This window comes from Neopelma chrysocephalum, unplaced genomic scaffold (assembly GCF_003984885.1).
Source record: "Neopelma chrysocephalum unplaced genomic scaffold, ASM398488v2 Primary Assembly neopelma1_90, whole genome shotgun sequence".
Taxonomy (NCBI): Eukaryota; Metazoa; Chordata; class Aves; order Passeriformes; family Pipridae; genus Neopelma; species Neopelma chrysocephalum.
Window position 1 is genome coordinate 327,524 of NW_020897752.1, and position 70,056 is coordinate 397,579.

The 70,056-nt window shown below is 48.2% G+C and overlaps 2 protein-coding genes across 3 annotated transcripts; both read left to right on the forward strand.

Annotated features, from left to right (window-relative positions):
* Positions 1-2,885: 2,885 nt before the first annotated feature.
* Positions 2,886-46,234, forward strand: IFFO2 (intermediate filament family orphan 2). The gene is given in 10 exon segments (XM_027693168.1): positions 2,886-3,306; positions 3,308-3,582; positions 28,386-28,446; positions 29,027-29,122; positions 31,621-31,761; positions 33,402-33,544; positions 36,135-36,255; positions 38,663-38,752; positions 39,372-39,502; positions 40,205-46,234. Coding segments are annotated over 10 exon segments (1,494 nt in total). The 5' UTR covers positions 2,886-2,976; the 3' UTR covers positions 40,311-46,234.
* Positions 46,235-46,934: 700 nt separating this feature from the next.
* On the forward strand, positions 46,935-58,113 carry ALDH4A1 (aldehyde dehydrogenase 4 family member A1). Of its 2 annotated transcripts, none has more exons than XM_027693166.1 (15): positions 46,935-46,999; positions 47,967-48,060; positions 48,336-48,428; positions 48,518-48,565; positions 48,849-49,004; positions 49,361-49,510; positions 49,601-49,675; positions 51,968-52,155; positions 52,916-52,989; positions 53,447-53,643; positions 54,014-54,061; positions 54,385-54,537; positions 54,801-54,922; positions 55,656-55,774; positions 56,456-58,113. In XM_027693166.1, exons 1-15 carry the CDS (start codon positions 46,965-46,967, stop codon positions 56,566-56,568), a joined length of 1,665 nt encoding a protein of 554 aa, XP_027548967.1. In that variant the 5' UTR covers positions 46,935-46,964; the 3' UTR covers positions 56,569-58,113. The 2 variants fall into 2 exon arrangements, with proteins under 2 accessions (XP_027548967.1, XP_027548966.1); XM_027693165.1 differs by lacking the exon at positions 46,935-46,999 and adding an exon at positions 47,752-47,865.
* Positions 58,114-70,056: the final 11,943 nt, after the last annotated feature.

Here is a 70,056-nt window from a genome sequence, read left to right on the forward strand (position 1 = left end):
AGGAGCATCATCTCCTCACTGCCACTCAGCACAGTGTGGGTGTGCTGGGGATGCTGCTGGTTTTAGTTGGGTTTGGCTTGGCTGAAAAATGGTTACTTTACTGAGGAAACAAGAATTTTCCATGACTGCCGGGCTTAAAAAGCATCAATGGATATAACCAAACCCAGGAAAATTAGTATTAAAAAACCTTAAGCAGATGCAGAGAGCAGCCCTGAAATGGTTGCTGAGGTTTGGGAGTGAAGGATGCTGCCAAAGCAAAGGTAAAATGGGTGTAAAATCAAATCCAAGGATCCAGATTCCTCAAGCCCTGCTCCAGCCCATGTTTGGGTAGAGCAACTGCAAGCAGAAATACACCCAGTATGTTATTATTATCAGCATCACTGGGGTGGTCACTTATTTAATTGCTGAATAGTTCCTGCATTCAGAAATAGCTCCATTTCCCATCCCTTTTCCTCCCTGTCCAAGTAGGAAAGGGCTAATCAGTGCTTAATTATTTATATCTGCAATTGGCAGGCAGTGAAGAGCTTTCCATGGCAGGAATTGGAGGAATCCCTGCAGGAATGTCCCCAACTGCCACAGGGTATCCCATGGACAGTGGCTGCTTGGCTTGGGGTTGGTGGTAGCAGGTCAGATCCAGGGCTGCCTAAGCCCTCATGGAACAAGGAATTCCATTTCTCCCAGCCTGAGTTCAATTAATTGCTGTGATTAATTCAGGATGATTCACTTTCAGGGGCTGGGATGGAACCTCACCCTGGTGGTGGAGCAGGAGATGCTGGTGGTGACCATGGGCATCTCAGAGATGAGCCAAATCCCATTAGGAAAAGACTCATTGATTTAACAGCCTTTGGATGGGGTGTTGGTGGATCCATCCTCACCACCTGGCGATGGGCAAGGAGGGATCATGGGAAGCATCATCTCACCAGAAAGGTACAAAAGCCTTCATCAGCTGGTTTATCATTCCCTCTGATGTTTTCCTGCTTCCTTAAGGGAAAAGAAAAATCTCTTGTTGTTCAACAGGATTTTCCCACCTGTCAACTGAAATCACCCGGCTCCTTCCAGCACCACCTGCCAGGGAAGATGTCAGGTGTCTGAAAACAGGGAAATCCATGAAATCCCAGGATGGTTTGTTTTGGAAGGGACCTTAAACCCCATCTTGTTCCACCCCCTGCCACGGGTGGAACCTTCCACTAAACCAGGTTACTCCAAGCCCCATCCAACCTGGCCTGGAAATTACCCAGATCTGGCAGAAACCTGCTCTTGGTTGGCTGCTGCCCCTGGTAAGAGCCCTCGTATTGGCAGGCTTAGTCAATTCTTGCATTTTCCAAGGATTTCTGTGGATCTGCAGGGTGGTACAAGCCATGGAAACATTTCCCATTGAGCTGCAAGCTTTTTTATTTAAAACTGGCTCTGTTTGATGCACTGATGACACCCACGATCAGCACCCACAGCCCTGCCCTGACAACCCAGGCATCAAGGGCTTTTCCTCAGCACTGAACACAGGTTCCAGTCGCCACAAGCTGAGGCTGAAGTGGTTTGTGCTCAGGGAGAGATAATCTTTCAGGTGTTTCCTTGAGTCACCCTTTTAATAAAGCACCTCCACCCAGCACGTTTATGTTTTTTTCCAGGAGGTGCTGCTGGGAAAACACAGGTTTGTAACACATTAACAGAGCCCTTTGAAGAGCCTTTGGTTTCGGTGCTGAGCGTGGCTGGGGGTGCTGATGGTGTTTCAGCAAGTGGGTGCTGCTGCCTGTGGAGTCAAATATAAATATTGCCTGGCAAACCCCATGTTTTTATTTCAAAAAATGGATTGAATTATTATTACTACAGTTTACAGCAGTGTTACTGAGAGCTTTCCATGGACCTCACTTGCATCATTCCATGTGTGGCAGCACAGTGGAGGAATCACATCATTCAATTAAACAATATCCTTTGATTGCCCAGTGGGCCAGAGGTCCAGGAGCAGCAGTTGGGAAACACTCATTTAATAACTCAATTATTACAGTATCAGCATTGTTATTTAGCACTTAGGCAGGGCTCTGCTTTGGGATAACAAAATTCACCCTTATAATTTAATCTGATCTGAACTAATTGTAGAACCATAGAATGTTATGGGGTTGGAAGGGGCCTTAAAGATCATTTATTGCCACCTCCCTTGTCATGGGCAGGGACACCTTCCACCAGCCCAGGTTGCTCAAGGCCTTATCCAACCTGGCCTTGGACACTTCCAGGGATGGGGCAGCCACAGCTTCTCTGGGCAACCTGTGCCAGGGCCTGCCCACCCTCACAACCTAAGTTTCCCCTCTTTCTATTTATACCCATTACCCCTTGTCCTGCCACTCCAGTTCCTGACAAAGGGTCCCTCTCTGGCTTTCCTGTAGCCTCTTCAGACACTGGAAGGTGCTGTGAGGTCCCCACACAACCTTCCCTTCCCGAGGCTGAACAGCCCCAACTTTCCCAGCCTGTTTCCATAGGGGGTTAGTAGGGGATTAATAATGAGGCGGTTTCCTAGAGAGCCAAAAGCAGGGACGCAAGGCCCGGGGCCTTTAACCCATTTATTGCACATTTGCCAGTTGATCCGGGAGCACACCGAGGGCTGTGGAGCGCGTTGGACCCGATTACCCCCAAAAATCCGCGCCCCCCCCCCCGCCCTGGGGACACGTGGAGGGACCCGCGCGCGGCTGCGGCACCGCGGGGGCGGGGCTCGGCCGAGGGGGCGGGGTTATGCAAATATCACCGCCCTGTATGGACAAACGGGGCGTGGCCATGGGAATAGGAGGCCTGATATGGAAATGTGGGCGTGGTTATGCAAATCAGGGCCCGCGGGCGGGCGGGGCGCGGCCCCGGCGCGGGGGGGGCGGGGCCGGTGTCCGCTCAGAGCCCGGGCAGCGGCGGCGGCCGCGGCAGCGACGGGAGGCACCGGCAGCGCCTCGCTCGTCCCTCGCCGCCTCCATCGCCTCCTTCTCCATCCCCTCCGCCATGAACTCGCTGCTGTTCGGGGAGATGGCCCGCGCCTTCTCCCCCGCCGCCGCCGCCTCTTCCTCGTCCTCCTGCCCGCTGGGCCCCGGCGGCGGCGGCCCCGCGGCGGCCGGCGGGGGCCCCCCGGTCACGGCCGCGCTGCGGAACGACCTGGGCTCCAACATCCACCTGCTGAAGGGGCTGAACGTGCGGTTCCGCTGCTTCCTGGCCAAGGTGCACGAGCTGGAGCGGCGCAACCGGCTGCTGGAGAAGCAGCTGGCGGCCCAGCAGAGCGAGCGCGACCGGCGGCTGCGCTACAAGACCTTCTCCCGGGACCAGGCGGTGCAGACGGACGGCGGGACCCCCCCCGCTGCTGCCGCCGCCGGGGCCCGGGCACGGCCCGCTGCCCTCGCCGCCGCACTACGGGCGCCTGCCCGGCACCATCTGGAGCTACACCCAGGTCCGCCGCACCGGGGGCGGCGGCTTGGAGACCGTGCAGGGCCCCGGCGTGTCCTGGATCCACCCGGACGGGGTCGGGGTGCAGATCGACACCATCACCCCCGAGATCCGCGCCCTCTACAACGTGCTGGCCAAAGTCAAGCGGGAGCGCGACGAGTACAAGAGAAAGTGAGTGATGGGGAGAGGAGGGGGGGCGATGCGGGATATCCGCGCCTGCACTGCGGGGAAACGGGGCATCCTTCCCTGGGAGCGTTTGGGGGGAGCCTTGGGGACATGGGGACAGCGCTCCCCCCCTCCCCAGGGCTCTCTCCCGAGAGAGGCTCATCCTCGGTGGGGGTTGAGCCTCATGTTGGCACCCAAAAAAACGTATGATCCGTCCCTGGGAGGATGGAGAGCCTGACTGGGGTTGAGCCTCATGTTGGCACCCAGGAAACTGTAGGATCCATCCCTGGGGGGATGGAGAGCCTTGGTTTTAAAAGGAGCATTGCCAGCTTAACTTCAAAAAAAAAAATTTGGAGAAGGGAAATAATCTCTTATTAATATTGCACTGCATAGTTACTCCTAAATTTAGCTCACTGTCATTTTCTGGTCCGATTACTCCAGTAGTCGATTTTTTTTTGTGCCAGCTCCCCGAAATTAGCTCAGTGCTGCAATATTCGGGTTGCAAATACTGCAGGGGAGGGTTTGCACTCCTAAGATGTGCCTCGGAATTAGCCAAAACAAAAGCCTTTGTAAGCCCTGGAGGTCCCTCTTGGCCTGTGGGCAGCCCTTGGGTTGTGATGGTGTTCTCCCCCACCCCGGTGATGGATAAGGTTCCTTTGGATTGCTGGATTTTAGCCGTGGCAGAGATGGAGGCCAGAGGGAAAAAAAACCTTGCTGGGGTTCTGCAGGGAGATTCCTGCATTGTCTGACGAGCAGGCCCTTTGGGGCCGAGTTCGGGCATATTTAGCCTTAAAATGCATTTCCTCCTCTCTTAGCCGTGTTTTTTTCCTGCAGAACACACTGAATCCGTTGTTACTCTCCTGGAGGCAGCCGGCATTCCCGGCTCCTGGGCTGTGGAGCGTGGCTGGCTGCCTTCAGTCCGGGGTGACAGACTGCAGTGAGCTCCCTGCACACCTCGGGTCACGGCAGCTTTTATAACACACCTCCCTGCTGAAAGAACTCGGCTCAGAGACGTTCTCTAGGCAGGTTTGGTGGTGATTTGTGGCCTGTAAAGTGCTGTCTCCTTTCAGTGCATCTTAGAGCTTGTGTGCCCTGATTGCTCCATGGCTGGAGCTGCTGATGGAGATGGAAAGAAGCAGTTGGCCTCTGTTTTCCAGCCTGGGGTTGTGGGTGCCATCGTGGCACGGGGCTGTTTTTGTTTTTCTGGTTGGTGCCAGGGAGATGGGAGTTGTGACGCCAGAGGAAGTTGTGCTGGATGGTGGCTTGGTTAAAGGAGATACATGTGGGTTGTGTCACCAAAAGTTGGGAATGCTTCTTTTTCATGGCTCCATGATTTATTTTTGCTTCTGGGTGAAAAGGAGACTTGTGGGCCTTCAGGTTCAGTCTTTCTGCTGATACATAGTTGATTTTTTCTGCTTTTTTACTCGCTCGTGTAAAGCAGATTTTCACCCCGGTCGGTGTTCCTGCACACTCAGGGATTGCACAAGCCAAATAAACTCAGTGGAGTGGAGAGGAACCTCAAATCTTATTCTTGCTACCCTCCTGCCTCTGAAACAGGTTTACCTCTTGAAAATAAAATGTAGTGAACACATATCAGCACGTATCACATCAGTGATGTATTTTATGGATGTTCATTACTGTGTAATTGGAATGATTATTCCCTTGTTCTGTGACCTTCAGCTCCACATGGACATCACAGTCTTTTTTGGGGATTGGCTCTTTCATCTGGGGCCTTGAGCACACTTAGAGAGCAAGACTGTGCTGTTTAAATTCCCTTCTGGCACTCAGAGTGGATTAACCAATTCCATTGAATTTCCATGAGCTCACGGGATGTTGCAGTGTTTGTCAGCAGCCCTGCAGACATTGGGATTGTGTTTGTTTGTGCAGGGCAGGGATTCTCTGCCCTGGCACATTTGTGTGTCTCTACCTGTGTATAAATATGCACTTTGGGGTTCCCTTATCTTGCTGTGATCTCTTTGATGCTCAAGTTTTATTTAGGGAACTGAGCTCCAGGTGGAAAAGGAGCTTTGTGCCCATCTTCTGCTGGGGCTGTTGGGGCTTGCAGAGAGTTGGGCGCGTGCACAAGTTCCCAGCACAGGTGGGTGACCAAGAAAATAACTATTTATTGCTTAATTTGGGAACCAGCAGAACCCGCAGCCTTTTTGGAGCAACCAGGCCAAGGACCCACCAACCCCATCCAGGGGGGCTTAAGCAGATAGTGATAATTACATTGATTTCTTAAAGCAATGGAGGCTTTTACCCCTTTCTAGGGTGACCACTTGATTAAGGAGGTCAGGGCTAGCAAATGTTTCTGGTTTGAAATATTTGGCCACCAGGAAACCAGCAGGCAGGTGATGGCAGAGAGTGCTGCTCCAGGAAATACTGAGTTTCAAAGACTCATCTGTGATGTGTCTGTTGTTGTTGAAGACAAACTCATGCATGTCAGGCTGGTGAACTGAAAAATTCCGTGATGGAATTTGGAGGAGAAATAACCCCTTTTATGTCCTTTCTTTTAAAGGAAAAGCAGCTTTACTGCTATAAAATAATAGTTGGAAGATCATTCAGGATGCTCCCTCCAATGAAATTCTGCCTGTGCAATTTTTGGGCTTTGTTTGGGGAAAATACATTCAACTCCTTTGTTCCATTCCCCAAAATAATTGTTGTTGGACATCCTAACACAAGAAACTGGAGTTCTGAGGTCTAGGCAATAGTAGAGTGCACAGTCAGTCAAGCACATAGATCATATTTTACTCAGGCTTTTGCTTGTACCTGAAGTAAAATGTTCCCTCTAAGGAGCCCTATTTCAGACCAAAACTGCTTTTTCTTTCACCCCCCAATGAAATAGTGTATAAATTTGAATCTTTTTCTACTTAATATGTTGTATAATCTCATATTTCTTAGTAATGATTGTGATTTTACACTGGGGGTTATGATTTCAGCTGGGGGAATGAGCAACTGGAGGAGTTTTGTAGGGAAAATGAAGTTTAATTTTCTTTAGTTTTTATTCAAACTGCTGGTATTTAGAAGAGCTTTTGATCATAGATCTGATTCCAAATCAGATAATTTTATAGTTTATCAGATCTTTTGTAACATTTTATCTATTACTACCCTTTTAGCAAGAAAAGGTCAAATTTTTTTTTCTAAATTTGCACTTTTGCAGTCAAACCAGCTCAATAAAAAAAATACTTTCAGGGACAGTTGACTGAAAATGGAGGAAAGTGTCAGATTTTTTAATTTGAAACATGCAGGTGAAATCTTTTTTTCTCCAGACAGAATAAAAATAATAATCAACTGTTCTGGTTCACCTCCTCTGAGGTGAGATGGAACAACTGGGGGGGTTTTATATGAGCAGTGTTGCCATCTTGGATCTCTGTATCCCTCTGTCCATGGGAAACCACAGGAGGATAAGCAGGTTTAAGTGTGTGACCTTGCGAGGGATTTGGGGTTACTGTTCAGGTTATTTAGAGGGAAAATGTGGGATCTGAGGAGCAGTTGGGGTGTGAAACCAGCCCAGCCCTTTGTTGTGTTACTGCTTGTCCTTGTAATGTGTTTTTTGGGAGCTTTGTTCAGGTTTTATGGAGCTGAGAGGCCTCAGCACCTCAACTGGCAGGTGCTGGGGAGGGTCCACCTGGGAGCTGAAATGGGAAGGGGAGAACAAATGGGATTTTTCCCCCTGTTTAGTTAGATCATGTTGCTGATCGAGGCTGGAGTGCTGCTGAAGGCACATGGGGTGATCCAGGGGGTGATTCAGGACACCCCAGACCCGGCTCCCTCAGGTGAGGTGTCCCACCTTCCACCTGGAGACCTCCCTGGAAGTATCCAAGCACATCCCTGGAAGATCCCAGCTCATCCCTGTGTGTTGTGACAGTGGAGATGCTGCTGTGTGTGGCCGGCCCAGCTGCTGACTTGGTGAAATCCTTCTGCAGTCATTCCCTGCTTTTTTTTTCCCTCTGAGCTGCAGGAAGGCAGAGCTGCCTGTGCAGAGCTCCACTCTCAGCACTTGGATAGATTTGTATATTATGGTTTCACAATTATTCTTAATTGCTGCAGATATTGTGTCTGCCAGATGTTGGTTGTCTTTTCCAACACGGGCTTAACTGTTACTAAGAGCTGAACTGGAAATAATTGTTTTACCTCAGGATGGTATTTCATTTGGAAGATTAATAAAGTCCACTTGAAGAAGAGATTATCTTAAATTTGCTGCAGCTGGAAAGGACAAAGATTATCATTGTCAAAAGCAAAGAGCGTCAAAACTCACTGGAGCTCGTTTTTTTAGAGAAGAGAACTTAATAAAAATGTGCTTAAGATAAGCCCTGGAGGAATGTCTGAAAACTTTTAAGGCTAAAATATCAATGGTAACAAGATGCGAATGTTACACATAAACCCAATAAAAAACAAATAATTTCTTCATCCCTCTGGAGGAATGTGCCCAGTGTGGCAGACTGTCCCTGCCCCAATTGGTCACAGAGCTGTCTCTGTGTAAAGCCACACTTAGATATCAATTTAATTCTGCTATTTCTGCTTTTCTTTTTATGTTTTAGAGGGATAATTACGTTTCAATGTGGCTTTTTGCTGAAATTTAGTATTTTTTACAGCTTCCAGAACAGCCACTCAGCCTGGTCTGGGGGATTTTTGGCTCCCCCTTACAAGATGTGGAGTTTGATATTAAATGCTCACTCTGGTGAAACCTGAGACTCAGGCTTGAAAAGCCCTTTTTTCAGAGGACGTCGGTTTTCACTGTGGAGAAGGGATAAAATTGCCTAATGTGAAAAAACTTGGCTGTATAACACAAATATCCAATTATAATTGTTGGTTGGAAAGTGGTACTGCTTGGAGCTGTGCAAATTAAGCACCGTAAGAATAATGTTGCCTTAAATAATCCCATCTTTCCTTCTCAAACGCTGCTGCGAAGGCACATGTCCCATGTCCGTGGGTATCTGGAGCACTCCAACAAATCTCGGCTTTATTAATTTTGTTTTCCACGACTGGAAACTGGAACTTCTGGGCTGTAGTAGTGGAGAAGTTTTTGAAGGAGAGGAAGATGTTTGCCTTTGATCCTGCTTTCTACTGGGGCTGTACTTTAAGTAGATAAATCTCTGTGTGCCTTAAACTGGTTTGTAATGGGAGCAACCAGGGAGGGCTGAGATTGTTAGGAGTGATTTGAAGTAACTGTCTTAGCTCTGCAAGTTATTCTGAGCTTTATCTTTGCTCTGAATTCTAATTAAAATAGTGAACTTGTAGATGAACTGGAAGAAAGATCACCCCCTCATGTTGTGGTTGAGTTTCAGAGAAACTTGGGCCAGGATTTGTGCTGAGTTCTTCAAGAAAAAGCTTCCTCTGCTGCAAGAGAACCACAGGGCTTTCTCTGTGTGTTTTGAACTTACCTTTGGGTTCCTCCCATGACTCACCCTGGGAAACTTTGGGCTTTCTGAAGGCAAAAAAACCAGATTTTCAGAGCACAGCATAACATTGAGTAGGTCTGATAGCTCTGATCTTAAGCTCAAATAATCTCCCCAGACCCTTGCAATTTAGGGCTGAGGTGAAAACAAACACAGAAACAAGTTATTTCCAGCTCTTCGTCATGGATAATCATGGGCTTTTGGAGCAGGATTGGAGCTAAAGAGAGCCCTGAACCCACCTACGGCTCAGCAGCTGCTTTTTTGTGGTTCAGGGTTTGTGGTGATGCTCTGCCAGGTCTCAGTTTGGCTTCCTGCGTCTGCTTTCCTCTGACTAAATTTATTTTTTTTTTTTTAAATTTTGCTAGAAATATTCACAGGATGTTGGTTTTTTACACTTTAAGGGACCTCGTGGCTCCCTTCCCACCTGGGATATTCTGATTCAAATCTCCATTTTAATGTTTAAACCCAGCTTCTTTTGTTTCTATGGGAAAGGAAGAGATTTCTTCCATTTTCTTTAAGTTTAAAAGCTGAACAGTGTGTGTCTGTTCATTGTTCAGTGTAACTGAAACTCTTCTGTAGCCTCGTGACCTTGTTCCAAGAACCCTGAAGTGATAAGTAAGGAGCAATAATGAAAGGTAACAAATGATAGAAAATGTTAGGAAAAATGGGTCAAGATTGCTTGGGATACAAGGCACAGGGAAATCATGGAATCCCAGACTGATTTGGGTTGGAAGGGACCTTAAAGATGATCCAGCTCCACCCCCTGCCATGGGCAGGGACACCTTCCACTAGCCCAGGTTGCTCCAAGCCCCATCCAAGCTGGCCTTGGACACTTCCAGGGATGGGGCAGCCACAGCTTCCCTGGGCAGCCTGTGCCAGGGCCTCCCCACCCTCCCAGGGAAGGATTCCTTCCCAATATCCCACCTAAACCTATTCTTCTAATGCACAGCTGTGTTTTTAAACCAGTTTTCAGACTCTGCCCTGCTCTGCCCCACCACACACGTGGCTTCTGCAGGGGGTTTGCTTCATTTTCCTGTCTCCAGTTTCATTTTGTGTCAGTGTTTCAGTGCTCTCCAGCTGCTTTCCTGTGCTGGTGTTATCTTGATCATGTTTTTCTTAAATTTCTAAGTATACTGTTCTTGCGTCTGAAGGGAAGGAACTTGCCTCCACTTTATGATATATTTGGAATAAGGGGCAAAACCAGGATTACTTTAATATGGTGATAACCTGGGCACACTGAGAGCTTGTTGAATTTCAAGTACATTGTTAAAAGGCTTTGATTTGGGTCTGTCTTTGCTCACAGCGACAGCACAAGAGGAAACGGCCTCAAGTTGCATCAGAAGAGGTTTAGATTGGATATTTGGAAAATTCCTTCATGGAGGGGTTGGTCAGACACTTGAACAGGCTGCCCAGGGCAGTGGTGGAGTCCCCATCTCTGGAAGTGGGGCGGGGGGAACAGGGTTGAGGTGCCTGTTCCTGCTGCTGATGGAGGACTCATTTAGGAGGGTGGGATTTGGTTTTGATGCCGAAGAAATAAGTGTTTCCTAATCCCTGATGTCACCTGGTATAGAAACAATTCTTATCAGATCATTCTGCTTCAAATTAAACTTGAAAAAAGCTCAGGTGATCTGCTGGGGTGTTAGCAGGGGCCATGCTGGATGCTCTGTGGAAATTATGGAAAGATTCAATGACTTCTTCTAGTGCTGTGGCAGAAAGTGGGAACCGGGAGACAGGTATTTTACCACAAATGGGTTACCAAGGTGCTTAGTTTCAAAAAGCTTTTAAAAAATTAAATTATTAGCTGTTGTTTACAAGACTTAAAGTGTGTGGGAATCTTTTGTGTGTTGTTTGCTGTGAGTGGTGTCAATCCATTTACAAAAATGACTCTGGATCTCCTTCAATAACAGAAAATCAAGAGGGCTGGGAGTGAATGGTGCTCTGTGCCCATTTAGGACAAGTCCTGCTTGTTAGTGACACAGGACATGGACCAGTGACAGTGTCACTGTGTGAATCACAGATGATGTGATTCCTGCAGCCCTTTTGTTCCAGCATCTCCACACGAACTCATCTCCATGTGACTCTCTGGGCTCCATTTGGAAGCAGTTTGCTGGACTTGATGTGTCCCAAAATGTTGTTAATTTGAATCCTCATCCAAGGAGATTTTGGGACTGAATGGAGGCACGTCAGCCTTCTGTGTCATGGCTTCAAAAATAGGCCCAGTGCTGCTTGTTCTCTCTGGAGACATGTTCACTTGTCCCTTTTTTTGGCTTTTTCTGCCCAGAAAGCAACAGGACTTGAGCTGGGTGGGATCAAAAGCTTGATCACTGCTGTAGTATTGGAGCTCAGAGTTTAACCTTCAATCGATACTCATTTCAGTGTGTTTATTGTGAATTTGCACTGAAATTCAATGGAAACCAAGACCTGGTGTTACAGCCTATGCCTAAATTCCACGTAACTTCCCAAATCTCTTGGTGCTGTGGACAAACCATTTAAGATTTCCCAATCTTAAGCTTCTGGGAGCAGGTAAACTTGAGCTAAAGCCCTGTATTATCTGCTTATGGGGACACAGAGCTGCCACAGCCTCACAAACCCAGTTTTATTTGCTGTGAAAGGTTTGGGGGGTTGTGTGTGTCCCAGAACTGGGTGGAAAACATGACAGCTCAGAGATCCTGGACTAAAAAGAAGAGGAATTAACTTACTCTTCTTCATGTGGGCAAGAAAAGTTGTTAATTTGCAGTGGCTCATTAAGCCAGAGGAAGGGATGATGAAGGAAGCCATGAGGTACAGCAGGACTGGATCCCCCTTTCCCTTAAATACAGTGTTTAGTCCATGCGGTGACTCAGGCTGGAATTTGAGATCAAAGGGATCCTGGCTCAGTATTTATTCCAAATCAGTGGTTCCAATGGAAAATCTATTTCTGCCTGTAGATTCTTACAGATAAAATTTGTCTCTGAGGGGAGAAAATAGAACTATGTATTTTTTTTTTAAATGCAGCTCTCTTTTACACAGAGAACAGAATTTAAATTTGTCAGGCCCATGTCAGTTCAGTCATTAGAAGCCAAGCCCTGACAAGTCAAATCTAGTTAAAAAGATGACTAGGTATTGGTGTAAATTTACATAATTCTATAAATTGACAGGGGCACATTAATATTGAACCATAATGGGAAATATTTTAATATTAATGTTTAATATTTCAAACAGCTGTTGTCATTGAAACTGCTACAAGAAAATCCCCCTCTTGCAGGCAGAAACTAAATCTTTATTTTCCCCTCTAAACTTTTCCATAAGGCACTGACCATATGGTGAAGCATTGGGCAGTCTGGATTCTTTTTCCAACTCTTCTATTAAATTTTTTCCCCAAATGACTATTCCAGAATCACCTTCCCTTTGGCTGTTTGTCATCCACACAATTTTGAAACCATTCTTTTTTTTTTCATTTTTCTCCCTTTTTTATTGTTTTGTTTAAGGAAAAGGAGGGGGAAAAAAAAGCACTTCAGAACTCCTTAATGCCCTGGAAAATGTTTTCCCACTAATCTGTATTCTTAGCTGCTGGCTGTCAGTGGGAGACCAGCTTTTCTTGTTAAAGGGACAAAGTGACCCTGGGAATGACGTCCCACGTGCAGAGAGGCTGTGGAGTGTTGTATCCCCTTGGGAATGGCCGTGATTCCCGTGGTGAAACTGCCCCGAAGGACAGCGAGCTCTGCTGGGCCTGATCTGCAAATAAACCCATTTTCCTTCCTTTTTCTCTTCCCTTCTGGGCATCAGATCCTTCTCGCCATTAATATGCAATGCAGGCAGGCTCTTCCCTGCTCAGTTTTGATGGCTGGAGGGAATTTTATGTCTTATTATTTACTGATTGTTTTAAGGTAGGTGGGAGCCTCACCCAGGACAGACCCTTAGCTGTGGGTGCTGAGGGACTGAGCTGCTGTTGTTTTGTTTCAGCCCGGAAAGAAGTGTCACCCTATTTCCTTTTTCTTTTCCTTTTCCAGTGTTCAGTGAAGCGTTAATTGCTGTTTGATCTTTCTCCTATAAAATTCCCAGTGAGATACAGCTCTAGGCCTGGGGGCAGGGATTTAGCCCCGTGGTGAGCTCTGATTTAGGGGGGGTTTAGGTCCATGACTCAGCTTAATTCTCCTGTAATTGTATGGCAGCTGAATGAGGTCACTGTCTCAGTCACTCTGGTCCTTTTCCCTGGCCTTTTGCTATGAGGGAAGGCTGAAAGAATTGGGATTGTTCAGCCTCGAGAAGGGAAGGATTTGGAGTGACCTAATTGTGGCTTCCCAGTATCTGAAGGAGTCGACAGGAAAGATTGAGAGGTAGTATTTATTTACTAGGGCCTGGAGTGACAGGACAAGGAGGAATGGCTTCCCACTGACAGAGAGTAGGGTTGGATGGGATATTGGGAAGAAATTCCTCCCTGGGAGGGTGGGGAGGCCCTGGCACAGAAGCTGTGGCTGCTCCATCCCTGGAAGTGTCCAAGGCCAGGTTGGATGGGGCTTGGATCAACCTGGGCTAGTGGAAGGTGTCCCTGCCCATGGCAGGGGGTGGAATGGGATGGGCTTTAAGGTCCCTTCCAACCCAAGCCATTCTGGGATTTTTTTTTGCCCCAGAACTCTCTGCTGTCCATCTCTTCCCCTCCATACATATCCCAGGGTTGTCACTACTAAGCTACTAAAAATCAAGTACTAAACAATTATGTTCTTGGAAACAGAGCAAAAAACAACCATCACATTTGTGTGAATTTCAAACTGTTTTGCCTTTGTACAAGTATTTAAAAATGCCTAATGTTGGATGTTATATCCCAGCTGTCATCTTTATTAATTCTCTTCCATCTAAATGGCAGGGTGCTGTGGTTTAATGATAGTTCTCTAAGGCTGGTCACCATCATTAAGTAGGAATACTAAACTTTATTAATCTGCCCATTGTACAAGAGGTGATTAAAACAGTTTAAACAGGGTGTACATTCTTCTGTTTGTTGAAGGCCCATGTGAGGAGTTCTCTGTGTTCCTAAAGTGTTGTCGGAGCCCTTGAAGAGCAGTTTATTTCTTACTCGTTGTTAGTACTTGTGTTCTTACAATCCTGACACTGCACTTAAATATATTTACCTTTGTAAAGGTAATAAAACTCTTAAAATGCAGATACAAAATGGGTCTAGAGGAGCACTGTTAGGAGTTCTGTGTGTTCCTCAAGTGTTGTTGGAGCCCTTGAAGAGCAGTTTATTTCTTTTTTGTTACTTGTGTTCTTACAATCCTGACACCACACATGAGAAGTACAGTTAAATATGTGTACATTTGCAAAGGTAACAAAGCTCCTGAAATGTAGATATTGGATCTATAAAAGTGCTATTAGAAGTGCTGTATATTCCCTCTAGTGTCCTCAGAGTCCTCAAACAACAGTTTATTTATTTTGTTGTCAGAATCTTGACACTGCACATAAAAGGTGCCCTTAAATATATTTACTTTTACAAAGGTAATAAAACTCTTAAAATGTTGATGAGATAATGGATATATAGGAGCACTGTTGGGAGACTTTGATACCTACTGGATGTGTACTCCACCTGTCCTCCTGACTCCTGAGGGCAGATAAGCATTATCTCTTTTTAATAAAGAGCTTATTTGATCTTTAGAAGCTTCAGTAAAAGTATTTAGTATTGAGGCAGAGATTAAGGTGACTAACTCTTTGGTTTGAGTTTGAATGACTTTAGCTCTCGGTTTTGAGGCTGGTTCTTAAGGGATATGGAAGAAAAGAGAGGGGGCAGAGGAGATACAGCTGAAGCCAAGGACAGCAGAGAACACTTCAACTGCAACTTGCAATTATTTTTGCCATTTCAGGCTGAAGAACTGCAGAAGTGAATGAAAATGGTGCTGTAATAAATTCCAGCTGGATCTCGGGCTCCTTTGCAAAGAAGAGTAATCCTGATCTCTTATCACTTGGTCTTATCAGAGCCTTTGAGAATGACTGAGGTGATAACAGCAGTGGTTACAGCACAGCTGGGAAGGAAGGGCTATGTACAGAAAGCACTTACTCATGAAATCAGTGAGTAAATAAAGGCCTTTTATGAGAGAGGATGTTAAACACCAGTGTTTTGAACTTGGTGCAGGTTCCATTCTAACAGCTAAGCTTAGCAAGTCTTCGTTTAATTACATAGTTCAGCGTTTATTTACAGAATGGATCAATTTTCCTGGAATGGGTCAGTGTTTCCCTGAAATGGGTGATTTACCTCATGACTGAAACGAGAGAAGATGGGAGTATCTCTTGGACAGGAGGTGGGGTCCATGTGTTGGTGGGTGACAGTAACTGCTGGAAATGGTGCTGTCTTGGGTTATTTTGTGCTGTGCCAATGATGTATTTCCTTTTCTTTTAAGGTCACCAGGGAGCTCAAATGCAGCATGTGCCATTTCAAGTGTACCTCTGAAAGCAATCCTTCAGGAAGGCCATCAGTGGAACTGGATTTTTTTTCAGCTGTGGGAATCAGGCAGAGCCTTGGTTTGCTCAGTGACACCGAGCTCACTATGCAAACCTCTCCTTACAGGGGTCCTACCTGGGGATCCTCTGGGGAAACTTCCCTTGACCCACAGACTCAATGTGAGTTTACATTTCAGTTGCAGAGAATCCCTGCTCCACCTGGAGAGCAGGAGACCCCTAGTGCAGCACTCACAACATCCAGGGTTCCCTTTTCATAACACACTGCCCTGAAGTCACAAGGCAGTTGTAAAAGGAAATAATCCTCACCCTACATGGGAAAGCTTTCCTGTAGTTACAAGCCCGGTGGATGATTCCTTAGAGCTGTGATGTAAGAATATTCCATGGAGTCATGAGCTGAGATAATGCACTATTTTAACTTGGCAGCCTCTACCAGGACATTCATGAGAGCTTTCATTAGGTGTTTATAGGAAAGAGAAAGGAAAAACATGCCACAGAAGTTTGCCTGGACTTTCCAACAGCTTAGCCTTAGATCTTATTATGGCTTTAAATCTCTCCTGGAACTACTTGTCTCCTCAGCTGCCAGAATTTTGGCCGAGTGTCTGCCTGGTGCTGAGAGGCCTCAGCAGCAGGAGGTGCGAAATTATAAGTGAAATGTAGTTCACCCTAAAAATACAAATGGATTTTTAAAACGGTGATGGTGAACATGAGAGCACACTTTTATATCATTTTTTTAAAGTGGCTGCAAGGCCAGAACTACATAGAATTATTCTCCTTTGTAGTACAGGTGTTCTTGATTATAAGTAGATTTCCAATCTGGTTTATTGTGTGCTTTCTTTCTCTTATTCTTTTTCCTCTTGCACAAGAACTCTCCTCCATACTGATGGTTTTATCAGCTCTGGAAGTGTCTCCTGTGTTCTGGGGATGATTGAAAAACAAACAAACAACAAAACCCCCCCAAAAAAGTAAAACAGAAAAAAGAACTGAGAATTCAAGGTAAAAAAAAAAAGGAAAGGTGAGGGAAGAGGGGAAATTTTACTATTTGTGGAAAAATATGGATTCTTCTTGTGTTGCTTAAAAACTTGAGGGAAAACCTTGAAAATCAGCTCAAGTCTCATGTCCTGGATTTTATCTCGAAGTGATGAAGTTTTTGGGGTTCTTGGCCTCAGAAACAAGTCCTGCCAGATTCTGGTGTAGTCCTGGGTGCTGGTAATACCTTTACTGACTTGTTTGATTTATTAATGGCTATTTTATATTGCTCTAAAATGAATGTGCTGAAATGGAGGTGAAGGACTAAGAGTTTGAAGGGAGTGTGCTGGGAGAGGATAGGCAGGATGGGACCCCTTGCTTTGGAAATCACAGTGTATTGAGGCCAGTTAAATTTTTAGCTTGGAAAATGGGAGTTGAAAGTCCCATATGGATGTGATGGAGAGCTGTAAAGAGCTTTTATTTGTTGCAAATATTTGCTTAACACTACCTAATGCGGATTTTTCCTAAAGTCCTCATGTTATTAGTCTTGCATCTTAGCAAACTATTAAAACTGTATATCGAAGGCTGGAGTAAGATTGAGTTTTTTGTTAGTTTTATTTAATTTTAAAAAATTTATTTAATTTTTATATTCTGTTTTTTTTTCTTTTAAGCTTCAGCTTCTGGGCCAGGCACGCTGGCTCCTATCTCCTGCCGTTGAAATACATTTGATTAAACGAAGAGCATGAGGCAATTCTGAAGTTTCCCTAAACAATGGCTGGATTTTGCTGGGATTGCTCTGTGACTCAGTTATAATAATCCCTTTCCATTGTGCAGTTTCATTGCTGTGCTGGAGTTTTGTTGGGAACTCCCTTATAAACAAACCAACTTCCAATTTGCAGGAGATGCTTCTCCTCGCTCCGTTCTGTGCTGCCACAGCCTGTATTTATTCCAGTAATGATGTGGATGCTGGAGATGAGCTGTCCAAAGGAATCACATGGCTTTACTGGGACACTGGGATAATGACACTCTGTGTTCCCCAGCCCAGCCTCCCCTTTGTCTGCTCAGGGGCTCTGAAGCTTGTTTTGACCTTTCCAGTGCAGGAAAACAACAATCCTACAAGTTTCTCACGTTAGCACTTGGACCAAAAAAATTGGAGATGATGAATAGCCTGTGCAAGTGAAATGGGATTTAAAAGCACTGGATTGGCTTCTGCTTCCTGCCCTGCTGTTGCAAAAACAGAATACTTCAAGATATCCAACTTCTGCTTCTCATTTGTTCAGAGATGCTGAACATGTCTCTAATGAAATTTAACCCCCCTCCATTCCACAGGTGGGAAGGTAAACATAAAGCTGTTTCTCAAGCTGGTTTTTGGATTTTATGGGAAGCTTAAAAAAAATATTGACTTAAATCAGTCCTTTTCTTTAGGCTCACAGTCCTTCACCTTAAGTTTTATAGGTCAATGATCTTAGAGATCTTTTCCAGCCTTATTGATTCTATAGCATCTGTTGCTGCATTTTGGTAATATTTTCTTTAAAGACACTGGTCATTAGTGAGTTTATTCAGCTGAATTTCCCAGCAGTTTCATATATATGCCTGTGCCACAGTGTTAGGACAAAACACCTGAAAGCACAATGTACTAAATACCATAAAATTGCAGCTTTTCAATAGGCAGAGCTGCAAAAGAAATGTAAATAAATGTCTGTACATGCTGGGCTGTCATTGATGCAGGATGTTTGTAGTCCTTATGTTTGCTAGAGATTCCCTTACATGGGAATTCAGTATTTGATAATTAACTCGTAGCCAGCAGCACTCCCAGCAATATAATCCTGTGCTTTTCGGATTACCTGTTTCCAAATGAGGCAGAGTAATTACTTTATCTGCACTTGTGACAACACTTTTACAGGAATGGGATGTTCTTTGGGGCTGTTCCCTGAGCTGTGCCTCAGTTTTCTCCTGCAGGCCTGGAGGAGAGCTCTGTGTATCCCTTAGTGGTAAAGGAGATAAAGGGTTGACGTGTTAATGTGGAAAAATGAGTGTGGAGCTGCTGTTTTGTAGAAAGCAGTTTGGTCAGACAGCAAGGACTTGTCTGCGAGCTAAAAATGAGAGTGTGGCACAGAGACTGCTGGTCTGGGCTTTAGAAAAATGGGATTCCTTTCCAGTTTTACTAGTTCCTGGAGTTCTGGCGGAACTTCCCCCTGCTGCCATGATGGAGGTTGGAATGAGAAGGTTTTTAAGGTCCCTTCCAACCCAAATTGTTCTGTGATTCTCCGTTCCCTCTTTGTTTTCTAATTTTGCCAGTCCATGGGTCACTGGTCCAACATTCACCTGAGACCTCTCAGAGGTAAATGAGAACAGCAGCACAGGAAAAACCCTGGGAAATATGAGGCCATCCTCCAATATTGTGAAATCAGGATGTGTCCACTTTAAATTTCCTTTTCATTATTAATAGAAGTATGTGTAGAGAGAGAAAGGAAAAATAAGCGGATATATCTACAAAATGGGGGAAATGCCTTGGATTTAATTGATGCAAGAGGAGAAAAACTGGGAATTTGAGCATTTTCCCAGGAAGGCTGAAATAGTAGCCTCCAAGGCTACAGTAATATTTACAAAGATGACTTAATTCTGCACAGTTGAGCTAAAAAGAAGCCCAACATGCAGTGCTGTGATTCTGATCATGCCAAAAGTGTCATGATCTGTGTCAAACGGGTGTTTGGGTACAAATATTAGTCAGACCAAATCATATTTTTTGTGCCAGGCGTGGGCATATTCCTGCAGTCAGAGCTGACTTGTCAAGCAAAGTGTCTGTCTGCCATCTCCTTTCAGAATAAATGTCATTGCAGATATCCTGGAGACACTGGAAGGTCCCACTTCCCTGACTAATTGTAGGAACTGAGTATCCTGGGGGCACAGGGAGTAGTAGTGCCTGTCTTAATGACAAAGAACAGTTTGCTAGAAGTTGATATTTTAGCTAATTCAATTCTTTTGCAGCACACGTCTCTGATGTGTTCCTGATGGCTCCAAGGCTGTCTTAAAAAAACCTAGGGGCTGTCTCAGAAATTGGAAGTTTAAAGTTCATCATAACATTTCCCTTTTGCAGTGGAGAACCTTGCAGAGGTTGTTGGCTTTTGACAGGTTCTTCTTCTCTGTGTTGCATATTTTCCCCCTCCCTACTGACAGTTTTGCCTAGTTTTGAGTTATTGATATTTTTCTAATTGCAGACTGGTTTATCCATGTTTTTCCCTCCCGAAACAAACACTCAGGCCAACCCTGTAAACCTTCCTTTGCCCAAGCTGCTGTTTGTCACAAGGCTCTTTTGTGAGGGACGGTTCTGGGAATGCTGCAGTTCCTGGGAAGCTCTCTGGCAGTGGGAGGCAGGCAGTGCCTCTGCTCGTGTTACCAAACAAATCCCTCTCCCCTTCCCTGGGGGCTGCTCTGCCTCCCCCAGAACTGCATTTCAGCTGTCAGGAGCTGCAGTAGATCCCCACTGCAGTTATTTGTTCATGCTTAAGAGCTGTATATTTTGTCAAGGGTTGTAAACACTGTCAGGAGTGAAAAAATGAATTGAAGTTGCTGGTGCAGAGAGAAATAAACCCAGTTTTAGCTCTGCCTGCTGGGGAGGGGGAAAGGACATGGAAGGAATCTTTCCCTGGGAGGGAAGGGAGGCCCTGGCACAGGTTGCCCAGAGAATCTGGGGCTGCCCCTGGATCCTTGGAAGTGTCCAAGGCCAGGTTGGACGGGGCTTGGAGCAACCTGGGCTAGTGGAAGGTGTCCCTGCCCATGGCAGGGGGTGGAGCTGGATCATCTTTAAGGTCCCTTCCCGTCCAAACCAGTCTGGGATTCTATGAAATCTAATTCCCTGAAATCCAGCTTGGTCTGTTGTTTCTTGTGGTTTTGGTGCTGGGACATTTGAGGAGAAAGATACAGAAAGCAAAGTTTAGTTTACCTTCTGTATCCGTTATCATATCCTGAATTACATCCTAAGCCTTTCTCCACCAGCTCACAATTGATGGTATCTTATCAGCCAGAACAGTTTATGACTAACCCCAAATCATTTCTCTGCAGGAAAACTTTGTGTTCCTGTGATGGCACAATGGTGGGAGGTGTGGAGGACACTAGTGATAAAATGTTAATTTTAATTATACTCCCCTTCTAGAGTGTGGATACTTTATTTATAAAGATTGCACAGACAGAGGCTTTTTGTAGTTTTGTTCCTTTTGTTCCTTCTCAGCAGTTCTCATTTCCCTGTGCCTGAGATGACCAGGAGTAGCAGAAGAGCCAGGCACAAATGTACAGATGCCATGAGTTTCCATGAAACACTAAAAACAATTCCTGTAGCTGCCCAGGTTCTCTTCAGGAAGGTCCTCCTGGCTTCCATGGGTAGGAGTTGTGGCTTTGAACACTTCTGATGGGTTTGACCTGTTAAACAATATTTGAAGTCTTTTGTAGCTGCAGATGAGGCACATCAGTGATAGGCAGGTTTAGGTTCTGTTGTCTTTGGCCTGATCTTTCTCTCCAGGAGAATATGAACTGGGATTAGGAAAGCAAAGTTGTGAGCATCAGAGAGGAAGCTGTACAAAACTTTTCTTTCAGTGAAAGTAACTTTCCTACTGGCAGAAGATCTGGATTCTCCTGCAGAACGGCTTAGAAACCAGGCTGGTGATTAGATTTTCTTTCACTTGGCTGTGAGATTGAAAATAACTCAAGCTCATTATCAGCACTTTTCCTTTGCAAGGACAGGAGGTGTTGTTGGTGCTTTCTGTGTTATATAAAATACACTGAGAACACCCCAGAGCAGCTCTACCTGCTGTGTTAGACCTATTTTGAATGAGTATCTTGTGTCTTTGTGAATGGATTTCTGTGTTGGGGGCTGGGCACAAGCACAAAAAGAGAGATCCAAAGCTTATCCAAGAATCAAAGGACACCTCAGCCTTCAAACTGCCCTTTGAGGGCAGTGTGTTTGCAGGAATAAGTCACCCAGGAGTGGTGACTCTAGCTCTGTAGCTTCCAGTGTGTTTAATGTTGCTGTGAGTGTTGCACAATTCCCTGTGGATTCTCCTGCTGTATTAAAAGCCCCATAATTTTCTCTCTGAAGGAATGCAGGCTCGGCTGCTGCTTTTACTTGATGTTGTTGACTTCTGGTGTCATTAGGCTTCTGTTTAAACACCTCGTGTGGTCAGCAAGGAGACTCAAAGGAACCTGGAGATGATTTTTATTGTGGTTCTAGTAACAGGCTGGAGCATCTTTCTTGTTGGGTGTAATCAGGAGGCATAATTAGACAATGTTTTTCTGTAGAGTAAGTCCTTTTAGCAATTTTCTTCACAAGGAATTGCTGTTCAAAGGTCTCTTTGACTGCTTAAAGTAGAGCACCAGGCTAGAATAAGACTTGAATATTAACTTCTCCTTTATAATGGAACACCCAACAGTGCCAAAGGTGCCAGTTCTGCTCTGCAGTGATTTTGTATCTCATCTAGACCATTGCTGGAAGTTTGGGGATAAACCCCCGTTGCCCTGTTGTTTGGGAAATTTGATGGAATGACTTCTAGCAAAGAGGTTCTGTGGAGAGGATGTTGCAACAGGCAAAACCACCTCTTCACTCGAGTGCTGCACCCGCTGTGTCCCAGCCAGGCTCTAATGGAATCAGACCTTCCCATTAATTAATACCTTTTACATAGAGCCCATCAACTAACATTTAATTTGCTTCAATAAAAAGGCAGAATCAAAATGATCAGTGCTTGGGATAATCTGGAAGAATCCCTGTATTTTACAATGTCTTAAAAATGCTCATTTAAACAAGAGGTGGCATTTGTGAAGGAGCCAATTGGTTAATGCAACTTTATGTCTAATTTAGTGCAAAACTACGACTGTAAGGAAAATGATCTCTTAAGCAAGGATTCTAAAATCAGAGAGAATAGTGAATTGTTCATTTGTTTTGGGGTTTTTTTTGGTTGTTTTGTTTAACAAAAAACCAGGAGGCTGTGGACTCCCCATCCCTGGAAGTGTCTAAGGCCAGTTTGGATGGGGCTTGGAGCAACCTGGGCTAGTGGAAGGTGTCCCTGCCTCTGGCAGAGGGGTGGACATGATGGTCTTGAAGGTCCCTTCCAACCCAAACCATTCTGGAATTCTGTGAAAGTAAAGAAGGTTCTTTTTTAATGAAATCCATCTTGCGTGGTCCAGATCTCTCAGCTAATGGAAACAGGCAGGCAGCTGTTGGTATTTACAATCCTGAACTGCCTTCCAGTCTCAGGAATGGTTTAGGAGATGGCAGATGTGGACTCTCCTCTCAATTAACAAACACCAGTGCAAATGGTTAAATAGAGGCTAGTGCTGCAGCACAAGTCTGGTGTCATGAGGGTTTCTCTAAATCTGCCCAGAAAGTCTTGACCGTGATTCTTTCCCATCCCAAACTACCACAGTGTGTCTCTCCCCATGCCATGCCCTGTCCTGGCTGATTCTGGGATTAAGCTGTGGATCCTTTTTGTGTGGGAATCTGAGTCTTTACATCTGATGGGCCATGAAGTCAGTTCCAGTGAAATCAGTGGGTAATAACCAGAGTTATAAACTGTAATATTGATAGTTATTATCTGGGTGTTGGAAAGGGGATTAGTGGGCATGTTCCTACAGCCCCACAGGGGAGGTGTGAGTAAACTGTGTGTAACGACCGTGAGTAACACAGCGATTAAATCGTTGGGTGTTAAATCTCGTGCCAGTGCTGCCTTGGGGCTCCTGTAAACAACAGATGGGCGTCAGAAGGAGCCCAGAGTGGTGAAGAACAGGCAGGAGCACAAAGCCGGGTCTGTAACCCCTGACAGACCCTCCCGGGCAGCAGGGACGTGTCATTACTTGGCTCTGCCATTTGCCTCCATCCCTCAAGGTGTGATCCATCCCAGAACATCCGAGGTGCTTCGTGTCCAACGTGAGCAGGGCTGGGAGCAGCTCCTGCCACAGCTGGGTTGGTGGTGTCTCAGTGTGCAAGAGAAACCAACGATGCTGTTCCTGGAGCAGAGTGGGGGTTCTGTGGGTTTGTGGGTTTGGGTATCATGACTTGGTCATGTTTTTGTGAGCCTTTTATAGTTATTGCTCGAACTAACACTTTAGTTTCCTGTTGTGGACTTATACCTAACAGCTCTGGAGTGCTTTCCTTTCTGCTGCTGCTCCTCTCTCCATAAACTGGTGGGGAGACACTCCAATAAATGAGTGAAAAGCTTCAGTCAGCACCTGAGAAAGTGGCAGGGGAGATGCTTAGACCACTATAAAAATATCCTCTTGTTCCCTTTGGAAGTTTTCTCCTCTCCATGACTCTCCATAAAACCACCAGGAAGAAGGGACTTGTCTTCCTAAAGAGTTTTGCTTATGGAATACATATTTTGTCATTAAATATTACCTGATGAATATTTCATTCCTTGAGGGATATTTTAAATGAAAGAATAATGCAGTTGATACCATCAAGTAACTGCTCTGCTTGTGCCTTTCTGCCTTGAGCAAAATCATTCTTAAACCAGTGTTTATACCTGGTGTATTCTGTGAGCATGTTGTTTGTTGTTTAATCAAACCAGACATCTGAAAATCATTTAAAAGACAATTACTGAACATTTTTCGGCAAGGAAAACTCCTCTAAAACTTTCTGTTCCAAAGGGGTTTTACCAATCTGCTGCAGTGGGTGATGCCCTTCACTGGTCAGTGTTCCTGAACTGGAATGGATACTGGGAGAGGAGAAAGGAAAATGGAACACTGGAATGGAAAATGGTCGTGTTTGGTGTTCACGGAGTGGGAAAGTGTTTTGAAGCTTGTTGTGTCAACACAAACTGCTCAGTTTAATTTCATGGGCATTAAGGCTTGAACACTTAGAGAAGCTTTTAAGGGACTTATCCTGAGATGTCTCCATCTCTTTCTTGGGAGCTACAGAGGATGTTGGGATTGGTGAGCTGGTTGCTACTCTTCCCATTTCAGAGGAAGCACAAGTTTGTGGTGTGACTCAGCTTAAGGAGAGCACTGCTCTAAGCAGTGTTAATCCTGGCTGACTACTATTTTGTTTGCCCAATATCCTTCCCGTTAAAGGGAGCTGGCATCCTTTGTTCTGTGAGACAGGACTGCAGCAGGAGCTGGGTTCTGAAGGGATGACGGAATGCCACCGGAATGTGATGTGTCACATCTGGTAAAAAGGCTCCAAAAATTCGGACTAGCCCTTTATTTGGCGGTGGTTGGAGTTCAAACATCCTTAGGAGATGGTAAAGAAGGAATAAAAGCCTGGTTACATTTGAAATTCATAATGCTGAACTTTTTTTAAGAAGAAATAACTGAAAAGATAATAAGAAGCCCTGAAGTCTGGTAGGTTTGGATGGCAACGTTTGTGAGTTAGAAAAAACATTTTTGGATGCAGCTGGAAATCATTGCAATTGCTGCATCTGAGCCAAGAAATAAGTGTATTTGGGAGCAGCTGGAGGAGCTGGGAGTTAATATCCCGCTGCAAGCATGGGAAGACTGCTGGTTTTCCAGCCATTTCCCTCTTGGGTATTACAGTCCTCATCAGACAACCACAGAGCCATGGAATATCCTGAGCTGGAAGGGACCCACAAGGATCATCCAGCCCAACTCCTGGCCCTGCACAGACACCCCAACAATCCCTCCATGTCCCTGAGAGTGTTGTCCAAACCCTCCTGGAGCTCTGGCAGCCTTGGGGCTGTGCCCACTGCCCTGGGGAGCCTGGGCAGTGCCAACCACCCTCTGGGGGAAGAACCTTTCCCTGAGATCCAACCTGACCCTTCCTGGCACAGCTCCAGTCATTCCCTGGGTCCTGCCACAGAGAGCAGGGATCAGTCCCTGATCATGCTCCTTTTTCCTGGCCTTATGCAACTCTGGAGTTACCTGGCTGCTGCAGAGGTGATTATTCAGGTGGTGCTTCCCTATTCCTTGGGATGGAGGAAGGGAGCACCAGGAGCTGCCAGTCCCTTTCCTGGACATTTTCGGCTGCCCCATGTGTTTGCCAAGGAGCTGAGGGCATCCACAGCCTGCTGGGATTAAGACTTGTGGAATAGTGTCTTCTGCTTTTAGATGGTCACTGAAGAGTGTTGACTAATGTAAATGACTGGGAGAATAATTTAGTGTGTTGAATAATAAAGACATCAGAGCCATAATTAACATCCTCTCAGTGGATGCCGACTCCATACTGCTGGATTTTTGGAATGTGCAGCAGCACAGCTGCCAAGGTCCCTTTAAAGTCTGGTGCGTTCCAGCAAATACAGGATGATCACAGGAATGAGCAATCTTCCTATTGTCTCACTTCCTTGGAAGTTTAAATGGAGAATTAATCCTCTGCTCCATTGTCATCCTCTGCCTTCCTGCCCAGTCTCCTTCCTCTCCTCCCTACAAATAGTCTCCCGAGGTTTAAGTCTGAGGAGAAAGTAAGATTGGCATTTTTAGCTGTTAAATGAGGTTAATCAGCTTGGTGGTGGGTGGAAGAAATATGCTCTAGGGTTAAGAATATGATATTAATGGTTAGCAGGACCCCTTTTATCAATCCAGTGAAAATTTCCTTCTCTTAGGCAGGAACTTTCTGGTTAAAAATTATCTGATTGTTTTATTGTCCCTATAATCAGAGAAGCACAGGACTTGTGGGAGGGTGTATAGAAGGTGCCATCCTTTCCCTCTTCTCTTGAAGATGCTGTTTTGAGTTTGACAGAGGGGGATTAGGGCTGTAAATCCCTGCTCTGCAAAATGCACTTTAACTGGCACAAAGCAAGGCAATGGAACTCCTGGAATTTCTGCAGGATGGGGAAGGTTAGTCTGAGCAGACTTGGAGCTGTGTAATCTTGGCAGCTGCCTGGAGTGGCTGAACTGGGGAGGAATGCTAATCCTTTTTCCTGACTTTTGGCATAGTCAGGAAAAATATGCAGATGATGTTTTCCAAAAATACATCCCCCTGCAGAATGACCAGGGTGAGGATGCAGTAATACAGCAGGATAACCTGGATGCAGCCAGGCTCCCTCATTCCAACAGTTCAAACCTTGAGAAGCAGCATATCCATTTTTGCAGTGTCTGCTTGACTCCCATCCATAACTGGCAGCAGGAACAGGGAATGATTCTCCTGTAACAGAAGGAGACCTTAGAATCTTATAGATTGACAGTATAATTGCCTGCTTTAATTAATTTCACCTTCTTGCCTTCGATATTAAAATCTGAAAAGCAAAGTTACTATTTTTATAGGAATATACATGTAATTAGTAGTCAAAAAAACAAACAGGGTATGGAGATCCGAGCTCAAACATTTGATGACAAATGCAAATTTCAGCATAAATATTTTACTCTGCTTGGCAGTGAATCAGTGCTGGTAAAAAGATGCACAACAAATCTTCCTGCATAAATCCAACTTACACATGTTGTTGTGTGGGATATTCCTGCCCCACAATGGCAGAGAAGAGTGGATGGAGATGGAGTGTCAGCTTGAAGCTTCAGGGAGGTGTGACCTGTTCAGGTGCCTGTGGCTCCTGGAGACAAACTGCAACAGCACCAGCCTGCCCACATCCTTTCCTGCCCAAAACTTCCACCCTGGCTTCCATTCCAGGTGGGATTAAAACCTTGGAGGCAGAGCTGTACCCAGTAGCACAGGGACGGTGTGTGCATCAAATCAGCCTCCACGGGGAATCCTGCAATCCAGCCACTGCCAGGCTGCTGTGGAAAACAGGATGAATCCATGCGTTTTGGCACATTTAACCCTGTATTTTCCAGAATGGTTTGATTTAATGGATTTCTGGCCTCCCAGTTTGCCATTTTCAGTTAAACTCTAAAAAGTGTTGAAGTGGCAACCAAAATTATTGTGGTGGCACTTGGAGAGTCTGTTCACAGGGTTGTTTTTAATCATGTGATTCAAAGTTTCTTTTCCAGGTGTGTAATTCCTGTTGTTATAATAGACCAGGCAAGTCTTGTGTGTCACTACTGCCCATTCAAAAAGAGGACAAACATTTTGCTTTCTCTCTCCCTCCCAAACTCAGCCACATCCACGTGTATGAATATGTATTGTCACGTTTACAAGACTCTCAGCTTTTGAATTTGTGTTGTCAAATACTGGTTTTTGCTCTTTAGAGGGTTTCAGTGCTTAAAAAGGAACTGTTCTTTTATTTTTAACACTTAATCCAATTATTGTAGAATCTTAGAATGGTTTGGGTTGGAAGAGACCTTAAAATCATCTCATTCCACCCCCCTGCCGTGGGCAGGGACACCTTCCACAGACTAAGTTGCTCAGAGCCCCAGTAGCGAACTCAAACATGATGATGTTTGTAGTGTGAGGTTTAATTAAACAGTTTATAGCTCTGATTGCCTTCCTTCCATTGTGTGTGTCCCCTGCCCTCAGGGAACTTGTCTGAGTGTTCTCCTTGCAATGCAGTGCTGGGAAGTGACTGGAGCAGGGAGATTATTGAGGATCTTGATACAGAAGGCAAATGAATGTGTGAATGGATGGGACAAACTGGTAAATAGTAAGATTACTAATTCACATAACTTCCCTTGAACTGATTCTTTGTGCACTGAAAATTTCCTGCCTTATTTGCAACTAAAACTGAAACTAAAAGAGGGAAAATTTAGGTTACAGATGAGGAAGAAATCCTTCCCTGTGAGAGTGGTGAGGCCCTGGCACAGGTTGCCCAGAGAAGCTGTGGCTGCCCCATCCCTGGAAGTGTCCAAGGCCAGGTTGGATGGGGCTTGGAGCAACCTGGGATAGTGGAAGGTGTCCCTGCCCTGGCAGGGGGTGGGATGGGATGAGCTTTGAGGTTCCTTTCAACACAAACCATTCCATGATTCCACATTGTGTAGGAGATCAGGAGGAATGCTGATCCCAGTGGAAGTGGAATTAGCTTTTATTCTCTCACAGACTCAGTGTTCCTTGTTTGAGGGGGAACAAGTGGGGGAGACCATCTGCTCTACATTTCAAAGAACTGTCATCGTCCTACAGCTCTCAGACTTGTGATTTTGAGGGGGAAAATACTTTCCTGTATCATTAACACTTTGCCTGCAAATCTTGTCTTTCAGGTGGGAAGAGGAACTGACAAGAAGGATGAGTCTGGAATCTATGGTGGAAACCTTGCGAGAGGTAAGGTTTGAACAGTTTGTACTGAAAAGTTTTTCTGCACGTTTTATCATGCTGGTCATCATTTAAGTTTGTGTTTTAACTAAAAATCTGACTTCTGGCCAGAGTAGCTGAGTGTGCTGCTCTAGATGACAGTGATAAAGTTGGGAAGCTGGAGCAGGAAGGTGCTGAAGTTGGTGACAAAGTGGATGGAGGGGGTGGTGATGTGCCTTATCAGCCTGCTCAGGTTAGGTGAGGAGCTTTCACCTTAAGTTTTTGCTGCAGCCAGGTCTTCCTTATTCCCTTTTCCCAATTACCACCCACTTCTTGCTTTTCTAAATTGATACCTGCCTTTTTTAAAAAATGCTTGGGTATAATTATGTCATTAGTGTAGGCTGTTTCATGGCTCATCCCCCTCTTTTTTTGCTCCTGATTATAGTGTTGGACCTCTAATCCAGGTGTATTGGGTTTGGGTTATTCCAGCTGGTCCATCAAGTCTAATTTTCTATGAAGAATTTTCAGGGGAGCTGAGTTTTTCTTAGTGTTGCATTTTGGACACAGTAAGTTGAGTTGGGCTCTCACCTCTCTGTGCTTTCTCTTGCAGGAGGCACAGGAAGCAGAAGCTCTCCAGGAGGAGTTGAATGAGAAGATTGAGAGACTGAAAGCAGAACTTGTGGTCTTTAAGGGTCTGATGAGTGATGTAAGTACTGAGTGGCCCCTCCCACTGCCTTTGTGAGTGTGTGTGTCATGCCAATGGCTTCATTCATGGAAAGGTGATTAGTGAGTGCTGCTGTGTAATTAGTGTGATGCTGCCTCTGATCTAATGCATCAGACAGATCTCCCTCCCCTGCTTCCTGTCTGGTCTGTGTAGAGATGCATTAACTTGCTGCTTAGCCCATAACCCAGACTCTTCCCTCCCTTCCCGTTTTCCACAGTGCCAGCATTCAGAGCTGCAGCCCTGGAAAAAAGTGTTGGAGAACTCCCAGCTCAGGACAAAGGGGTCAACACTGTGCAGCTCCATGTGCTGCTGACATGGGGGTTTGGGTCTGAGTTATCCAAGAAAATCCTGTTCCTAAAGGAATACACTGTATGGAATCATGGTTTGGGTTGGAAGGACCTTAAAGCTCATCCCATCCCACCCCTGCCATGGGCTGGGACACCTCCCACCAGCCCAGGCTGCTCCAAGCCCCATCCAACCTGGCCTTGGACACTCCCAGGGATGGGGCAGCCACAGCTTCTCTGGGCAACCTGTGCCAGGGCCTCCCCACCCTCCCAGGGAGGAATGTGGGTTTAATCTCCTTTAATGAAAGCTCTGAAGAGAAGATTCCAATATCCCTGGATCAGGTACTGGCTTTGTGCTGCTTCAACCTAATGGTTTAAGAAAAAGAAAAAAGACTGGTTTTCAGAGGAATTTCCTCATGTCTCCTTAGATATTGACCTCCCTTCAAAGCCAGAGGGTCTTTTAGGCTGTGATTGAATAATTTTCTGACATTTAGGCCTAGTGAAAGCATGTACTCATGCAGATATCTAGAGAGATAAACAGGTGAACATTAAGGTGCCTTTCTCTGGAAATCTACAGTAGTGCTGGTGCCAATTGTCTAACGAATAAATCCTGTTATGCTTATTTATTCTGTAATATTGCATCCAACTGCCTTCTCCTGCCTTTATTTAAACCTGCAGAACCTGCTCCCGGTGTCAAATACATTCTCCCTGGGCCACTGGATGTGTTTATGTGAAATCCAGCAATTAGCTGGCTCTTCTTTTGGTGTTTAATCGAGGATGGCTGTGCTTGGCTGGAGGGTGTAAAAGGGAGAAATTGGTTGGGGCTCCATCCCTGGGAGGACTTTTTGCACCAAGGAACAAACGTTGCTCCGTGTGTACAAAAAGGGTGGTGGTGAAGGCAAACATCCTCCTCAGCTTGAGAGAAAGTGTCCTTTGGGCTTTGCAAACTCTTAAGGGAGAAAAAAAGCCCAGGGAAAGCACTGTGAATGCTTGCTTTGAATCTCACTGGGTAAATATTTAGAGCAGAGAAATGCAAAACGTTGGCACGTGGCTCTTGCTTTCCTATGGATAAATCACTGGTACCTGTTCAGTGGATAAGACTGTTTTGAGTGTGTCAGTGTGTAGAGATTTCTGTTCCTCAGTGTGTTCTGGAAAACAAAAGGTGGTTGACAGGGGCTGGAGAAGACTGAGTAATAATTTAATTTAAAAAGGAGGAAAAAACCGAACCAAACCAACAAAACCCCCAAAGCTTTCCCCTTAGAAAGGGGATTTGGTATTTAAAGAGTTTTTCCTGCTTTTCTGGTCCAAGTGGAAGCTTTGCCTGGCCATTGAAGTGGGACTTTCTAACAGAGTAAATCTCAACTAGGCGGGAAAATTTGCTTTGTGGGGTTTTTGAATGTTTCTTCCTAAGGAGCCAGATGTACTGTCTGAGTGGGAGTATCTCTTATAAATTGTGTTTGTAACTACCCAGAGTGAAGCAGGGCAATAATAAACTTTTGCCAGGCTGGAGGGCAGGTTAATGCCAGAGAGGAAGGAGTGTTTTCTGTCACAGGCTCTCTTGGATCTCTTCAGATCCAGCCTTGATTTGATGACTACATGGTATGTGTAAAGTTGCTTCACCCTGTATCTGATTTAAGAGCACCTTCTCTGTGCAGAACAGTTTTTCTGTTTGAAAGAGGGGAAGCTTTGCATCCTCACCAGGCTTTAGATTTCATTCTCTTCTGCACGTGCTACACAGGGGTTTTCTCCATTTTTAAAGTGTTATTTATAGAATCACAGAATGGTTTGGGTTGGAGGGACCTGCAAGACCATCATGTCCACCCCCTGCCATGGGCAGGGACACCTCCCACCAGCCCAGGTTGCTCCAAGCCTCATCCAACCTGGCCTTGGACACTTCCAGGGATGGGGCAACCACAGCTTCTCTGGGCAACCTGTTCCATTGTTCCAACCTGTTATTGACCCATAAAAGTTCCCTGTTGCCTCATTAGCAGTTTTTTGGGGTGGGTATAGGGTTTTTTTGTGGCAAATCCCTGTGAGGAGTTAGCATCAGGCATGAATGTTGGTTGTCAGCTGTCAGTCCATGAGGTTGTTCGTGTTACGAGCGGTATGGCCTGGGGTTAGAGAGATACTGAGGGGTATCTCTTCTTTCCTGAACTGTATAATAATAGAGGATAATCACTGCTGTCCTTCCTGCAGCCCATGACAGACCTGGACACAAAGATCCAAGAAAAGGCCATGAAGGTGGACATGGACATCTGCCGCCGAATCGATATCACGGCCAAGCTGTGCGATGTCGCACAGCAGCGCAACTCGGAAGACGTTTCCAAGATATTCCAGGTGATTAGGCCATGAATTTTCCACAGGGTAGGGCAAGAGGGAGCCAGTGTTGAGGAGTGTGGTCCAGGTCATTTGCCTTTCTTGAAATTTTTCTCTACAGACATATTTTCCTCTCTGGGTCTGGCAGTGTAGCTCTCCTGCTGTAGCACTAAGAGCACAAAATGGAGAGAGTATAAAGAAGTCTCAGGATGACCTTTAAGACATAAGTCTGATGTTAGTCTGCAATGAATGCAGGGCAAGAAAAAAAAGCAGCCTTACAGGGTCTAGGCTTGTATAAATTACTCCCTCACATTTGTCCCCTTCACAAGTGAGAGATTTGAAGCTTGTAGAACTGTCATCTGAATGTTCTTATTTCTGGCTCGAGCTCCGTGGCCAGAAATAACATTTCTCTGGCTGCTCTGTGAGACAGAAGCTCCAGTTGCTTTCCTTGAGCTACTGGGGCTCCTTGGTGCTGGAAGGAAAGTAATTTAATTTGCTCCAAAAGCTGTGACAGCTCTGCCTGGAGCAAACTCCCAGTGCAGTTGGTTTTCTGTCCCAACTGCAATTTCAGTTGTGATTAATCCACCTTCCTTCTACTTCCATCTCAAAGTGTCTTGTTCAGTCTTTCAATAAATCTGATGCTTTTCTCTGTATAGGGATGCCAGAATGTGCCAAATGCTGTCCAAACCCACTGTAAAAGGTCTTTGTGGTCTCTACTAATGAAGCTGCCTGAACGTTTGATGGGTTTTTTCCTTATGTACTCCAAAAGACTCAAATCTTATAGAAGACAAGTTTTTTTATGGCATGTTGAGCCACTGCATTGGTGGTTCCTTCTTGTCTCTGGAGTTGCTGAGTCTTTCTGCTCCAAGGTACCTGCAGGACACACTTTTGGTCAGCCGTGCAGGGGTTAAAATGATCAGGAGAACAATACCCTGGAGAACAAGGCCAATAAGGGATGGTTTAAATGCCCATTAGAGGAAAAACTGCAGTAGGTTGGGAGTGGAGTGTGTGTTTGTGACTCTGTGGCAGAGCTGTGAATGTCGTCTGTGTTCACAGCCTCAGATCCTCTGCACCCCTTGCAGGGGTATCCCTTGAGTTCTCTGAACCTCATTTCTCTGGGGCTGTCCAAGCGTTTTCCTGACTGATTCAACCCTTCTTCTGTCAGCCTGAAGATTCTCAGCCTGCTTCTGCTGATGGGGTGGGGATGACCCTGAACTAAAGGCTCTCTAGGAAGGTTTCCTGTCTGTCCCTTCCTGGTGGTTCAATGCTGGAGGCAACAGCCTGTGGTGGTGGCAGGAGAGGGAGAGTTCTGTCACTGCTCTCTGCCTGGGCACTGCTGCCAGCTTTTGCTCGTTCCTGTATCATTCCAACCTCTGCATGTCTTCTGGTAGATCCCAGATGAGCAGATGAACATCTGTAGAGCCCTGGCAGCCTGCAGCTTGCTTTGCTCTGTTCTGAACTGCTTCCCTGTGCTCTGTGTTCACCTCTCATGGCAGACGCAATTCCTGTCGTGGATCCAAGCGATCGATCCCTGAACTGCCTGGGAACTGATGGACAGTTATATCCACTCAATCCTAACGCCTCTCCTTTACTTCCACGCCTGTATTTCCCACACCCTCCTCAACTGAACCTTGTAGTCACTGCTCCTCTCTCCAACTCAGGTGGCTTCCAAGAAGAAGGAGCGCAAGCTCCCGTCGGACGACGACCTGTCGGAGCAGGACGGGGACAACGGCCGGTTCTCTGATGATGAGGTCAGCTGCTCCCTCAACATCACAGATGAAATGAAGAGGATGTTTAACCAGCTGTGAGTACCCTGGGAAAAACTCCTTCTCAAATGCAGGCTTGGCCCCAGAACACCTGAGCTGCCACCATGGCACAGGCCTGGAGCTTTTCTGGAAGTTCAAATAAAATTAACTGATTTTTGTTCCTCCCTTAAATAGGGGGAACTGCAGAGAATATAAAAAAAAAAAAGGCAACTAGTTTTGCTACTACATCTTGCTATAAGGGCAGCAAAAGAAGAAGCATGAAACAAAAAAAGAGTAAAACCCAGAAGTTTATTCTGTATGTTTGGCTGAATATTTGATTTCTAAAGGTTTGGAAAGGAACTTGCTGCTATTTGGAAGTTCAGTTTGAACTGAAAGCTCAATTTGAAATGGATACAAACTTCTCCAGTATTTTGGATGATTTTTCAGTTGAGCTGTAGGCAACTAGGAGTGGTGGATCTGTCTGGAAGATCAGTTCTAGCAGTGGACAACACTTCATAGATTTCAGGAACGTGGATGGTGTCAGCTGTGCTGCAAAGTCTGTTGCTCTAAACTGGAAGAATTGGAGTTTCTTTTGTTTAAAGCTTGGCCCCAAACTGCAGTGTTTGGAAGCTTTTAGCAGCCAAGAAGGGATTCTCTGTATATTGGTGCTGCACGGAGCAGTTCAGGAAGGTGGTTGTTGATGTGCCTTGTGTTCTCCTCTCCCATTCCGGGTAGGATGGAGGTGGCCACAGCCTTGTGAGACTTCTGGGGGTCTCTGCTGTTTTCTCGTGGCAGAGAAAAGCCCCAGGAGGCACCATAGGTCTGATTTCCCCGGCGTTTGAATGTGGGTCTCTTCTGCCAACTTCTGCAGTGAGTGCAGAGAACTCCCAGTGCTTTCCCACACAATGTAGGACAGTATTTCATGTGTAGGAGTGCACAAGGAATGGTCCAAGAAGCATCAGCTCCTCTTCTGTTGTCAGACATTGCCAAGAGTTCTGTTTTCAGAGGGAGTGTCTCCTCTTTTCTGCCCCAATTCATTATGTAGGAGGGCACGTTTTTTGCAAAAGTTGTAGATAATTTCCCTTGTTAGGACTCACTTTACATGTCTTTAGTCCCTCAGTAATAGTCAGTGTAATAAATACAGATTTTTAACTTCTCCACTGCTAAATTCGGTGTGAGAGCAGGTAGTGAGTGGACTTTTTAGAAAAGCAAGAAGCTAAAATGTACCCGAGTTGTTCATGCATTTAGTTTTTAATTTTGTTGCTAACCCTGTCGTGTGATACCACGTCGTGCTGCTTACGGAATTCTTATCTCCTGATCCTATATGGCACAAAGTACTACAGGAATCTTGTGGATATATTTAACTTGGGCTGGTTGTTAAGGATGTACGTTGCTGAGGAGTCTGGACTTGGGGTCTTTGTGAAGTAGAAAATAATAGTTTAGAAATAAATGAAGAGTTTATATCAGAAACAGAAACGATGCAACTTGCATTTTCTGTGTAATGAACTTAATCGGTGTCTGGTAGTAAAAAAGTCAAACTGCAGTGGGTTTTGAGCAGTGTGTGTGTCTGAAGTCAGCCTGGGAGCCTCTGTGCTCTCTGACCAGGACAGATCTGGCAAAAAGAAACTCATTTGAGGAAGTTGAGTGCAGAAGGCACAATCCTGAATGTCCGAGTTTGCTGGGGTTTTTTAAATGATTTTTTTCCTGTCATGCTGACTGTAGACAAATGTTTGCCTGTCTCTTGCCAAGCTCTGCAGCCTCCTAAGGACAGTATGGGCTCTCCTGCCTGCCTGAGATGTTATCTGTGTGGAAGGAAGTGAGCTAAAGTACTAAAAATGCATCAATCTGAGATCAGCAGGCTGGGTCAGGGAGCAGTTTCAGCTTTTTGTCGGGACTCCTGAGCCAGGACGAGAAGCAGCTACTGGTGTTGTGCTTTGCTGCTGTTCCAGCCCCTCTGAAACTTTCCTTTATTGCACAACTTAAGGGTTTTGAGCAAATAGCAGTGTGAAAGGTCACTTTTGCCACTGCTCTCAGTCTGAAGTGGCTGTAGTTGTATCTTCATTGTTCAAGTGAACAAGGAGTGTTTATGCTCACCTGCACATCACTTTAAGGTTCATTTTTTTCATAGTTGTTACTTTTGAAAATGATGTTTTACTTTTGAAAATGATGTTTTGCCCTTGAAAGTGATGTTTTGCTTTGGAAAAACACATTTTTAAGTGCTGCAGGGAAAACGTTGGCTGAACTCCCTCGTGAAATCACAGAGTCTTCTGGTGCCTGGTCCTTGTAAAATTCCTCGTGCTGTGTTTGGGCTCGTTTTCCCATGGATAAAAAGAATAGTTTCAAGCATTTTTGTGGTTTTGCAAACAGGGGAAACTACTGTGTAGCTCCATCTGGAGGTCAGAGCCAGGGCTGTGTGCTCGGAGCAGCAGTGCCAAAAAGGATCTTTTATTCTGCTTTGGGTGGCAAAGAGCCCAGGAAAGAGGGACTTGGACAGTGGCAAAGCCTGTTTGTAAAAGCTGTGAGGATTTTCAGCTGCTGCATTGTCCCCTTCATTCAGCTCTCATAGCCCATTTTTCTAGACAATTAATTAAAGGACTGAGGGAGTGGGGCTGGAGTGCTTTCATTAATGCTGGTTCTGTTCTCCGACAGACGGGAGACGTTTGATTTTGATGACGACTGTGATAGTTTAACATGGGAGGAGAATGAGGAAACACTGCTGCTCTGGGAGGACTTCACCAACTGCAATCCTTCAATCGACCTCCAAGGAGAGGTGGGTTCCTGTTATTTTTTCCAAATATTCTCTGCAGAAACTATCCCTCAGCTGCTGCTTCAGCCATTTGAGCCTGTGGATATTTCACTGGTGACCTGTTTGCCACACAAACTTGCTTTGTTTTAAAATCCTCTCAGTGCTTTCTTTCCATGGTTGATTTTTCAGTCTGTGCAATCAGTTTATTTGCCAAACTTCATTTCTTTGGCCCCTTCAAACTGAGTATGTGAAGGTATTGTCGAAGTGAATGCCAAAAGATCCAAGTGTGTGGCTGTTCCAGGAGATCAGGGAATCTGTCACCCTGAGCAATCCGTTCTCTAGAGGTCAGTACTGACAGAGAGTAGGTTTAGATGGGATACTGGGAGGGAATTCCTCCCTGTGAGGGTGGGGAGGCCCTGGCACAGGTTGCCCAGAGAAGCTGTGGCTGCCCCATCCCTGGAAGTGTCCAAGGCCAGGTTGGACGGGGCTTGGAGTAACCTGGGCTGGTGGAAGGTGTCCCTGCCTGTGGCAGGGGGTGGGACTGGATGAGCTTTAAGGTCCCATCCAATACAAATCAGTCTGGGATTCAATGATCTTCCACACAGCATCTCACTTTGTACATTATCATTCACTCTTTAATTGTCAAAATAATGTGTAACAGGGGATGGGATTGCACAGTGGCCTTGTGGGGAGCAAAACAACCTGGGTGTGGTCTGAGGAAGATGTTAAAGGATGTATTTCCCACCCCAAACAAAGGAGCTGTGGTTCCAGGACTGCATAAAGCCCCACGGGTCTTCTGAGCCTGTGAGTCTCCTGCTTCCCTCTTCCCAATCAATAGGAATCTGCTGGATAATGAACAGCTTGCTTTTAATCCTTAAGATCCCACAGAAAGCCAGCTAATGGCTGTATGTGCTGCCTCCTTCAGCGACTCCTGAGCCTTTTTAAACAAGCCTAAAGAGGGATGGAAATGGCCAGGGAAGGCTGGAATGGGAAGCTGGTATTTCATTACTGGGTAACACAGCGGTGGGAGGTGAGAAATAATCCTGCAGCCTTCCATCAGCACTGGAGTGTGGAGATGCTGAGGCAGCAGTCTCAGGAATATTGTCTCGTGGTGCCTGCCGGGGTGTGTTAATGTTACATCTCCCGTTTGTGACCAGCTGCACACTCGGAGACTGCAGAGATTAGGGGAAGTGCTGGGGCTGCAGAAAGCAGGGAGAGTGGCAGAGTGATAATGTGGAGCCTGTGCTGGAATTAGTGACAGGCTGATTTGCATAGAGCCCTGTGCGTGTCAGAGCCATCACAGGGATGGGGCCGAGCCCAGGCCTTACGTGCGGAAACTCTAAAGATTTTAAGAAGCTTAAATCCTTCTAAATGAAAATTATACAAGGAAAGGGTAGATTTGGCTTGTAGATGGAAATTCAGAATAAAGACTGCTCCGGCTGTGCCTGGTCTTTAACATGTGCTTTACATGCCTGAATCTTCCTTCCGTGGGCTTTATTCCTTTCAAGTTCTTACATGCTGCCCTCACCACCTTCTTTTATGACCTTCCTCCTTAAAGCTCTTCTGAATATAAAAGGATCAGTGCAATGATTCTTGTAACTCCAGGCTGGATAGCCTGGTGTTGGTACCAGGAACGATCCCAATAAATCTGTCACAAATGTGGCCAGAGGATGGAAACATAATTAACACCCATCAGTGCAGCTGCATTAAATTGGTGATAATTTTTTTGTGGAATACAGAAGCAGGTAATAACCTGAAAGAGAGAAAAATGACATTAATTGTTCTCTTTGTGACAGCACAAATCAGCTCTGTGTGTTTTGTAGTACAGACTGTACTGTCAGTGCAGAGCAGTGATGATCCAGGAGCAGGAGGTTTCCTTTGGGACAGCATTTGGTCCTGGGTGTAGTATTTACCCAGGAGTGAACTGGCTTTATCCAGCAGTGCAGGGAGGGATTTCAATGGGAAGCAGTGTGTGCTGAGCATACCTGTGAGGTGCTGGAGAGTAATAATATGTCATTGGAAAATGAGAATTCCAGTGCAAAGCTGTAAGTAGCAATGTGGTCAATGCAAGGAAAAATTTAGTTTCGTGGCTGGAGAGCAGCTACAGTCTGTCCAAGTGTGATCAGACTGTGAAAAGATCAGGAAAATCCTTGGGTTTGGTGTGTTGGAATGCACTAGGTATATGGGTTTAATTGCTGGAGCCTTGATCAGACTTTGTGTGTCCAAAGCCATGGTTGTGGCACAAAAATGTGTTTCCTGGTATTCTAGTTTGAAGAAGCAGAATATTCCTTTTCTGTGCGAAAATGTCTTTAAAAAATCTTTGCATGAAAGAGCATGACCTGCATTTCTAGGTGAGGTTAAATAAAATCTTCAGTCCTAAATTCTTTGTTGTTCCTTGCTGATTCTTTGTGTCCTCCTTTCCCCCCTGCAGGAAGAAAACCTGGGAAACCTGATCCACGAAACAGAGTCTTTCTTTAAAACAAGAGACAAGGAATACCAAGAAACAATAGGGCAGATAGAGGTAAGGAAGGGGATCATGACAATAGAAATTGTTCCTAATGGATGCAAACATGCCCGGTGTTCTGGTCTGGTGTATCCCAGAGGGAAAGAGGAATGTCTATATATCTAAGAATGCAAAGGCATTTCCCTCTGACATCCCCTGGGGATTTTCTTTATACCATTATTGCTCCATACTTTAGCACTGAGCATAAATCTGAGGCTGGTAGAGACAGAACTTTCAGAACAAAGGGAATAAAACACACTGTTATTCTTTTTCCCCTCTTTGTCTTGTATATCCACCCTCAACCTGGAAAATGCTTCACAGGTTGCAAGCTGTAGCTTCTCAAAATCCTTGCCCTGCCTACAATATGCTTTCATTAATTACTGCATGTTGACAAACAAGATGCCAAGCAGCAGAAAAAAACTGTAGGGCTGTTTAAAAAACAGTGTGGAGCCCTGATTGCACTTCACGAGCTGAGGAATGCATTGGCAATAAGGAACAGTGAGGTTAAATGTGTATTATGGGTTTGTTTTGGCCTGGCTCTGGGAGCTGTAGCATCCCCACCAGTACGGAAAATGGACTGAAACTGGGAAGAGCTGCCACTCAACTTTAGGCTGATTATTTTCCCTTCCTTTTGCAGCTGGAATTAGCCACAGCCAAGAGTGACATGAATCGCCACCTTCATGAATATATGGAAATGTGCAGCATGAAAAGAGGCCTGGATGTCCAAATGGAAACCTGTCGGAGGCTCATCAAAGGCTCAGCTGACAGGTAACAAGGCATTACCCCTCTGCCTGGGGGGCTCCAGGAATTTATTTCCCTCTTGGTTCCTGCCAAGTTTAAAGGCAACAGTATCATTTTGTCTCTTTGTCCTTTGGATAATCTTGTTTTATTCAGGGTCAAGTATCAGCTTTAAAGGGAGCCTGTAACAGTATGTAGGGTCCTACATGTTGTGCCACCTTTAAGGATTTGGCACCTATTGGTAAAAACAGGGATCTCTAACTTTTAGTCTTAACATCTTAGATTTAGAACTCTTAAAAGCCCAAATTAAATCTTGACTGTGGACTTACATGAAGAACTCGGGTTTTAATCTTCTCATGTGTTAAGAACCTTAGACTATGAGGGATTTTTCTTATCCCTTGCTCACACCCAGTAGAATAAGATGATAAACTTTCAATTTTTAAGACTGCACATATTAGGGATGATGAGAGTCTCTGTTAAGAGACTTACTTTCCACGTCTCCATCAGTAACCCTATAGCAGCTTATATGTTTGTTTGTATAGGAGATAAGCGGGGTGGCAACTTAATTTTACTGTTGGTATTTACTGTAAACCAAATATTTAATGTTAAAAAGTGCTTTTTAAAATAGTTTTGGGAAGTGAAAGTGACTATTTTCTTTAAACGTTCTCTTTTTTCCTTCTGTCATTGTCATTTAATTTTTTTGTCTGAACCTTTCTGTGCATTTTTCTGCAGGAATTCTCCATCTCCCAGCTCTGTAGCCAGCAGTGACTCAGGAAACACAGATGAAATTCAGGATGATTTGGACAGAGAAACGGATGTGGAGCCCATGGTCAGCTGATACAAAGTTGGAGCATTTTGGTGAAGGCGAAGATGGAAGAAAAGATTCAAACCCAACACACTGATGGAGGAAAGATGAAAGACTTGCAAGCCCTTGCAAGTCTCTAAGGACTCATTCCTACACGCATCCCCACCCCACCCAAGGATTGGTGCTGTAAATTTCTATTGTTCTACAAACCATAAATGCAGAGTCCTGTAAGAGAACACGGGGTTTTAATTGTGCCTTTGCCCCAAGCTGAGCCACTTTGAGCTCCAGTGGAATATTATTAGCAGGTGTTTTTATAAAATACATTGTTTAAAAAATACAAAGCTGGAAGCAGCAGAGAATGGTGCTGCAAAGGCTCTGGGTACTTCAACAAGCTGCTGGTTTTATTGAGCTGCTGCACTGATGGGCAAAAGGAACACTGGCAAAAAGAGCAGCAAACCCAAGACAATTCTGGTGCAATCACCAATGTCTGGCACAAAAAAAGAATTGCCTCCAAATTGAACTAACATTTAAAAATAACAGCAGGTTTAGGGACAGCTCTTAGCAGTAAGCAGCTCTATGAGATTAAAAGGAGTTTCTTCATTCCATCTTTGGGGGTGAAGGAGCCTTTGAGACGTGTCCAGGCTTTCTGCTGGACTCCAGGACCTCTAGAAACAGGTCTCAGCTCGGTGGCAAAGCAGGTGGACAAAGGAGGGGTCAGTGGGGGGGGACTATCACTGATAAACTACTATGCAAAAACAAAAATGCTCGCCTTATTTATATGGAATGTTTGGTCCCTGCTGGGCTACAGTTATCTCTTGGGAAAAGGAAAGCTAAACCCACATTTGCACACTTTAGTTGTCTGTAGAGCTTCTTTCAAGGTGGAATGTCATATTACAATGCCTTTGTTTCCAATGATTGGATCAGGAGGGGAATCAGCCCTTCGGTTCGTGTTGGTCTTTTTTCAGGTTTTTTTTTGGTGTTTGCAGATCTTCCATTGCTGACAGGGAGATAACTCCATTTTATGCTGCTTTCATGATGTTTAGAGTTGGAGCACCAGGATAAACTGACATAGATGGAGGCTGGAGACATGAGACTGGGAGACTTGCAGACCACTGTTCTTCAAGGAAGCTGAACATTGGGAAACACTGTAATCCTTTTTAGGGCATAGTAAACTGAATCCCAGACTGCTGCTGCCCTAGAATAAGGGAGGAACAGCCATGTGCTTTCTCTGTGAGAAAGTGGGAAGACCTTGGCTTTGTCTCTGTATTTTTACCCAGGAGAAGCAGCATCGAAAGTCGGATCCCTTGGTGGTGGTGGAGGAAACTCTGGCATCATTAATCTGTTCATGGTTATAATGGGAATTGTAGCACCTCAGCCAGGTAAAAACAGGGTATAAACCTCAGCCAATAATTTTTTGTTTGTTTTTAGACCAAGATTGAAAGAGTAGTTCATACTGCCTAAAGCTAACTCTGGACTTAACTAGCAGTTGTAAGACTTGGAGTAAACACCAAATGTATTTGCTTTTCCTGCCAGGAAGCTTAGAAACTGCTGTGTAGGAGCAGTGCTAGGACTGGACAGGAAAAAAATCTTGATTTAAACACCCTCTCAGTGTTGTGGAAAGGTAAACTGGCCAATCTTTGTAGCTTCCTGAGTATTGTTTCCAAGCGTCTCTGGTGTATTGATCTGGGATCAGTGGAGTTGCATAGTAAGCAAACAGCCAGTATAGATCAATGTTGTTTAATTCCATTAAGAGCACAAGTGTCTTGGAAAATGGCTCATTCCTGGGCAACAATTGCTCTGTCTTGTGTGGCCATGGAGAGGGGCAGCACCTCAGAGGGTTTCTGTTGCACTGGAACTGTGGATACAGGAATGTTTTTTCCTTTGAGTTTCCTGTGTTGCTGCCTGGAGTTCATCGCCCTCAGGTCCATCTCCTGCTTGGACATGATGGTGCTTTTAGGCCATGTGGATCTAAATGGGCTCCCTGTGTTTTTCAGAGTGGGGAGGAGGACTGGGATGATCCATCTGGATCCACAATGTGGAGGGCACCATCCGCAGCTGACGGCTTCTGTCCATGAAAATAGATCCAAGGATATTCTTGTGGTGTCCTTACTGATGGAAATACTCAGTGCAGTTACTCACAGAGTAGTTAGCAACTCCTTGGATCCTGTGGTGTGGGTGAGGGGCTTTCCAAAGCCTGCAAATGTAGATAACTTTTCTCTGGAAGAGAAACTTTTATTCCAAAGTGCTCATTCCTGTTATTTCTTAGGTGGCCAAAGTGGTAAATGTCATGTTCATAGGGCTGAAAGCTGGGGGGTGGTGGGGGCCAAGAGAGGGAGTATTTTTTGAGGGGGCTGGGACTGCATGTTGTAAATCAGTAATTTTAAGGTTTTCAAGCCTGTTTGAACTTCAGCTGCTACTGAGGAGTTTGTCCTGAGGCCGAGGAACCTCTGCCAAAGCTGGATGTCTGTGATGCTTCAGTGACTGTGGGGGAGGCTTTGCTCAGCTGTCCTTGCACAGTGAATCAGCCGCCCTCGAGGCTGCCTTTGGCTCCCCTCAATTAGGGAAATTAGGGAATGCTCCTTGGCACTGGAAAATCCAGCACTTGTAAGGGCCGTCCAGATCCGCTGCTGGTTTGGGGTGGGGTTGTTATTTTTCTTTAAAACTCAGTGTCCTCACAGGGAGAAGGCTGAGTGTTCCCAAAACTAGGAGCTGGTGTGTTGAGGGTGGGGAAAATGGGAATATCCTCAGTTGGACAGTGAGGAAGCAGGAATTCAGGTGTAAACTCCAGTTACCCACAGCCACAGTGCTGAGGAGCACCTGTAGTAGGGTTGGTGTAGGGGATGTGGGGCTGTAGTAGAGGGTTTAGGAATCATGTGTATGATGGTGATGTGTAGGACAGTAGATTCCCATGGTCGGTGGTGTCTGTTTCTTATATCCATATGTAATCCATTTTTAAAGAAGAAAAGGTGTTTTCATACTTGGGATTGGGGGTTTATTTTCATTTAGGCTGGATCAACCACTTGGGAGTTACTGGGGTTGATCCTTGATAGTTTTCCTGGGAGGTCATTGGTTTAGTGTCCAGCTGGTCCTGCTCTGTGTGTGTATCACCACTCTAAAGACCAGATCAAAAGCTTGCCAGAAAAAACCCAATTAATTGTGAAAATGCTGGAAATGATTTTGATGACCTCTTTCTTTTTCCTTTGTAAAGCTGTAAATACTTTATTTTTGTTTTCTATTCTTAATACGGTGTCATATTGACACTTTTTTAGACTTACAATCCGAAAATCCTCTCATTGTTTCTCATTTTTTAAAAGGGGATTTCAAGGAAGCAAATTTTTTTGCTCATTAGCAGTGTAATAATAGATCAAATTCCTAAAATGGGTTTGTACAAAAATGTTTTCAGTAAACACATGGCAGTTTGTGGATGCATGTTGTTCAAAATGTCCAAAGAATAATGTGGTACAAATGTTTTAATGTGGCACAAACATTTTTTTCAAAGACTTAGTGATGCTCATATTAGTTCACACAATGAAAAAAACAAAATTATTTAAAAAAAGATATGTGTTGGGAGGGAATGTAATGAAACTCATCTAAGCTAAATGTGTAATCTATTTATAAAAACACAGTATATATTCTATTTTTATTAGAGGTTTTTAAAGTGCAAACAGAATTCTGTTAGCAAATGCAATATTCCCTTGTGAAGTCTCTTCTGCTCTGATGGGACTCCCAAATTCCCCAAGCATGGAAACCATGGGAACTGTGGAGCACTCACCTGTTGCTTCCTTGGGGGGAAAAACAGCAGTTTAACAGCCTTTCTGCCACTGCAGAATTATTGCTGTTTCCCTGTGATTTTATTCCCTTCCCCTGATTGTGAGGATCCTGCTGGAAAGGGTCAGGGCCTCCATTTGTGCCCCTAAATCCCAGGACAAAAGTCAGCCCTAGCCTGGGTTTGTGTTCTGCCAGGCTGGAAAACAAATTATATTTAACTGTTCCTGTATAAATTGGGATTAGCTCAATGAAACAAAATAACAGATCTGAATCGTGCCTGAATATGGATCTAAAGCTGCTTCTAAAATGAGATTATATTAATTTTTATTTCCATAATCATTCCTGCCAGCAAAAACACAAGTTGGCTCCTGGATCCAGGCTTGGCCGAGGAAAAGCCACGGCAGTCGGTGGGTGCTCACAGAGCCACTTCTGGTGTTTCCCTTGGCTCTGGGAAAACGGGGAAGGATGTTTGTGTTGGAAGAACTGCAGCACTGGGAAGTCTCTGTTTCATGTTTGAGAGTGCTTCATTTTAGAGCTGAATGTTTAAGTAATGATTTATCCCAAATTAAGCCCTCTTATTGCTTCCATGGTGTAGGAACACCCCGATGAGGATTTTCCACTTTTTTGCTTTAGGATTTCTGGATTTTTATTCTTTTGCACTGGTCCAGGATTGGTTGCAGGGGAACACGCAGGTTTTAAAACGCTTTGCCTTTAGTGTTGTCACCCAAATGCTTGATTTTAAGCTGTTAGTGGAATTTAACTTGTGTCAGTTGGAGTTTTAAGTGAGAAACAAAATTGTCTAGTGAGGCAACAAGTGTTGTCCTGGTGTTAATAACGCTGGGATTAGAGGTGAGCTGGAAGCACTGCCTGCCACATTCCTCATGGGAATGAAGTCCCAGCCCCTCTCCCCTGGAGGGGGAACACTGAGGGCTTGAACAAGCCTTTGGCAGAGTAGTGAAGAAACACTTGATTCTTTCTTTTTGTCTGTTTTTGTGTGTAGTTCAGTGTCTTCAGACCCTTCTGCATTTGCAGGAGCTTTTCAGAGCTTCTCTTTTGAAGAAGCAACAAACTGTGTTTAAGAAATGGGTATTTGATTGTAGAAATCACAATTCCCTCCTAATTTGAGGTACTCCAACAGTGAAGCCCTTCTGAAAGTGGTGCTTTTGGGTCTGGCCACCTCCATTTTTGGGGTAAATAATGATGTTAATGCTTAAAAACCCCCCTGGGGTGGCTTCAAACCTGTGTCATTCCTGTGGCAGAACACCCAGGACCACATTGCCACAAACCCAGTGGCACAAACCCAGGCTGTTGACCCCTGAAATCCTAAACTTCTGTTCTATCAGAAAGGGTTGAGGATGATTAAATCCTGGTCACTAAACACACTTTTTGTGGTTTCACCAAAAGACACACAATTCAGTCCTTAAAACACCTTACTGTGAGTAAAGTGTACGTAGCTATTTTCTGCCAAAAATGATTATTTATTATTTATCGTGCTGGAGTGGAGGGTATTGATGACTCTTCCCTCGTGCTGTGTCACTTCTTGTCGGTTCCTCTTAGGTCATGTAAGAATTTCTTTTATACCCATGACAACAGACTACTGATCCGTGTGGAAATGCCCCTGGATACCGTCCACTTGTAAATATTGTGCTTTATATTCTGTATATTAGCTAATTTTAAAGAAAAAAGACTGGACTGGTGATGCTATTTGAGCTCTGGCGGGGGAAGGCCAAAGGATGAACCAGCTCCCACACTCTGGAGTCGGGATGTGGCTGGAAGGCTGTGCTGGGAAGACCAAATGGTACAAGACAAACCTGCTGCCAATGGATTTTGGACCATTAAACACTTCAAAAATCGAATCCTTGTCATCAGGAGCCCGAAAACACCCACAGGGAGAGCCAGGACCGTTTGCCCTCCTCTGAGTTCAGCGGATTTGCTCCGTTTTTCCTATTTTAGTGCCAAAACCAACCCCATGAGCCCTCCCAGGTCTGCTGGCCGGCTCTCCATGCACTGCTCCAGGTCTCCATCCCGTCTCCATCCCTCCGTCCTGGTTCATCTCTCAGTGCCAGACCCCCACGGGCTTCTCTGTGCAAAGGCAGGGTGGGAACTTGTCGATGAAACGGGTCCCAGTTGTTTTCTGGTGACGAGGAAAACACTAAAAACTATAAAATAAACACCAAACTCCTGGTTAATGGCTCTGTGTGTTAATTCTTGGGGTGGAAAACATCCTGAAAGTATTTGGGTCTGAGGAGAAAGGTCCCTAAAACCCCCAGCCCAGGTGATTTGGGGTCTTAAAATAGCCCAAACTCCCCTCAAAATTAGGTTCTTTCAGCTTAAAACATGCCTCTCATTGGAAATAAAAATACCCTCTGGACACCTCAGCCTCCTTCAGGTCCCGTGCCCGACCCAGGCCCCCATTTTGGGTTAAAATTCCCCTTGAGTTAAAATCCCCCCCCCCCCCTTTTAGGTAATTTTCATTCCCAAAGGGGCTTTAAGTTGCTTTTCTCTCTCTCCCCACTCCCAGAGCCGGGACCCGCCGAGCCCCGCGCCCGGGCACAGCGTCTCCTTCGCCTCGAGGTGCTTTTCGTTGTTGTTTTTTTCATTATTTCTCTTTTTTTAATCGTTTTTGGCTCCTTCCCACGCCCCGCCCCCTCCCACGTGCTGCCGCGCCACCGCCCCCCGGCCCGGGCGCAACCACCGCCGCGCGGGGGGGGAACACGCGGGGGGACACCCCATTCCCGCCCCGCGCGGGGGGGCACCACCGGCAGCCCCGCGCACGGCCAGGGCGGGTGTGGGGCCGCTCTGCCACAACCCCTTTCCCCGCCCCTTTTTGAATTTATTGTGCAGTGAATGGTTTAGTCCCCGCCCCGCCGCCCCCCGCGGTGGTTGGTGGCGGCCGGCGGGCAGCGCGGCGGGGCCGGGATGTGGCGGGTGCTGCGGGCGCTGCGGGGCTGCGGGTGAGTGCGGGGTCCCGGCCCTGCCTTCCACCTCCCGTTCCCACCCTCCGCTCCCCTGCCTGGGAAAAGCCCCGGCCCTCGCAACCCTCTCGAGCCCCTTCTGGCGGTGTCCCCGCGCGTGGCGGTGCGGGCTCAGGGTCCCCTCGGGCTGCTCCGCCGGCCCTGCCATGCCCCGCTCTGGCCGGGAATCATCCCGCTGCCAACCGCAGGCGCTTCCAACCATTGTTTCCCCTTGTTTTCGATCTGTTTCCCCCTATTTTCCCATTCGCCCCGCCTTGTTTTCCCCCTTTTCACCTGTTTTCCTCAGTTTACCTCTTGTTTTACGTTTTTCCCGGTTTTCACCCGCTTTTCCCTTGTTTTCTCTCTTTCCCTCCCGTTTTCTTCCCTTTCCCTCCTTGTTTCTCCCCTTTTCCCTTTGGTTTTCCCCTTTTCCTCGTTTTCGCTTTTTCCCCTTGTTTCCCCCGTTTTCCCTAGTTTGCCACCCCTTCTCCCCTTCTTTTTCCTCCTCTTTCCCCTTCACACTCTCCCCCTTTTTCCCCTTTTCCCTCTTTTTGTGGACATTATCGCTGAGCTGGGTAACTTCACGCCAGGTGGGGTTGGGAAGCTGCCAAGGTGCAGCTCTGCGTGGGGCAGGGTCAGAGGTGCCAGGCCGGCTTTTGCCCCCTGGACTTTGCCGGGAGCTGGCGGGGCACCGAGGTGTTGGAGCAAGCCAAATCGATTCAGAGCTCACCCTGCACCTCGTGCCTTAGAAATGCCTTTTCCAGCACTTTTTCCATAGTGAGGAGAAGGGATGTGTGGCTGGGGGCGATGTCCAGGCTCAGTTCCCGGCTCTGGCATCATCATCCCGCGGGTGGAATGGAGCACAGGCAGGATACCACGGGACTGGTGTGGCCGGGGAGACTGGGGTGAAGGTGTTACTGGGCTGTTGGGAAGCAGGGATCTGGAGGGATTCCTGCTCCTCCTGCAGGCGGAGATGTCAGCACCACTCGGCCACCCAGGTGACCAACGAGCCGATCCTCGAGTTTAAACCTGGGAGCCCCGAGCGAGCAGCGCTCCAAAAGGTACCACTGCTGGATTTTGGGGGGCTGGAAGGGCCTGGGTTGTGCTGCTCCAGGCTCTTCCTGGGGTGGGGAAGCCCCATCCTGCCTGGTTCCTGCTCATTCCCCTTGGAGACAGTTGTGACTCCTGTCTCCAGCCCATGGATGCCCCACAGCCAGGGGACCAAAGGAAGCCTGTTCCCAGGTTCCCTTTGCTCATGGGGTGATGGGGAGGATGGATGGAGAGGGAGGGAAGCTGGATGCTGCTCCCACCACTGTGCTCTCCTCCTTTTGCTCAGGCCCTCGCTGACCTGAAGGGCAAGACCGAGGAGATCCCGTGTGTGATCGGGGGGGAGGAGGTTTGGACACCGACCGTGCGGTACCAGCTCTCGGTGAGTCCAGGGCAGAGCAGAGCAGGGGCTGCACCTGGAAGGAGGAGCTGTGGGACTGGTACCTATGGAGGCTTTTCTTCTCTTTTCAGCCCTTTAACCATGCGCACAAGGTGGCCAAGTTCTGCTACGCCAGCAAGGTGAGCACATCTCACTGTCCTCCCTTCTCTAGGGGGAAGCAGCAGTATTTTGGCTGTGTGAGATACAAATCACTGCTCATTTGTGAGCTGGGAGGCTCCAGAGGCAGCTGTTGGTTTTCCAAGTCCCAGGGATCTGGAACAAGTCCATACCAGGAGCTGCAGATTTGGGGTTGTGATGGGGCAGTGGCTGCTGGGGTTTGTGCCTGGGGGTGAGTGACCCCTCGCTTTCTCCTCTGCCCTGGTAGTGGGTTCCTCCTCATTACCTTTCCCCTTTTTTCTGCAGGAACTCATTAACAAAGCCATTAATGCTGCCTTGGCAGTGAGGAAGGAATGGGACCTGAAACCCCTCCAGGACCGAGCCCAGATCTTCCTGAAGGCAGCTGACATGCTGAGCGGCCCCAGGCGAGCAGAAGTGCTGGCCAAAACCATGATTGGGCAGGTATGGGGGATACAGGAGGGGCCTGGTGGATAGCTGGGGTGAACAGGAGGGAATCTGGGGAGCTGGGAATCAGGGAAGTAGGGCAGGCAGAGCTGCCTTTGGTATTTTTTGGCCGTGGGAATGGCTGAAGGTATGAGGGAATACAGAGTGATCCTTGCTCTGCTGAGAAAGGAGGAAGGTGAAGGTGGGAGCCAGGCATCCTGGGAACAGGGTCAGCAGGAGGCCACACCTCTGGGAGCTGAGCACAACTCCTGTGTGAGGCATCCCACAGACCTCCCCTGGCCGTGCTGTGCCGCACTGCTGCTGCATCCCCCTCCCCCCTCCGTGCCTTCATTGTCTGGGGCCTCTCCTGGCAGGGCAAGACCGTGATCCAGGCGGAAATCGATGCCGCTGCGGAGCTCATCGACTTCTTCCGCTTCAACGCCAAGTACGCGCTGGAGCTGGAGCAGAGCCAGCCCCTGAGCGTGGACGAGAGCACCAACAGCATGGTGTACCGGGGGCTGGAGGTGAGAGAGGGCTCCCACCTGCTGCAGTTCCCCTTTTTGTCCCAAACTGGGGTGTGGTGGCTCCCACTGGTTCCTTTCCTCCCCCCGCAGGGTTTCGTGGCTGCCGTGTCTCCCTTCAACTTCACAGCCATCGGGGGCAACCTGGCAGGAGCTCCAGCACTGATGGTGAGTGTGGGGGGAGGTCTGGGGAGAGCCAGGGAGGGAGAGGATGGTGTGGAGAAAGGCTGGGAGAGGAATCTGGTCTCTCAGGCTGTGGTTTGGCTGCTCTGGGATCTGCAAGGAATGAATTTAAGCCTCCCTGTGTCAGTAGGACACACGTGGGGTCCTGCTCTGAATTCCCCTTGAATTCGATCAGCAGTTAAACTCAGACATCTTTAATTATGATAAGTCTTCCCAGTGGCCACATTTTCACTGGACAGGTATGATGGGGTGAGTGTTGGAAAAGCAAGAACTGCCCAAACATGTTCTCCCGGGGTTTTTAATTTTTAAACAATGTGTTTTCACTCCCAGCCCGGATTTTGGATCCAGAGAAGGGAAGAAATACGAAGAGAGGGTTTGTTTTCTTGCCTGATGCTTGTCCTGTGAATGGGCCTTTGGGGTGCTGTCAGGACAGGAAAGTGTGACCAGTTTGTATCTGCCCAGATTCCTCTTGGATGATGCTTTTCGGGTGTGATGGGGTGAAGGCAGGAGAGGGCAGGTCGTGGCCCTGGCATTTAGCACTGAACTGGGAGACAGGAGATCCCCACTGACATGAAAGATGGTCCAAAAAGTCAAAGTGTTGGTAAAAATAATCTCTATATGTGTCCCACCACCTGGAGTTTAGGAATACCTGCATTTGCAGGGTGGATTTTGGGGAGAGACTGGTGAATTTGGGCTGGGATTCAGTAACTTATTATTGCACTGAAAAAAAACCCCAAACCACAAATTATCCTAAGCTCTTTATTAATTAGGCTCAGATTTCCTCCTGGCCCCAAAGACAGGCCCTCCAGCAACAGTTGGAGGTGGAAGAGACTGGAGAACACCAAGCTTTTAATTTGCAAATGTCACATTTAAACCCATATTTGAGGTGAAGCATTTGAACCCGTTGCTTTTGTAGGGGAGGAATGGGGAGAACAAGGAAGAGGGTGAAGCTAACACAGAGCTGGGAAGTTTTCTGGAGGAGGGAGGTCATTTCTCCCATCCCAGGATTCCATGGAGGTCCTTGGCTTTGGGAAATTTGGTGATAAGCTCATCCCAGAGCAGATGAGCTGTGCTGGGATGGGGTGAGCCTCTGCTGGCAGGTCTGAATGAAGGTCTGCATCCTGCAGTGCCTCCAGCACTCCCTCCTCAAGTGTGACAATGAATTCCCACGGGGATGCAGCAGGTGATGGAATCCCCCTGCTCTCCCTGGGGCAGGAGCAGAAGGGAGCAGGGCATCAGTGGGTGACTTGAAAAGCTCGGTGGCAGGTGGTACCTGGAATTGAATTTAGGAGAAAATGGTACTTAATAGGGAGTTGTTAATTAGAGCCCCAGTGTTTCAGCCACCACAGTGCTCTTCCCAGGGGATTAAACATTGCTCTTGCTTCAATAGCTGGAGAGATCAATGCAGTTAATGCCATTGCAGTGTCGGGAACAGGATTTCCTCGGGATCGGAGCAGTCACTGCACCGCTCTGGAATTCAGGCTGCTGGGATTGTCTCCAGTCATGGCCTGGGGTAGATTTCCCAGTTGCCTGGAGAGTTTTACTGGGTGTGGTTTAGTTTTCTCACTGTTTGGAGTGGAAGGATTAGAGGGGCCCAGGAAGGAGCTGTGCCCAGGAAGGAGCTGTGCCTGCACGACCAGTCCCTGGCAGCAGCCTGGTCAAGACAAAGTCTAAACATCCCCCTCCTGCCCCCCCCGGGGCTGTGACCCCATGCAGGGGGCCCCAACAGTGTGACAGGGACACAGGGCAGTCCCTGGGCCCCCCGTGCCCATGGCTGGAGCTGCAGGGAGGATGCTGGTGCCGAGCCAAAGGGGTGGGGTGTCCCCACCGGTGTTTTCCAGCCTGCTGTGCTGTTTCCTTGTGCACATTCAATCCTGGCCTGAGGTCTGGTTTCACTGCTCTGCCTGGCACAAACACCTGCTGGGTCGGGCCCAAACCTGGTGGCAGCGCGGGTGACATCATAGCACATTTCTTGGCAGCGTTGTCCCTTTTCCTGAGACATAAACCAGGTCTGTGTTTCCAGCTCCTCTTAGGGAAGACAAAACTCGTCCCTGGGCAGGGAGGGTATGGAAGGCTGGCACAGCGACCCGGTGGCATGAAGGGGAGTTTTGTACCTTCAGCTGAGCAGGGTGGTCACAGTCCTTTCCAAAACCAATGATGTGGTAGAGGTGGTTATGAGTGACCCAAAGGTGCCATCACTCTGTCTCATCCACTGCAGGACAGACGTGTTCCACGGAATGGAAGCATTTCTCATGGCTGTTGTTATCCTGTCCCCAGGGAAATGTGGTGCTGTGGAAGCCCAGTGACACTGCCCTGCTCTCCAGCTACGCTGTGTACAAGATCCTCCTGGAGGCCGGGCTGCCCCCCAACGTGGTGCAGTTTGTGCCGGCGGACGGGCCCGAGTTTGGGGACACTGTCACCAGCTCCGAGCACTTCTGTGGCCTCAACTTCACTGGGAGTGTGCTGTAGGTTGGGAAGGGGGGTGGCAGGGGGAGAGGGGCTGGGTGCTCCTTTGCCAGTCCTTTGAACTCATAGAGCAGGTTTGAGTAGGGCAGAGACAGATAACTCTCCATTATTACACGCTGGAATTAAAATAGGGTTTAAACAGGTGAAAAAAGTGTCTAAACCAGGTTTTCTTGTCACTCAAGGCACAGGAATAGCCAGACTTGGTGCTGTGACTTGGCTTAACAAACGGTGCTGCTCAGGGTGGATTTGCAGCCCTGGGCTCTGGCCGAGTGTTGTGGGGTGTCAGTGATGCTGAGTTGGTGATGCTGAGGGCCCTGGCAGTCTCCACGGGCTGTTAAATCCAGGGATCCTGCTCCCCCAGCAAGGACATGCTCAGATGAGCATGGGGCTGGAAAGGTGGGAAGCTCATAAATTAGTATTAGTGGCTGTGCCTCCTGATGGGAAGTCATTTGCATTTTTATTGTTTTCCAGCCAAGAGGTTTGTCACAGTAAGGACCAAAAGGAAGGGGGGAAAGGGGAGGAAAAGAAACTTCTGCCAGATGATTTTCCCTGTGACACTGCAACAGTTTATTTTTAAAACTATGGAGTTGTTGTGTAGAGCCTTTGCTTTGATATTTGCAGTTTCATTCCCAACATCTCCTCTTCCTCTTGCAGGGCATCCCTTCTTTCGGGGGTGGCCCTTCAGCAGGGCCTTTTCCAACTGCTACCCCTGTGTGCAAAGGCAAGAGTGCACTAACCAGCTCCTCCTTCCTCTTCCAGGACTTTCAAGCGGCTCTGGAAGCAGGTGTCCCAAAACCTGGATCGCTACCGCAATTTCCCACGCCTGGCTGGAGGTAACTGCCAGTTCTTCCACCGTTTTAGAGGAGGCCATGCAGGGGTGGGGGGGTCCAGTTTCTCCTCTACTTGGGGAGAAACTAAAGTGAGGGTCAGGATTCCTCTGCTTGGGAGCAGAGGACACGGTAAATTTCCAGATGTTTAGAGGAGTTATGGCACCAACAGAGGATGGGCTTTAATGGTGTGGAGCTGGCACTTGGGTGGGGGGGGTGGTGCTCTGGGGCTGCACAGCCTCCATGCAAAGTTTGGGAACTTGGGTTGGTGCTTTTTCCAAGAGTTTTCTAAGCCCGTTCCAGCTCCATGAGCTCTGGGCTGGGCTCCAGGGATCGTGGCACTCCCTGTTCCGAGGAACCGTGGACCGGGCAGGGTGAGCACAAGAGTCCCTGGTGCTTCTTGGAGCTGTCACACCCCTGACAACTCCTCCCTCGCCCCTTTTGCTCCCTCCTCGGTGCCCAGAGTGCGGCGGGAAGAACTTCCACGTGGTGCACAGCTCAGCCGACGTGGGCAGCGTGGTGAACGGGACCCTGCGCTCGGCCTTCGAGTACAGCGGCCAGAAGTGCTCGGCCTGCTCCCGCCTCTACGCCCCGGACTCGCTGTGGCCCCAGATCAAAGAGAAGCTGCTGGAGGAGCACGGGAAGATCAAAGTGGGAGATGTGAGCGGAGCTGCCGGGAAGCTGAAGGGCTTTGCGGCTCAGCGGGTGGTTGATGGGATTAGAGACTGCGGTAACTGGCTACTAATTCCTATTGAACCAGCTTTTTATCCCCTGCTTCTCCCCACCACAGCCCCTCCGTGCCCCCCTTCAGGTTTTTTTTTAGTGATTAGAAATTAACTTGTAGCCAGAGTCTGCAGGAAGGATTGTGGAAGTGGTGAGTCCTGCAGACTAATTGAAAAGGGGAGCTTGAGCAGAGGTGTCTTTGGAGCAGAGGGAAGTGTTATTTGGGGAATTTCAGCTCCTTCACATTTCAGAGTTAACTTTTTGGCACACTGTGTATTTGCATCACCTCCTTTCTGCCTTCCCACAGCCCACCCAGGACTTTGGGACGTTCTTCTCTGCCGTGATCGATGACAAGGTGAGTTCACTTCTCCTGGTGCAAGAAAGTAACACCACCAGGCTCTCAGAAGTGTGAGGTTACAAGGTTTTTCCTTACAGCAAAATAGGAACATCAGTAATAAGTTAGAGCTGATTGTCAGCTGAGTGTTGCATGTCTTAGTCACTGCCCCTCTTGTAAGGTGGGTTATTTTGCTCAGAAATTCTGTTGGACGTGAGGTTCAGAGCACTCAGGACTGTATTTCCATCTCCCACTCCTCCTGAGCTGGAAGAGCACTAAGAGCAGCATATCCCTGAAAGAATTTACCAAACACTACCCGTTTTATGTTATTCCCTTTCCCCAAGTCCTTTGCACGGATCAAGAAGTGGCTGGAGCACGCTAAGAACTCCTCCAACCTCACCATCCTGGCCGGGGGCGGCTGCGATGACAGCGTGGGCTACTTTGTGGAGCCGTGCATCGTGGAGAGCAAAGACCCCCAGGATCCCATCATGAAAGAGGTGAGAGCACCTTTGGGGAGGGGGCAGGAAAGGGGCCATTGGTCCCCATCCCAAAATCCCTGCAGGATGTGTGATGAGCTGCCCAGGGCTCTGTGGGAAATTGCTTCAGGGACGTTCCTCTTCATCACAGTTTAGTTCAGGGGGTGGTGAAGCACCCACTGCTTGTTTTGGGCGGCTGTCCCTGCTGAGGGTGTTTGTGTTGAGCTGCACAGGAGATTTTTGGGGGCTGTCCCCGCTGAGGGTGTTTGTGTTGGGCTGCACAGGAGATTTTCGGGCCGATCCTGACGGTGTTCGTGTACCCGGAGCAGCGCTACCGGGAGGTGCTGGAGCTCATCGACACCACGACGCCTTACGGCCTCACGGGGGCGCTCTTCGCCCAGGAGAAGTGAGTCCCAAATTCCCAAAATCCCAAAAACCCTCTGCCTGTTCCCTGCTGGGGTGAGCCACGGATCTTCCCTCTCTCCAAAGGAGGACAGCAAGCATTTCCCACGAGGTTTGTGCTGCTCTTAGCCCTCCTCCCGTCGAGGAGGGAAGGGGGCAGCTTTAAAGTGGTTTTTCATCCCAAAATGCTTTTTTTCAGTAAGAAGCTATCCCAAAGGAACATTTGGAGCATATAGGAGGGTGCACCCACAGCTCCCCTCAAGCCAGAGGAGGGCTAAGAGCAGTGTAACCTCAAAGAGAGACCATCCATAAGTTATCATAAAATCATGGAGTGGTTTGGGTTGGAAGGGACCTTAAAGCCCATCACATCCCACTCCTGCCATGGGCAGGGACACCTTCCACTAGCCCAGGTTGCTCCAAGCCCCATCCAACCTGGCCTTGGACACTTCCAGAGCTGGGGCAGCCACAGCTTCTCTGGGCAGTGAGAGATAATTAATTGCCTTCATTTTATCACTATGAAACTTAGAAGGAGAAACAAACTGAGGAACAGGGATAATTTCAGTGAGCTCCAAGTACCCAGGAGCTGTGTCAGTGTGTGTTAAACAACACGCAGCCCTAGAAACGTGCACAAAGAAACACAAAGATGCCTTTTGCCCAATTTTAATGGCTCTGGGGGAGCAGAGGCCCCCACCCAGGCGTTTGCTGTCGCTGTGACAGCCGTGCCTGTCCCTCCCCAGGAGGATCATCGAGGAGTCCCGGAGCCTCCTGCGCAACGCCGCCGGCAACTTCTACATCAACGACAAGTCCACGGGTGCCGTGGTGGGCCAGCAGCCCTTCGGAGGCTCCCGAATCTCAGGTGAGACCCAACCCCCTGCCTGGAGACGAGGATTCCCTGCACGGCCCTGCGTGTCCCGGTGCCTAAAATGGGCTCTAAAAGAAACCCCCTGAGACTCCATCTGGGAGTTTTAGAAGGCAGGTTTGATCATTACGACCCCGGATGCACAAGAATCTGATTTCTTCCAAAGCGTGTGTGCAGAGTTACAAAAGCCTCTTGCTTTTATTTAGTTCCCTAATTAACAATTCAAAGCATTACCTGATACTGTTACACCCCCTTCCAAAACTGCTCCTCCCTTAGTACCACCCTCGACACGCCTCCCAAATTTGAGTTGGAGGTCCCAAAGATTCCTTATCTTCATCTTCCTCATCTTCTTCCTTGGTCTTTGGCAGAGTATCTTGCCTTCTGGAGCAGTTTCAAAGCCTCTAAATAACTTTGACTGGTTATGTCAGGTGTTATGTCTCTTACTCAGTGCATTTGTACAGATAGAAAACTCTTCACCTCATTAAAATCCCTTGTTTGCTAAAATTCTTAACAAAGAACGTTAAACAGAATTTCAGGAATCTTGTACAAAGGTACTTAGCAAGCTAAAAGTACTAATGAGCTATCCTTAAATCTTATATAACACACATTTTAAGGCATCAGTCCCTCCAGGCACATCCCTCCTTGTGGTCACCAGTGCTTTGTTCCCTCCCCAAACAGGCACCAATGACAAACCTGGGGGTCCTCACTACATCCTGCGCTGGACGTCCCCCCAGGCCGTCAAGGAGACCCACGTGCCCCTGGGGGACTGGCGTTACTCCTACATGCAGTGATGCCCTGGGGCCCCCAGCCCTGCCCTGGCACTGCTGAGCCCCAACGCACAGCGGCTTCTCTGCCTCACCAAGCACTTCAATCTACTGAGCTCTAACCTGACCAGCTTAGGTTTTCTTTCTAAAGAACAGAAATGATCTGTTATTAAGTTGTGGACTCGAAAGGCCTCATGGTTTCCTTAGTTGTGTGGGATGTGGTTTCGTGGTGAACGTGGCAGTGTTGGGTTGATGATCTTAAAGATCTTTTCCAACCTAAGTGATTGTATGTGAGCATGCTTAGTTAATTAATTAAGGGGTGGTTGCAGAGGCAGACCTGGACCCCAGTTCCCTTTTCCTGCTTTTTTTTCCACGCCCAGCAGTACAGCACAATTCCCTCTCAACTGGGCTGAGAGGGAATTAGAGCAGGAGATGAGCATTAAGAGGTTGGCCCTGTCCCTGTCACTGGTACAAAACGATGTCCCTCACTTTGTCCCCAAGGCCTCCTTTACCCCCTCCAGCAGGAATCCCTGGATGCTGAGGTCTGCCTGTACCAGTCTTCCCAGGTGGTGTGGGAAGCCAGGCTTTTTTTAAACTCCAGATCAGTGAGGTGGGAGCCCTGAGTCGTGTTTTCTCCCCATTCCTGAGCAAGAGCAAAGCCTCCCATCCCTCAAAATATTTGGGAAGCAGGAAGGGAGCTTGGCAGCAGGCAGGTTGTGCCAGGAGAGGGCAGCTGTGGTGCTGCTTGGAAATAAGTTTAAGTGCCTTGTTCCATCCCTCCAAAGCCCTCAGTGGGCACTGCCTGCACGAGACCTGTCAGGTGAGCTCAGGGTGGGCTCAGACATGGGGCAGATGAGCAGCAACACTCCCCTTGGTCCCCTTGTTTTATTACTGGCTGTCAAGGCCTGGGAACACTGTCTTCAGTATCCCCATAAGTTGGTTGCTTCCACTGCTCTGATCCTTGTGTGTGCACTGGAAGGAAAGATTTTCAGAGGTGTTTCAATCGTTGGAATGTTCCTGCACAAGCTGCTCAGGTGGATGTACTGTCCCCAACCACCCCCAGGAGCAATTTAAGTAGGAGCAGGAGGTGCTGGGACAGCAACAAGAGGTCCAGGACCCCACTCCCATCCCAGGAAGCTGCTCTCTGGCACAGCCCCATCTCTGAGGCTCTGCCAGCTGGTGAGTTCAGGAGTTAAATCAGAAGTTTAATTAGTTCTGACCTTTGTGGCCTCTGGTTGCTCCATCAACCAGGACTCAGCAGTAGGACCTGCAACATAAACAGGAAAAGGGATCTGAGACACGAGGCCTTGAGTCCTCCCAGGATCAGTTCTAATTTACAGATGTATTTGTTTCTAACACCTACAATTAATAACTGCTCAATTAGCAGGATTTGCAGATAGAGTGGATAACCCTGTTAAGGCTGTTGTAATAAGCATTAGGTATTGATCTCAGTATTGATATCAGTCTGTGTCTGGGCTGGGGCTCAGGGTGCAGGTCAGGGAAGAGTGGCAGTAATTCCTGTGGATCCTGGTTCAGCTAGAAAAATGTGCAATAAAAGAAATTACAAGCCTCTTTATATTGTTTCATGAATTATTTCTTCAGATTGTTGCCAAATAAAGAGTGAAACCAAATGGGCATTTGGAACCTTTAAATAAAACCAACCCACTATTGTATTTTCTGCTAAAACCAAGACATTGTAAGACTTGTGTGGGGAGAAGGAGGCAGAAACAATGAGTAAGTGCTTCATTCAGAATCCCAGAATGGTTTGGGTTGGGAGGACCTTAAAGCCCATCCCACCTCCTGCCATGGGCAGGGACACCTTCCACTAGCCCACGTTGCTCCAAGCCCTGTCCAAGCTGGCCTTGGACACTTCCAGGGATGGGGCAGCCACAGCTTCTCTGGGCAACCTGTGCCAGGGCCTCCCCACCCTCACAAGGAAGAATTTCTTCCTAATATCCCATCTAACCCTGCCCTCTTTCATTTTAAAGCCATTCCCCTTTGTCCTCATCCATGACACTCCAAAGCACTCTGGTGCTGCTGACTGGGAGGGCACACAGGAGCCCAGCTCACCAAAAATGCCCCAGTTCCACAGCAGGGAGGAAAAGGCCCCAATCTGACACCAGTGGGGAAAGGACTGGACACACTCTGACTGCAGGGATGGGCTCCAAACCCCTGCAGATCATCCAGGTGGGACCACAGCAATGTCCTGTCCAGCCAAGTCACCTCCTGGCCCCCAGTTTAGGATAAGCCCCCCCTTCAAAGCTCCTCCAAATGGTACTCCCAAATGTTCCCAGCCTGTCCCAATCTCTCATTTAAATCCCATTAAGGGCTTTCCTCCACCCCCTTTGCAGGCAGCCAGGAGATCCAAGGAGCCACAGCCCTGGAGCCGAGCGTCGGTCCCAGCCACTGCCTTCGGCTCACGCCTTTTATGCCTCAAGGCCAGAGTGTCAAGTGGATTTTTGAGCCTTAACTCTGAATTTCATGGCTTTTGTGACTCTAAATCAGTCCCCTAATGCTATTTAAACGTTGGCTTTTTGAAGCTGATAAAGGCTTTGGTGAGTGTTTGGGGTAGACGGGACCTTCCAGAGCAGACCCCCGGTCACGTTCCTGCTCCAGCATCTCTGGATGCTCATGGAGCTCTCTGTCCTCTGGCAGGATGGGGAAAGGGGCCTGGGGAGGACACAAGGGCTCTGCATGATCCCAGTAAAGGCAGGCAACAGGTTTGGAGCACTCTGGTAGGGCTTCAATCCCATTCCCGTGTGCAGCCTGGCTCTCAGCAGTCCCCCAGCGCATCCCAAAGCTTTGGCTGTCCTCTGGGAGCCGGCTGGGAGGCTGAGCCAGGTTCTCACTAGGAAGTGGCAGATTTTCCCCTCTGATAACTGGCGGCTCCATCTGCTTCCCGTTAGCGGCCCCGGCCGGGGCTAATTGGCAGATCAAACCCTCCCATGTCCCGCGTTAGGAGCGGCCGGAGCGGCCCCGACGCCTCTTGGATGGAGCCCAAACACCTTCCCCGCCACCCTGGGCTGTGCAGGGGTGCTAATGGGAACCACCCGGAGCAGCCCAGGGGAGGAACAGGCTGCGAGAGGCTCGGAGCCCTTGGCAAGAGGAAAAGTGGGAATCCGAGTCAGCGTGGAGCCGTAAATCCCTGGGGAACGAAGGGGGAGAGGCAGAGGGTGGGCAGATGCCCTGCCCGGGGAAACCAGCAGCACCTAAGTGTGACCACGTCCCCCACCCCCGGGGCTTTGCAGGGACCCCAACGTGTCCCAGAACATAGAGAGGCTCTGGAAAAATATATTTGGTGCCCTATTTCCACTGGCTGCATCCTGCCGGGATTTAGAGCAGCAGCCCCCTTGCTGTTTTAGCACTGAGCAGGGATGCTTCTGCTTCCTGGGCAATTTAAACATTAAAAGAAAAATTAAAATGCAAAAATTGAATTTAAATTTAAATGTAAAAATGTTTTAAATTGCCTAGATTTTCCATAAAAGAAAACAACCACCATAATCCAATTCTACCTTAACGCTACTCAAGCAGCACTCACCACTTTGGCTTTGTTTTAAAGAGGAAAGGTTTAACACACTAAGGGGAACACCTGCAATTCCCCACCCTGGGAATGGTTGCAATTCAGGCCAGGTCATGGGGCTGGAAAGCCCAAGGATGAAGGGATCACCTCAAGCACAGCACAGAACACAATAACTGAACCTCAGAGGGGGAGGGTCTTGATTGTGTTTGGCTTCAGGGGGTCAGGGGAGAGCCCTTACCCTGCCCTGAGGGGACAATAAATGAGCTCTAAATCCCGGCAGGATGCAGCCAGTGGGAATGTGTCACCAAATATACTTTTCCAGAGCCTCTCTGTGTTCTGGGACACGTTGGGGTCCCTGCAAAGCCCTGAGGGTGGGGGACATGATCACACTGGGGTGGTGCTTCCCAACAGACGTGCCTGGAAGTGCCTGGAGCTCAGGTCTCCTTCCTGCTTTGCCAGCTCCCACCACCACTTCATGGAATCCTGGGATATCCCTGAGCTGGAAGGGACCCACAAGGATCATCCAGTCCAACTCCTGGCCCTGCACAGACACCCCAACAATCCCTCCCTGTCCCTGAGAGCGTTGTCCAAATACTCCTCGAACTCAGTCAGGCCTCCCAACTGCAACAACTTTTCCTGCCCACTCTCCAGGGAACAACACAAGCCAGACTTACCAACAGATCCCCACGGATCCTGCAGATCCCTGCCAAAAATATCCCCCTTTCCCTCCCTGTGCTGGTTTGTGGTCCTGGGGCAGCAAGAGCTTGGCTTCACACTCCCCCTCCAGGGATTTTTGGGAATAACCCATGTTTTCCTATTTTTCCATTCCCTGAAAAACAGGATGATGAGGAGAAGAGCCACAGGGATGAGGGTGATAGGAAGAGAGAAGAAAACATGATGCAGGAGAGATCCAGAAACTCTGAGCATCCTGAGAAGAGGGTTTTTCCAGGGAAACAGAGACCCTTTGGCCTGTTTTTTTTTTCTCTTTGTGCCTTATACTTTTTCCCCTTTTGCCATTTTTGCCCGAGGCTTCTCCTTGCCGGTGTCTTCGTGCTTTGTGGCTTTGGGAGAGCAGAGAGGTCCCCCGGGGCTCCGGAGGAGATGTTTGCAGTACAAGGATTTAGCAGTAGATGGTGGTCTTTGTTTATCCCATTCTCTGCACACCGGGAACACCAGCAGCCCCCCGGCTCCCACCGGGCTGGTTCATGGGGGGAGCTCGGATGGGAGCTGAGGGACCCCAGGGCCGGGAGGGATGGCTGTGGGGCTGAGCTGGGGAACGAGGAGTGGGTTTAAGCCAGAGAGGAGGAAGGGAAGAGCCTCAGGGTTCAGCTCTGGAGCCGGATTTTCCCACAGTGCGGATGGGAGAGAGCGAGGAAAGAAACACCGGCGGCAGGAAAGGGGAGAGGGTTTGAGTGTGTCGGCCCTGCTCCACAAACAAACTGGGGTTTAAGGGCCGGAGCAAGTGCCTGCAGCCCCCATCCCCTCCAAAAATGCTGCAAAATTACAGAGAGGCTTCTAATATTTAACATTTTTGTTAAAGCTCCAGGTCCTGGAGTCATGAGAATGCAGTGGGATGTCAGCTTCCAGCTAAGTTAAATAAAGAGGGGATTCACAGCCCTCAGGCTGACACAGGAAAGCTGGAAGAACACACGACCTTGCCTCAGGACCAGGAAAAAGTCCTGGAAACTAAAGAGACCGGGAGGCAGAAAGGCCCCCAAACACCCCCCCTCCTTTGTATGACTACAGTGCTCACTAAGCAATTAAAAAGTGTGGGATGCATCCCTGTGGAGAGAGCTCCCTCCTTCCCAAGGCATCTGAGGACACCTGGATCCCTTCCTCCAGGTTTGGGCTCCTCTTCCCAGACCCTCAGGGGGCACCAGTGGGAGCTCTGCAGCTTTGGCAAGGGGATGAGGATCATTCCTATCCCAGCATTTCCCACTTTCCCCCAGGGAGGGCTTGTCTGGAAGCCTGAATTCTTTTGGAGCCAGGCTGCTTGAGAAGAGGAACAGGTGAAGGCAGAGTCTGGCTCTGCGGCTCTCCAGGGAACCCCCCCCGAGATAAATCACTCTGTGCTGTCTGGCGGCCCCGGGGTTGGCTCGGGAGGCGAAGAAGGACGTTCCTGGCAGCAGCAGGAGCCGCGGCAGAGTTGGCCCGGGATGGCCTCGGGATTAAGAGGGAACTTTTGCATCTGCCGAGCGGCTCCAGCGCAGCCTTTCCCCTTCCAGCTGCGGCTCTGCTGCCTCCAGCGCCCCTCCCTCGGCCAGGTCAGCCCCCGAGGGATGGGGGGACACTGCAGGGAGGTGAGGCACAGAACCACCCCAGCTCAGCCCCCATCCCATGGGATGGGACCCGGTGGGAGGGAAAGTGTGAGTGCTCCCGTGTGAACCAGCCCCTACAAAGGCTGGACCCCGCCAGGGTGGGCAGGGAGAGCTCCAACCCTTTTTCCTCAGGTGCAGGCACCGTCCTGCAAGCAGCAATATCCCCCAATATCCACAGCATCATCATCCTCACCTGCCTACAGGCCTAAAGCAAAGCACAGACCTCATCCCTGCAGTCCCAGGGACAGGGTATTTTCCCTTGAACCACCATTTCATCACACCAGGGGCCGCCTGCACCCACAGTCCCTCTCCGGGGGGGCATTATTCCCTAAATCCTGCTCCTGTCCCTAAATCTAACCATCCAAGGATCAACACCAGCCCAGAGATCCACCCTCACCACATCACAGCCCTTCACATCACATCCCCCCTCCCCAGCCCTGCGTTCGGGTGCTTAAAATGTATCTGCAGTACCATCTCAGCTGCTGTTTTTCATCCCTCAGCGATAAGGCATCTGTGTGTACACAGCACCCAGAGAATTACTCACAAACAGCGGCTCCTTCCCGTGGATGTTCCCCCCCCGTACCAATTATTAACATTATTCCAGCAGCAGCCCCACTCTGGCCTTGTTTTCGTCGCAGGTTTTTCTCCCCCACCCCACCCCTCGGTTTTCCCCCCGCCCTCTGTCGTGCTCGCGATTTGAGATCACAAACGTGACATTTCGGTGCCTGCCGGCGGTGCCAGGCGGGCACAGCTGCCGGGGACAATCGATTCTCCCCGCCTCGCCTGCCCGTGCCATCCAAAACATTCAATCAGCGGGAGATCAGCCCTGCTGGCAGCTCCCCGCTCCCTTTTCCCCCAGTTTGGGAAAATATGTGACGCCCCAAAAACCGGGGATGTCGCTGGAGCTGGGAGGGAGCATCCCTGCGCCGGGAGGGTGGGAATGGGAAGGGGTCAGCTCAGAGCAGACTGAGTGATAAGGTCTGAGCAGGGGAATCTGTGCCCCCTCCACAGACAAACTGGTGTGTACTGGGATGGCTGTGGGACAGGTTTGCCCCTCCTCCAGCACCGCATCTGCAGCCCAGTGAGGGCCAATAATGCAGGCGAAGGGGATTTCAGCCTGACATCTGGAAAAAAAGCACATGATGGAATCTGGGGGCTTGTAGGGAACAGGATTCTCTGGGTCAAAAGTTCCCGGAGCTCCAGAGGGTGCAGCCCCATCCTCAGGTGCCAGAGCTGGGAGGCTCAGACGGGGTCTCTGTCACCACGCTGGGTGCAGTGGATGAGTCTGGAGGTATTCCCAGAGGGATCCTGAACCCCTCCTCAGGCAGGGATCTGCAGGCAAAGGGGTGTTGCCATCCCGTTTAGAGGGTGGGGAAGTTGAGGCACAGTGTCGGGAGTGACTGATCCCCCTGCAATCAACGGTGTGACCACGGAGCTTCCCAGTCCTCTGCTCCTACCAGGAGCCCTGGGGGGTGTGTGAGGGGGCTCTGGGAAAGGGGCAAGAGCTGAAAACTGGGAGCGAGATATCCACGCACTGATGGCACCCAATATCTTCCTTGTGTGTCCCCCGGGCTCTGCACCCGGGCAAAATTCGTGGGGGAGCAAATTGTGGGGGGCTGAAGTGACGTTTGTGGGGGGCACAGGGCTTTGGCCAAACCCCACACACGTCAGCCCGTGGGGAAAGGCCCGGGCAGGGAGGGGAGCGCCCGAGTGACGCCTGTCCCCCAGGAATGTGTGTCCCCCTCCCTCTACTGGCCCTAATCCGGGGTGGGATGTGTGGAGACAGCTGTGCCTGCCCTGACATCACCCACGGCTGGGAAGGCGCTGCCTTGGCCGGGGGCTCCTTCTCCGCGGGTTTGCAGGGGAGGGGGAAAGAGGCGCCCGCTCCCCTGAACCATCTGCAAGGAGAGGAGGAGCCTCATCCCTCTGCTTCCAACAGATCCAGGCAGTGCTGCCCCCCAGGAGAAAAGCAGGGAGGGTCCTGCACCCAACCCCCAGCGCTGGGACATGGTGTGTGACACCCGGCGAGCGCTGCACTCTGTCCACGTGGACAAAGGAAAACCCCAGTCAGGATGGATCATGGAATAACCCCAATGTTTCCCCCCCACAGCTGCCCAAATCCAGCTGTGAGCTTTGTTTCCTCAGCCTCAAGTCTCTGCTGCTGGTGCCTCAAACGAGGGAATGAAAACAGGTGGAAGGAGGGAAGGATGTGAGGCAGCTCCGGCTGCAGACAGAGGGAGATGCAGAGCTGTGCCTGCTCCCCTCATCCCTGCTGCCTTTGCAGCTCTTCCCTTTGCGGTTGCTGCTGCTCAGGGGGTTGTACACGTGCAAAAAGCAGTCCCAGGGTGGTCTGGCTGTGCCTAAGAAGGATGTTGGTGTGCAGGGAGCTGTGCCAGATCCTCTGCTTCATCCAGCAGTGAATTCCCCTGCTCCTAGGAACTCCTCAGGGTTTGTACATTTGCACCTCTGCAGCTGGTTTGCTGAGAGGGGCTTTGTTAGACTGTACACCATGGTGCAGCTGCCCATCTGGATCCTGGAATGCTACTGGGATAATCCTGGGGTTAAATGGGAAGGCAGCTGATGGGCACCCCAAATTTGCTGCAATGTATTTTGGAGAAGAGGGTTTCCCAGAATCATGGAATCATGTAATGGTTTGGGTTGGACACCTTCTACTCTCCCAGGTTGCTCCAAGCCCCGTCCAACCTGGCCTTGAACACTTCCAGGGATGGGGCAGCCACAGCTTCTCTGAGCAACCTGTTTCCTTCAGTATTTCCCACAACCCAGGGCTGGACACCCCAAAATCTTCCCCTAACCTGCTGATGGCTCAAGGCTTCCCTAAATGACCCACCAGGAGTGATGTTCAAGCCCCAGAGAGGTGCTGCCTCCCTTTCACCCTCCATCCCTGGCTGTGTAACAAGTGGGACAATCACGACTGGTCCCAGCTTGCTGGGAGGGAGGGTGGGATTGGGTGTCAGCGGCTGTGCCCTCGAAAACGTGATCCCCTCTGGGCCACTCTGCCTGATGTTTGCACTGGAACCATCAATCAGGGCAGAGACACGCTCACATTTTATAGCCAGAGCTGCTTGTGAAACTCAAGCTCGGCCTGGCAGCCCCTGCTCGGCTCCCTTGGCAGGGGAAGGAGAAGCCTGGATGTGTTTAACCCGTTTTGACGGGTCCTCTGAGCTGCAGCAGCCTCAGCTCTTCTGCTTGTGTGACTTTGTCTCTCCTCTGTCCTCGGCATCCAATGCTGCAGACGCAGCACGGGGTGTTGATGAGGCTGATGAGAAGCTCTACACAAGCAGATGGCACACAGAGAAGCTCCTTTCCCCCACTACTTTCAGCCCACAGCTGCACATCACCCCAAATCTGCTAAAAATGCCATAAACCGTCAGCCCTGCGTGTCCTCCCCAATCCCCACAGCACCCAGCCCTGGCTGCAGGGCCCCAGATATTCCCGAGGCATTTGCAGCCTTGCAGCTACAACAGACATTGCAGGAGTGGCTCCTTCTCTGGGCACAAACACGAGGAAATCCGTGCCCTGGAGACGTGAACTCCCTGACAGCAGAGCTGACAGCGGGAGCAGCCTCACACAGCCCAGCTCTGCCTTCACAAAGTTTCTCCCCGTGTCCCCGTCCCTTTGTTTCCCCTCTCCTTGGGGAGCTTGTTCCTGGCCCTCATCCCACTGTGCAGAGCTGTTCTCCGGGAATTGCCCCGGTGGCTCCGGTTACGCCTGCCCGGGAACAAAGCCCTTTCCCGGGACACGGACACGGCAGCCCGGCTATTGAGGCCACGGGAATTCGAGGAGGGTTTTACACCCCAGCCGTGCCAGGCTGATGGATTGTTGACTGGAAATTAGACTCCCAAAGCTGGAAGCAGTCATAAATGTTGGAGAAAATGACAGCTCCCACAGGGAAGGGATGTGTGCAAGGGGAGGAGGGGGCTGAGGTGGGGATGAGTTCCTGGGAAGGATTTGGGACAGACACAGGGAAGGATGCTGGGTGCTCCTCTGCATGGCACAGGGTCTCTGCAGCCCAGAGATCTTGCTGGCAAATGGCAGATTATAAAATGCAGAATTGTGGGATATCCTGGGCTGGAAGGGACCCAAAAGGACACCCCAACAATCCTCCCCTGTCCCTCAGAGCATTGCCCAAACCCTCCTGGAGCTCTGGCAGCCTTGGGGCTGTGCCCACTGCCCTGGGGAGCCTGGTCAGTGCCAACCACCCTCTGGGGGAAGAACCTTTCCCTGAGAGCCCACCTGACCCTGCCCTGACACAGCTCCAGCCGTTCCCTTGGGTAAATTTTTTCATGTAAATGAATAAATTTGTCGCTCTTAATCCTGAGCGGTTCCACACTACCAAAAATAGGAACTGGCTGGTTAAATCAGGCTGATTTCCAGAGCCTGACTCCAGAACTGTCAGTCTCGTGCCCAAACATGACAGGGACTTGCAAAGTCACAAGTTTATGGTTTGGGAAGCCAAGGAGTGAAGTGATGGGGGAATCAGCTGACCTATTTCTGACTCAGAGGAGCCAAAAAACTAGTCTATACCACAACAAAATATTTGTCCATGGCTAAGCTCCTGCTCTCTGCCCTGTCCCACACCTTTTGGGTTCCGTCCTGCTCTCCACCTTGCACAGGGTTGAAGAAGAGGAATTAACTTCAATTAGAAAAATGGTTCTTGGACTCAGATTTCTTGTTCTCTAGTGAGGGGCAGACACTGACTGAGTATGGAAGGAGAAAAGAGGGAAGAAGGAGGTGAAATCATTGTCTTTTCCTTCTGCTTTGGTCTCTAAAATGGGAACTATCTGGCTTTTTTTCACAACTGGTGTGTTTTGAGCCCTTCAGAGGACTTGGGTGCTCACTGAACCCCTGAATTCCAACTAGAATGGGAACCATGTCAAGCAACATCACTTGGGATGTTCTCCCTAAGCCCATTCCTGGACCAAACCTCTGAGCATCCTTGTCCCCGTGGATATGGACTGATTTCCTGCTGCCCAGGCTGCAGGGAGGTGATAATCCCTTGGTGACACCTGCACTTACAGTCCAGGCTGCCTCCCCCACTTGTCAGCTCCTTTTAACCACATGTGATAACTCGCCAGAGGCTCCTGACGTTGTTTTTCCTGGAGCTGGGCAATGTGTTGAGCAGCTGCATGTGGAGAGAGTCTCATCTTTCTGCTCCAGCCAGGGAGAGCCCGCCCGGAACCTCCTCCACCTCCCGCTTCCATTGGGAACACTGAGACTTTGGCACCACTTCAGACCCTCCCTCCTGTCCTGGGGTGGGGGGGAGGCAGCTGTGGTGCCTTCTCACAGCCTGGGAAAATAGTTCAGGGCTCCACAATTCCCTGAGAGGCCTGAAATTCAAGTGGCCAGTGCTCTCACTCCCCTCTCCCCCCTCCATCCTTCTCCCCTTCCTTTTCCTTCCCCTTTTCTCACCCCAACCTCACAGCTCTTGTTTAAGATTGAGCACTTTTCCTCCCTCATTAGGGAGAACAGGCCACCCATCCCACCCCTTGCCAGGAGCCTCAGTGCCCTGTACATCCCACACCTCTTTTCCCTAGAAACATTAACTCATTCTTTCCCCACCCTATTATTTTGGGCTCAGTAATTCCAATCATTCCAAGATATTCCTTAAAATTATACTCTCCTTTTCCAGCTGTAAGATGAGGTTGAGGACATTGCTGCTGGGAATATGTTCCTATACCTCTCCAGGGTTCAGCTCCCAGACACAGAGCCCACAGGATGAACCTCCCAATTAATAATTAAGTCTATCAATGCATCTCACTCTTAAGTAGTATCCTGCTGTTCCCCCATGACAGGTGGAAAAGCAGTTTATCCCAATTTTATAGATGAGGAGATGAGGTGCAAAGGGGTTTCACAGGCTCCCAATCCAACAGAGTAGGGTCAACAGGCATGAACCTAATTCCCACAGTTCTCACCTAAAAAATCCATTGCGCAGGCTCGAAGGGTAAAAGGCCTTTCCCCAAATCTTCATTCGCAAAGACTGGCCAATTCCCACAGCTGCCCAGGACCACAATTTCAGGAATTTTATCCCTGTTTTACCACTGAGGAACTCCCAAACAGTGATTCCTGTAGCTCAGGCATCAAGTGCAAAAACATCTATTTCCCAGCTGAGGGACAGGCAGAGCTGCTGGTTTTGAACTGGATTCCACAGTTTTGCAAATATTTGACATCACACCAGATAAGGGATGCTCCTGTACAAAACAGGTTATGCAAATGGACTGTGTACACAGTAGAGACCCTTAAAATATCTGTCAGCACTTTATGCCATGTCCTTCCTTGTGCAAAATCACACTTTAATGCTTCTTGGCAAGCCAAGGACCCACTTTTATCCCAAGACTATTGATGCTCCTGCAAAGTACCACCAACTCAGAGTAGTAGCAGTTTACACCCATTTTGTAGCACAGAAAACTGTAGCACAAGGTGCAGGCAATGTCCAGGATATTGAAATAAAGCCTCTTCACATGGACATGGCATTAGTTCCTGCCCAGGGTGCTCCTGGCATCAGGAAAGAAGGGTGGCTGTGTCCCACTAGGGAGGACAGTTGGACGGAGGGTGTGGATTGAGCCATTTGGGAATCACAGAATCACAGGATCATGGAAGGGTTTGGGTTAAAAGGGGCCTTATCTCGTTCCACCCCCTGCCATGGGCAGGGACACCTTCCACCAGCCCAGGTTGCTCCAAACCCCGTCCAAGCTGGCCTTGGACACTTCCAGGGATGGGGCAGCCACAGCTTCTCTGGGCAACCTGTGCCAGGGCCTCACCACCCTCCCAGGGAAGGATTCTTTCCTAATATCTGATCTAAATCTGCCCTTCTTCAACTTAAGACCATTCTTCCTTGTCCTATCACTCCACATCCTTGTGAAAAGTCACTCTGGGGAAGGAAAAGTGAATATTAACACACATTTTCCTAAGATAACACACCACTTTCTCCTCCTGTGTTCTCCTTCTCTGTTCTACAGGAGGGTGTGGGGGTCTCCCCAGGCTGGAATGAAGGTCAGTTCAGCAGGGACTGCTGGTAGAAGCTTTGGATGTGCATCTCAATCCCATGTGGTGGATGATTTGGATTAGTGATTTGTCACAACCCCCTCAGCTCATCGGGTTTTAACGATGGGAAAGACACACAGATGTGAAACCTCACTTTGATTGGCTTTGATTTGAGGTTGGATTGACAACCACGTGGAGCTGGGGGTTGGACTCAGGTCCAGACACAGCTGAGAACTGTGATGCCAGAGTTGTGACCCAAAGCAGTGAATTTGTTGGTGGGGACAGAAATGGACAGGAAGATTTTCAGACCGGGAATTCCAAGCTTCAACCCAAATGCTAAAGTCCTTGGGGATCCCATCAGTGAACTCCATCTCCACTTGCCAACCATCCCTCAAATCAAATTCACCTGATGTTTGGCCCCCCAAAAAAATGCAGGAGAAGCCCAGAGATGCTGCAGCAAAGCTGTTTTCTGTTCTCTCCCCTCTCAGTTGGGGGAGTTTCAAGGATCTGAGGAGATCTTGTACCTTTTCCTTCAAAGGGAAGATGCCAGTGCTTCCAAAAGGCCCAGGATGGGCTGGATGCTTCCTTCTCCTCCTGTCAGGGTGGTGCCCATTTGGGAAGTTGCCATTTTGCCCAATCACTGCCACAGGAGGAGGCAGCTTTGAACAGCTCTGG

Excerpts from the sequence above, each read along its gene's own strand:
- ALDH4A1 (XM_027693165.1), top strand. The coding sequence starts at position 47,807 with ATGTCCAGGCTCAGTTCCCGGCTCTGGCATCATCATCCCGCGGGTGGA. Across the intron at positions 49,511-49,600 it reads TGGTGTACCGGGGGCTGGAG|GGTTTCGTGGCTGCCGTGTC; the intron begins GTGAGAGAGGGC and ends CTCCCCCCGCAG. Across the intron at positions 52,156-52,915 it reads AACTTCACTGGGAGTGTGCT|GACTTTCAAGCGGCTCTGGA; the intron begins GTAGGTTGGGAA and ends TTCCTCTTCCAG.